At 40.0% G+C, this 72,089-nt stretch overlaps 1 long non-coding RNA gene across 2 annotated transcripts; it reads right to left on the reverse strand.

The window, feature by feature from the left end:
- Positions 1–12,801: 12,801 nt before the first annotated feature.
- Positions 12,802–42,420, reverse strand: LOC142600437 (uncharacterized). 2 transcript variants are annotated; one of them, XR_012833910.1, is made up of 3 exons: positions 42,181–42,420; positions 15,340–15,500; positions 12,802–13,388 (listed from the first exon to the last, which is right to left on the reverse strand). It is a non-coding gene; the product is annotated as an uncharacterized LOC142600437 (long non-coding RNA). The 2 variants fall into 2 exon arrangements; XR_012833911.1 differs by lacking the exon at positions 42,181–42,420 and adding an exon at positions 36,307–36,363.
- Between the last annotated feature and the right edge of the window lie 29,669 nt (positions 42,421–72,089).

A 72,089-nucleotide genomic window follows, 5' to 3' on the forward strand; every position in this document is an offset into this window, starting at 1 on the left:
TGTACTGCTCGCAAATGTGAAAAGGCTGATATTTTATATCATAGCTATACGTGTGTGCGCGCATGTGCACGTGTGAGTGCTTGTGCAGGTGTCTTTATGCACATGCATTCCTCCAGCTCTATATTTAGATTTAGTTTGATATTCCTTGTTTCTTCCCGTGTCAGACCTGCAGTGTCCGTGTGCAAGGAAGCAATCATAATAATGACTAACCTGTCAGTCATGCTTGAACTGCTCCTGACAAAAGGCTGGGTTGAAGGAAGAGGATGTGAAGCTGTTAACCTGTAACAGCAGAAACTGTACGTAGAAAGACCTAAGTTGGCTTGAGATGGCAATAAAATAAAGAGAAGATGTAGAAAAAATACAAGCTGGTATGTAGGCATTAAACTTGAAACCAATAGTACATCATGAGATATTAACATTGTTTTAATGAACCCAAAAGTGAGACTGCTTTTTTACCAGCTAAGGATCCTTTCAAGAAAGACAAAATGCAACTGAGTGCAGAATGTGGCCCTCTCATCTAATTCCCCTCAATGATGAAGGTGCCATGTAAAGTTGGCTTTGACTTTTTTTCTTTTTTTCCTTTTAATGTGAGTTTCTGACTTCAAATGTTACTCCTCAAGGCAAATTTTTAGCTCTCACAATTTTACTGTTGGGAAGCAGGGGGTGTGTGTATGCGTGGTGCTGGTGGTGCTGGTTTCTCCACCATCTAATACCTTCATGTCGTTTCCAGCATTATCATTCACAGACTGAATGTAAATACTGGTGGCACACAGAATGACACTGAAGTTCATATTTTTATTTTTAAACTATTATGCTTTTTTTATATGCTGTTTCTTTCCTGTTGTTTTTTTCAGGGACAGCTTCATTCCGAGTAATGGAGCACTGGATATTAAATTAGTGTGCCTGTAGTCCAATGAACTCAGTATGCTGCTCATTTTGTTACTATACTTAATCTAAATAACCTTTTTTATGCTCTGCTGGAATGGCATTTTCAAAAGGCTATATAGTAGTAAATGAGTGTATATGTCAGTAAGGATTTGCTAGACAAATCAAATCTCCCTGACAAGTACATTTATTCATTACTATTTACTACACACTCTGGTTTGAAGGACAATTTTTGTGATCGGATCATTAACATTTACTGTCATTTTGGCAACATTTTCCAACTTTTCTCTTTACCTCCTTTCTTGCTTGTTGTGTGCATAGCAGCCTCTGCCTAACAGAAGTTATCTTTACAAGGATTATATCACCAATATGTTAAACAGATCTTTTTTCCCCCCTGTCAAGCTAGTTTATTGCACAGAAGGCGCCTAAGTATTAAAGTAAATGTTAAATACAAGGTTCCTCAGTGAAACATTAAGAATCTACTACAGTTACAGCCTTGATAAACAGCAGAGAATATTTTCTTACAAGATCACCACTTCTTGACAGGCATATTTACATATTAGTTTTTTTCAAGCGAGATCTTCAGTAGATATAAATCAATACATTGATCCCAAACTGAAGGCTTGCCTCTGACATTGAAAAATACCATGCAATTATGTGAAGCTTCAATATATTTTGCTCCTTTTATTATTATTATTATTATTATATTTATTGAGACTTCATTTGAATAAAATCAATTTCAGTAAACTTTTACTTAGCAAAAAGTAAATGAGGAAAATAAGGAGTTTTCCTGTTTGGCAGGATTTGTCCTTTATCTCATCAAGTGTAAGATGGCAAAATTGCTCATAAAATTGCTGATGTGGGCAAGTGCTGGAGACTGTGGGAAGCAGAGTCTGGGAATAAAAGCACTGTCCTCAGGCAGATGGAATGTCAGAAGAGAAGCACTAAGATCACATCTATGAAGCTTTCTTCACCAACGAGGCACAATATAACAGAATTACATCTCTAAGAGTCTGTGTAAATTTATTAATCCAGAAAAATACCCCTTCTCTAGGGTATTTCCAAGCTAAAACCTTTGTACAACAAAACTCCCAGTTTATTTCCAAGCTAAAACCTTCCTATAACAAAGCCCACAAAAATATGCAAGTAGTCAAAATGCCTCCCATATAGTCAAAATTGTATCAGAAGTTTATTTCACTTTGGAGTATGCAACCTGGCATGCTACTGAAAGTTCAAGTTATCTACTTAAAGCCAGTGACAATATTTTCAAGTGACAAAACCAAGGAAGGAGTAAAGGGTACCTGAATTTCTTGCAAAATAAGTGGTGGGTCATCAGGATTTAGTTGAGAATTAAACCACTCAAAGACAGATTGTGGTATCTTCAAAACAGAACTAATTGCTAAAAAAAAAAACCAACCCAAAACAAAAACCCAACAAAAAACCCCCCAAATTACTAGAAGCACTGTTAACGCAGCAGAGATCCAAATAGCAGACTGCACCAGTGCTGCTTCATGTCTCATCAGGGCTTACTGGAAAAGACTGAAGCATCAAGCACAATGATAAAAATTTGGGGGGAAGGAGGAGAACTCTAAGCAATTATAGACTTCTACGTGAATTGCCACCTTGCTGGTTAAATCCCAGTCACCTATTAGTCAGTACTAATTAAGTTTCAGTGTAAATGAAACACAAAATGGAAATTTGCCAAGAAAATGAAAATAATTGTGATAATTTAACAAATTTTTTTTAAATATATATTTTTAAAAATCTTCCTTTGTTATTTACATTTCTTGGGAGTTAAGAGGAAAGTCCAAACACGGACATTACATGTCAGTTTTCCCTAAGCAGTCTAACATGGCTCCCCAGCCAGCACCAAAATCTGTCTGCTCACTTGGCTAGCTATAAATAAGTAAAGAAGTTGGATGCACAGATAGCCTAACCCACCTGTTCTCCCCAGGATGGCTATGGGGAGCTCTTGGGAAACCGGGACTCCTGACAGCAGTGGGCTTGAGCCAGAGCTTCTGGTCAGTGGAAACGACTTTCAAGACAAACAAGAAATCTGCTTGGAAAAATTGCTTAAAACTGTGGTGTTCCTGAGAAACATTTTAATTGTGACAAACTGCCACATTCCACTGCAAAAGAAGTTTCCGCTGCAGTATTTCTTACTGATTCTCATAAGAGCAGTTTGGATTTCCTGTTTCCAGCTGAGCCTATAAACAGGTCTGTTTGGAAGATCATCTTGCAATTGGTAGATCCAGTACAGTCAGGCAGAGCAGATACATGAGGAACTCTGGCTTGTCTATTTTTCAGTTTCTTTCCTTACAATTGCATTTTGAATATGAAGGCTTTTGCTCTGTTATCCTGAAGCATTCCCCAAAAGTTATAAGTTGGGGGGGTTTTTTTGGTGGTTTTGGTTTTTTTGGTTTTTTTTCTAATAAGCCTCTTGCCGCGGCACTTTGCAGTGCTATCAACTTCCCGTCTCCCTCGGATTGTACCACCAGGCATGTGGTGTTGTGAGTGCTGTTGCTGTAAATACCTTAGTCAGAGACTCATAAAGGAGGAAATATGATAACTGAGCAGGTCAGAGAAAGCAAACGCTGGATGCTAACTTAATTTACACAGTGTAAAACAAGTCCAATGAAATTTACAGAGCTACGTAGGTTTAAACTAAAGGTAAATAAGGAGAATCTTATAGACTGCAAAAAACTGCCCAAGGTAATACAATATTATATAACAACATTTAACATAATATTCCAGATGAAAACTTAAGCACGTGTAATCTGGCAAAGCTCTTCTTAAAATTGTTTTACCCCAATGCGCGCATGGTCTCTGTTTTGAATTATTCATCCTTCATTCTGCCTTTCAGTCCTTATATTCTCTGTTTGAGAATGCACTCTGTAAAGATGAGTGTGAATAACTGGTGCTGGATAAGGCTTTCAAAAGAGACAGTGTTTCACCCTTTGTCCCCAAGCACAGGGACGCAGCATCAGAACACTGACCTTACCAAGCCATCTCCGTGTCAGAGTTTCAGTAATCCTATGTAGGCTGGCTTATTTTTTCTTGGATGAAAGTTATTTTCTTTGAAATGGAAAGGGATTTACTGTGGAGCTGTTTAAAAACAAGCAAGCATAGCATATTGGCAGAGACATATACAAAAGATTCATATATACTGCATATATACTGCATCTAGGGTGGTGGTTGGAAATTCAATATGAATCCCTCATTACAATCTTTATCTGCCCAGATTTATGCAGACATAGCTAGAAAAACATGTTTGTGTTGGTCTGATCTTTGTGTCTAGGTCCGCCCATAATATAGACTTGGGAACCATGCCACACACTTGGGGTTTTTTTGTGGTTTCTTTGTTTGTTACTCCATAGCAGCACCAAACTACTAACATCAAAGCAAATGTAAGCTAAAAATATGGCAGCGCTTTTAAGTCTTACCTTGCTAACCTTATCTTGGAAGTGTGAGGGATGTGGGCTATATAACTGCTATTTAAAAGGCACAAAGGATACAGGGGCTCTCTGCCTGCAGAAGGTTACGGTTTCTTCCACTGGAGGAGAAGTGAAGAAGAGAAGAAAAAGAGATGATATAACATCTAGGGGGAAAACAACCTACAAGCAAACTATCTTTGACTTCTCAAGGATATTAAAACCTCACAGTTTCATTTCATGTTTCACGGGTTGTGCATCGCGTAGTCCCACAAATCTTGGAAATTAGAGAGGTGCAGATCTGTCGTGCTTGCTTAGTTCCAGGCAGTTGCTATGTACCAGCAGGGCAGGCAGCTCCATCTGCTGTATTCAAACAAGGCCTAGAAACTTCACACACTGGTTTTAGCGCTGTCTCATTTTCCCAGTCCCCACCATCATCTGATATCAGGTTCCTTGTTCTGTCAAAGCCTGGGAGGAGGAAAATCGGATGCAAAAAACAGGTATTCGTTTCAGGCAAAAACGGGGCATCTTACAGCGTGTCTGAGGTCTTGCCTGTGATGGGTTGGAAAACTAGTCGTAAAAGTAAAACTGTTCCCTGCAAGTGTTCCTGGGTCGAAAATGCAAGTGGAAATAATGGAGACTTTGCAGGTTGGAAAATTAAGTTGCCCAGCTCGGCAATTAGTATTTCCTAAGATAATTAGCTTTTAAATAATAGGGTGGAAGTAGTTGGGGAGAAGGGACAAATAGAAGTCATCTTCCAAACAAAGTGCCAGAGGCAGCAAATCAATCCAAAGCACAATTATCCAGCAGTGACATATCTACCCAAGAGATAATGGGAACTCAGGACCTTTCTTTCCCCACTGTTTCTCTCACAGTTTCTGTCTCTTACAGTTTTATTTCACTTTCTCTTATAGAAAATACATGACAGCGGAACATCCAGCTGCTTATGGAAAATTCAATAGCTTTTGTGATTTAAATCAATATGATTTAACAGGTGGTTGTTTTGCTATTCACATTTGAAAAATTACTGCAATTATAATTCTGCCATAATAAAGTGTTCTTTGCATTTGCAGCCTTTGACAATCCTTGCTCAATTGCCAACTTTCCTCCCATCTCTGGTAGTACCAGATCTCTGATAATCCTCTCCCACTCATACTAAATCTTCTTGGCCTACCTTAAGACAGCCATTGTATCAGATTTTTGGGAACTGCCATCGTTAACACTCGAGGTCTTTGTTTGTGGATGTTGCCACTGGTGACAAAACCACTGTTTGACGGTCTACAAAGCTCACAGTGGTAGGTCCAGCCTTAGCCTTCTGGCCATATTTAAAGCTAGAGATAACAAGAAGTGAGAAGCAAAAGTAATAATAAGCGTTTTTTCTAAAGAATTCACCACTTTTCTCAGGTGAAAAAATGACCTGTTATAATTTTGATTTACATTTTATTTCCTGTTTTATTGCCCAGCTGGAATTATATTATTAACATTCAAGCCTTCTTATGACTTATAAGTTAGGATCTACAAGTTAAAAAGTTATTTGGGATGGCTGTAAATTTTGTTCCTGCAAATTAAGAACCTTGTATAACTTAGGCTGACAAAAAGATCATGCAAGCCTACCCCATGCAAAGAAATGTGCTTGGATGTATCCTTCTGTTGTGCTGTGTTCCTCCGTTGTGTCACTTCAGCCTAATATGAAACCAGGAACCGGTCTGATTGAAACATGACGTTTGAGGACCAGTGAGGTTGGGTTTTTTCCCCCTCTTTCCGCCTTCCACACATGGATTTCAAAATCATTTTGACTCATCCTACATGTCAGAAATGTAAGTCTGAACATTTTGAGGATGTTTGGGCAGGATTTTTTAAAAAACAAATGACTGTAATTTGTATGTGACATGTTTTGGCAACCTTGAGCCCAGATGTAGCCAATTTCCACTGTGCGTTTTAAAATAAATAAAGGGCTGAAAATAACAAAGATTAAAAACAAGCTGTTGTTGAAGCCCTGGTAAAGAGTTTTCCAAAAGACAATCAGAGTCTTATTGTGCATACACAGTATGGTACTCTAACTACAGAGCTGCTTTTTTTTTTTTTTTTCATAGTACAGAGCCTCTCAATGACAGGATGAAGGCTTCAACCCTCCTGATCTGTGGAGGGTGCAGCGTCAGTTGTTTGCAGACTGAGCACCTCCATCAGCATACACTGCCACACATCGCCGCAAGAGCCTGGAAAAATTAAGATATCCTGTTATATCAATAGGGTTGCTGCAAGCTCCAAGACTGAGTGGCATCTTGTAAATTTTCTTGTTATTTTTTACTTGATTCATCTGACTTATTTTCCATACTTTATAAGCAGATTAGTTGAATAATTTTGTACTCTCTTATTTGTCTGTTCCGGAGTCTTATGAACACAAAATCTCCCCTTGAATTCAGTTTAGTACCAGATTTTATTAATCGATACTAGTTTTCAGTGTAATTGAAGGCAATTTGACTGAAAATGCAATATTAAAGTTTAGAACCAAGGTGTCTTTCAAACATGGCTACTTATTAGAAGACAAACAGGCTTGCAAATACCTTTGACTTCCTTCTTTTCAAAGAACCAGGTAGTTCTATACTACAACCTATACAGGGGTTAATTTCTGAACCCAGTGTTGCAATAATTTTATGTCCATATAAGGCTTTGTTTGCTTAATAAACTAAACAAAGTGTTTCTTTATGTTGTTTAACCTTTTACAGATCATTTAGCTACTGCCTTCCAGTGAAGTGATTATTTATTAATTTTGACTGTGTTTACCTCACCATCAAGTATTATTTTTCCTTCTATAAGGTTTACTTTGAGATTAACCTATGGGTTTTGTGTTTGGTCAGAAATCCTTCTATCTGGGGAGTCCAACAGTGTCTGAGTCCTAAATGATTGGTTTAAGCCTTTCTGTCCTCCCAGCCTATAAACCGAGGATAATCAGTGCTTCGCAAACAGGGCTGCCGTGAGGATTCATCAGTTAGTGTTTGAAGAAGGCATGCTGATGATTTAGCATTAACCTATAAGAATGTGTGACTTTGGAGTTTAGGTATCACCGCCACGTTTCCTTTCGATGGAATAACTAACAGATGAAGGGATATCTCACGCAAGACATTCTCCAGCAAATGCGTGCCCTCTGGAGTACAGGATATTACTTAATAACCCACAATTTCTTCACCTTCACAGCGAGACCTCTAGCATTGCTTCTGAAAGTAATCACACGGCGTATCGCTTTAACCTGCACTCAAACACTGAGCCTTAGCTGGTTCATCTGTCACTAGGCGCAAACGAAGTTTTACAGAATACCCCAGTAGATGTACACAGGTAGGGCCTAATTAAAGACTTCAGGGGGTACAAGATGGGGACAGACAGGCTTGCAAGGAGTGATTTGGTGTTTGTACAAGAAAATGTATGAGTTCAAAAATGTAATAGATGTCAATCTGCATATCAGTGAGAGTATTGCAACCTGTAGCTGAAGTTCACTTACTCAAACAGTTATGGTCAATAAATTTACAAACAAATTAGATTAATTATTTCAAGTTGCTGTATCTGACCTTCCTTCCTGAGAACTAGCAATTAATAAATGAAATGGATTAGCGAGCAAGATGAGGAGTAAAGACCTGCCAAACAGGTGGAGAAGCACGTAGCTGTAAACATTGTCGAGAACCACCAGAACAAATGATGGTATTTCCATGAGCACTGAAGAATCTCACCTACCTGGCTCTTCCCTCCCTTCCTCTGCCCTCTTTCTCTTTCCTTCTTGTTTCTCCTCCTTTTTTTTTTTTTTTTTTTTTTTGGGTGGGGGGTTGGTTTGTTGTGGGTTTTTGCTTCCAATTTTAACTGAACAACTGAAATTCCACAGCCAAGTGAAATCCTTATACTCTAAGAATGTCAGAGGAACTTGGTAAGGTGTTACTTATAAAAGTTATCAGAGTCAGATATTCATCCCCACTCTTCTTTCCTTATCCCTATGCTACTCTGCAAGGCACCAGTGTATTCCCATCCCACCAGTGATGGGCTTTGCGATGATAATTATTTCGACACACTTTAAAAATCAACTATTCCTACTTCTCCTACTCTTTCTGGTTTTTATTTTCTTCTTATGTCAAGGGTTTTTTTTAAGAAAGAACATTTTTTTTCTGACACTGACTTAAGATTTGTTTTGGTTGCCTCAAACTTTTGTACAACATCCCAGCAGTGTTTAAATTAAATACTATAAATTGACTATCCATCGTAAATCTGTAATATTGTGTCCCATGCTGCTAGGAAAAAAAACATAAATCAAATTCAACCAAACTTCACAAGTGGGAAACATAAAGTATGAACTTTATTGATCATGTCTATATGTATGAGTATTCACACAGCAGTTATTAAATTCCTGAAATCCTATCCCCAAATAGGTTGTAATCAGAACACAATCTCTAGCTTGGTTTCCTGGAATATTTTTTTTCCCTTTGCTTCATTCAAGATCCAGGTTTGGGACTTGGCAGAAATATTCCTTGGCAGGCTATTACTGGTGATGCTGTGTTGAATGACATCTGGGATGAAACAACTCAGACTTGATTACTATTATAGTGTATTATTCCCAGAAGCAAGAGGGAATGGTGTACGCTCTTGGATGTGGTCGAAATCCCAGCCTAAGCCCAATCTCCAGAATCAACAAAAAATTATGCAGAATCAAGTATGCTACCCACTTAAATGAAGTATCTTTGATCTTACTATGTGCTTCTTGCTCTTAAAGAAAGAAAAGTTCTGATAGTTTTATGTTATGGACTGCTTAAAAATAGAGATGTGTGGGCTGTCAAATTTTTTTTGTGACAAAGATCTGATCGAGTAATTATCTGCAACAAATTTTGGGTCCAATTTCTACTACCAGACCCTTTTAGAATTCACCAGAGGGTGATTTTGGCAACCTGTCAGCAGGAAAACAAGAGAATGAGTTGGGAAACATTAATAAAAGTTGAAAACAACAGCTTCTGAAGCATTTGAATCGTCATTCACATGCATGCGAAGAGGCTGCCAGATGAGAAAATAGGAAAATAGGCTGACAGGAGATAACAGAAGACCAGAAAAGAGACATTGGAAAGTTATATTCAGAAACCTGATGTGAAATTGAAACTGTTGTCTTTTTTTTTCTAAGCTCCCTCCAGGTGGCATTTCTTGCAAACCCAGAAAATGAGTCCTTACGCCCTGTATCCACATACACACACCCGCTGTGTGTTACCAGAGTAGAGTTACCAAAGTTACCAGTTACAAGTTACCAGAGTAGAGGATTTTCAGCCTAAAAGGTGCTTTTTGTAATAGAGCAACAAAAAGCACTCAGAAAGTTATTGGAGAGTCAGGAGCTAAGGACTTGGGGTAAAATTTGCAGAAGAAAAAGCAAAACTATTGACTTGAGTAATGCTTGGATTCAGATTCCCATTTTGTCACTGTGGCAGTATTAAAGGTCTTTAATGACAAACCAAATTATATTTACATTTCTTTTAAAGCTTTTTGTACTCCATGTGGAAGTACTAAAAATGCCCTTAGTCTGTGTAAAAATAGACCTTACATATCTGAGGTAAATGACTTAGACCTTCTCCAAAATAGCACAAAGGAAAAAGATTCCAGATTTTTAAGCCTGTGCCCTAAATCTCTATGACTTGTATTTTAGCCCTACAGGAGTTCCTACACTGCTGTGAGGAAGGCGTATGTGCTTGTCCCTCCAATCTCTAGTTTGGAAGGTGTGGTAGCACCAATATGTCATTCTAGACATCTTCAAAACTCCCAAAGTTCATTGCATGGGAAATTATAAATATTTCAACCTTTATCTTCACCTTACATTTTGATGAGAAAAATCAGCTAGCCACGTGCAGTACATAAATAAGAAACAAACCAAAATCAGTGCTTAAAATATGCTGTGTTTTATTTCTAAATATTCCGGTTTTCCTTAACCTGCACTCTCACAGACAGGAGTGATTTGAGATGCAGATGCCCTGCACATTGGTCACTGCACCGGCTCTGGCTCTCAGGGCAACTCACCTTTGCCCCACTGGCTTGGGTGCAGCTAATACCTGCTGTCAGTGTGTTACGGTGTGTTACCCGCCACCAACTGCCGCGAGGTTGCTGACGTCGGCAGCGCCATCAGCTCTGCAGCGTGGATCAGCATTCGACCTGGGAGGAGGCTGAGCTGTACAAGGGGAGATGGACTTGCCCACAAGCATGAGTCAGAGACGAAAATGGGAACATCAAATACAAAAACTGCAGCACCTGTAAGATGTGGCAAAATCTCAGGGTCACGTTAATGTTACCTTTCTTAGAACATCATGGTTTGGGTTTTGTGATGGAAAATTGTAGGCGTTAAGGAAAAATGTCATCAGCATTCTAACATGGAAAGTTTCACTTTTGCTGTAACTAGTTCCCACAGATCCCCCCTCAAAACAAAACAAAACAAACAAAACAAAACAAACAAAACAAAACAAACAAAACAAAACAAAACAAAAAGGCCCAACCAACCCCAAACCCAACAACTGTTTTGGGGATTTCTTTCTAGTGCTGTCATCAGGACCTGACTGTGTAACGTAGTGTATCCCTCAGATACCAGCTAGAGAGACCTAAGTAGAACCAGGATTTCTGTTTATATTTCTAAATATCATGGGTCGGTATTTTTACTTGTGTAAATGCTAATGAATTTCAGTTACATGCTCCTGAGATACACTTTCCAGAAAATTTAAAAATAAAAAAATTAAAACCTTAAGTATTAATTTTTTAACATGCACAATTTCAGATTCAGAGTTCAGGACCAAAGGAAATCATCTTTGAAAGATAGCATTTTTAGCATTAGATGTACAATTCTTATTTCTGCTGTTAAAATTACAGACCTACTGCCTTATTATTAAAAAATGCATATGTACAGTGCTATTTGCATAAACCTGTGTTCTGGAAAGCATATCCTCTGTACTTTTACAAGACTTTACACTTGACTCTAACTGCATCCAAATGGACGTCGTGATCATACTGCTATGTTTTGTGACGTAATTATCTCAAAAAAACAAAGCACAAAAAACTGTTTTAAAAATACAGCCAAACTACTTAGAATTACTTTCTCTTTCTTCCCATAATAAGCATGCCACAAAAACATCACAGTCTGCTAGATCAAAATTAACATTTTCTACAATCTTTTCCCTCATGTTTTCAGAAGAATTTTGGTGACTGATAGAAAATAGCTAGAAATAAAGTTATCTCCAAATATTTGTTCATTTCTTCCAACTTTCAGAATCAAGGAGGAAAGATGAGGAAGCTTCTAATTACTTCTCTTTTTTAAATTCCTTGTAAATTTTCATTATCAGTTGCGAGAAGAGAAATGCTGAAGTAGCAAAAGAAAGGTGATTTTCACAATAGCTCTAGCCTGCTTGAAACCACAGAGCAGCGTTTTGCCAAAATCCTGATAAGAAAAGGGATGGCTCCAGATAAGCATTTTGTGGGACTTGATTCATCGCTGAACTTAATAAGCTCCAGGCTTATTCTAATTCCATGGTGTAAAAGTCTGTTGTAATTGTGGGGAGTATTGTATAGGCACAATACAGTTACTAGCACAGTAATATGTCAGCATTCTGGGTTTTGCTTTGAACTGTGGAAGTTTCATCCATAATTTATTCTGAAACAGCACTTACGACCAAATTTCTGAATTTATTTTTCTTATTATTTTTCTTTTCTCCTTTTTTTTTTTTTGACTGTCATGATCAAGACAATGAAGTTAATAAAAATTAATATCTAGCATTAGACTCGATCCTACAGAATGCAAGTCAGCAATCTTAAAAATCACTTTAGAAGGTAGGCAATGAGATAGTGATCATACCAGCTCAAACAAGACAGCCAGTAAAAGTCATAATCATACCAGAAACACCTGAACAAGCTGTAAGTTTTTCTTAACTATTATAAAGGAAAAATTGTATATATTTCATTGACTTACTTAAATGGAATTAGTTCCAGACAGTGGAAAGTATCCAGTGACATTAGTCTGTTAACAATACTTTAAAAGAACATTTGTAGGGCCATTTTTCTAATAATTTTAAAAATTCTGTTTACTCCTTTTGCTAACAATAATCTTTTCAAGTCTTGTCATCTGCTTATATTAAACATTTTTCATTTTTAAATAAGAGATCCAGGGTATTTAATTTTAAAAGTTTACGTTAAAAACAAATTAATCTTGGCAGAGCAAGCATAAAAGCAATTTATTTTTTATTTTTTAATTATATTTTTCATAATATAAACCTTGCTGTTGTTTCTTCAAGTACAGAGAGAGCCAAGAAATAACAGTGACTACAAAAATAAGAATTGTAAGGATAAACTTCAGTTTTCCTGTCAGGATACTCGAATTAAATGCGCTGCTAGTTTTAACTAACTAACTAACTAACTAACTAAATAACTAAATAAATAAATAGATCTCAGCTGGTCTAAATGAACGTAGCTTGAATATTTACACGACAGTCTTAGCAAGACTTCAAGTCCGAAAATGTATGATTTCTCAAAAGGCTGTGTAATACTAAAAGAATAGTGCCTTGTGCTGGAAACATCGAGATTTCATGAAACCCCTGAGATGACCACATTTTCTCCAAAAGAGATGACCAGGTCTTTCAGCCCCAATGGCGGTGAAATAATTTAATTTGGTGACACAGAAGCGGGGTCTCCTAAGGAGCAGTGCCATTCCCCAGCACTCCCAGCCCCACTCCCTTCCCCGGCGCGTTCGGTACCTCCTGTCCCCTTCTGGCCCCGTTCCCCACGCTGTCCCTGCTGAACCCACCTTCCCTGCTGCCAGGTGGGCTCTGTTCAAGGGAACAGCGAGACGCAAAGCATTATGTGCGCAGTGAAGGTGGGACTCACCCCCATTTTCTGCAGCCACCAAAGCGCCCTGTTGCTTCTCACCAGCGGGGACACACTTGTCGTCCGGCGTAAAGGGCTGCGCAGCCCACGCGGGGTGTCAGAGAGACCACCCAGTGCCTGCCGAATTCCTAGAAAACACGTTGACGGAACCATGGGATTTTCTTATTTTCACATTTAACGTGGGGTGTTTGGGTACGATGACTGAAAAGTTAATTGCACAATAAATTGTTGTGCACGTTAGATAAAGCTTATTTTATGAAAACACAAAAATCTATAGAAAAAGAGAGGTTCAGAAAGCTGAGAAAGAGAAATGGAGAGGGAGACGTCGTGAATGCATTCACTATAGGTAAAGAGATATTATTTCACCGCCAGCTTTGATTAAGGCACATGTTTCTTCCCGATATCATCAGATTTACAGGCACGTCCAGTCAGCATGGATCAGTCATGTACTCTGTGGACAGCCTTCACAATTGGACTTTGATAAGAAAACATTCAGTTTAACAGAGTGAATTATACAGTATGTGAGTAACGTATACCATGTATCAATTCTGCGTAAGAGAAAAATATTTTTCAGTTATTGATAAAGACATGGTCTCATTCATTTTCATATCTTTCTCTGTGTATGTATATCATACAAACCAGCATGCTTGTCATATAATATTTAAAGTTTTAAAATATTTAAAAATGGTTTGGATTTTATTGTTGCATTTTTCTGAAAGGTATTTTTTAACTTAAAAATCCATTTTGAAATTTTATAGGAAATTTATTTTAAACTGTTGCTATCAGTTCTAATATCAGCTCTGTGCCTTTGGTAGTAAATATGGAAATTCATGTAGCAGTGCATTCGTTCTTCTGCACACAGGATCAGGGTTTTTTTGCCACCGTTTCATTAACTCTAAGAAGTTTAGTGTAGACACCTGGAGCACTTTGGGATTGACTAGGACTGCTAACTCATGGGTCAGAACTTCATTTCCCCTTCTTGGTTGCCTTTCCTGCACTCTGTCCTCACTGGGCTAGCGTTGGCAGTAAAGGGGAAAAAAAAAATCAAGAAGCAATATCTAATGTGTGAGAGGCCCGACTGCCATGGTTTGAGGAATCCCAGTAGGACCGCACAGCCGTTTTTCTTCTCCTCTGATTTTCTGTGTTCTTGGAGTTCCTATGTTTACGCTGCCAGTTAGAGTGATCAAGTGCCAAAAGAAAGGATTCTGTAAATCTTTTAACACAGATAAAAAGCAGCATGCTATTTATAGAGATGAAGAAAGTCTGCTCTGCCCTTTTCCATCTTGAATTGTGAGATACACCAACGCAACAAGCTCTGCTCTTGCGCAGCACCTTTCTCAGTATTTCACCACATGTATTTTTACTTTTGGGGTGGGGAAGCCTTTCTCAGTAACGTTTGTGAAGGAAAAGAATGAATTTGGTAAATGTTTGCTTCGTGACAGCCTTCTGCCCCGTTGCATGAGCGCTACTCGCTGTTTCCTCTACATCCCTTCCACCCCTCGGTACAGAAGAATCACGGCCCCAGGTACCACTGCTGGGGCAAAATGGATGTGAGAGAGACAGCCCTACCCAAGGATAGTGGTGAGGGTGATCAACCAGGAGGCAGATTTTATTACCCTAGGACCAGCCTCCTCTTCCTTAACCACAGCCTATCTTTAGAGTCAGCTCTGGAAATCAACACAAAGTTCCAGTGGGAGAAGCACCACTTTCCCAGCGCTCTCGTTACCAGGATTTTGAAACCTCTGATATTGTTTATTGTATAACACCAACCATGAAAAAAGGTTATATTGCTTGCCAAACAATTATTTTATATTTATAAATAGTGCCTTTTATCAGCATCCAGAAGAGGACACTAATCTGCATACTTCCCCCTCAGTTTTATGGGAGCGTTAGCTTAACTGCTTTAAAAGCACATTCATCAAGTCATTCCTTTAGCTCCGGTATGGCTCACAGCTGCATGATTTAATAAAAAGTCAAGCTGGGGTAAAGGGTTACCATAACTTAGGATCACATTTCGGGCAATCAGCTCATCCATTCCTTCCAGCATTTATGTGTAAACTTAAACCTGTCACGCGAGGAGAACATTGCCACATTTCAGCAAAGGCTTATTAACTATTATTCTTCATAAGTTTAAATTAAAAGATAGACTTACTCAAGGTTCTTTCCCCACACTTTTGAGGATGCAATTTCCTACAGTCAGGCTTGTTTATTGGCTTCACCGTGCCAACTTCTGGTAACACTGCTTATGTTTGTTATGTTCGCAGTCACTTTTAATGTGGTATCTTAAATACCAAATGCAGACATTTAGTTCATCTGAAAATTAAACACAAGGGACACAGGGTAATGATAAATGAAATTGTGTCAAGTGGAAGAGGTATCTAGTCAGCACCAGAGGAATTAAGGTTTTACTCTGCATTATTTAATTAACAGTCTGCAGGAGGGGTTAATAAATGTTAATAATATTAACAGTTCATATGAGCTATTAAGATGAAGCAATCCATCCTGTGATCTGGAAAGAGGACTGGAAAGCAGAAAGCTCAGCGCGCTCTCCCTGGTCTTGCCAGAAAATCTGCGTGCAGTTTTAAGCAGATCTCTTTCGTTGCATCTTCTAAACTGCCCCGTGACTCAGATGTCTGTGTTTCGGTTCTGGGGTCCAAATACTTCTTACACTGAGTTTTCAGGGGCACTGAGCTTTCAGGGGCACTGAGCATCCGCTGCAACTGATGTTCCAGCAAAGTCAGCTACCCTGAGCTCACAAAAGTTGTGCTGAGAAACAGCTTCTGCCTTGAATACAGTGTCAGTCCAAGATGATCCAGCCAACAGGATCACCTTCTCTTCACCGCAGGGAATGAGGGTATCCAGAGCTCCTGCTGAAAACAGGTCACCTACACCAGCTGTGCACACCATTGGTGCTAAGTCACTGAGCAAGTTGGAAAGAGCGTGTTTAGCTGTGTTTCCTTTGGATTATTAATGTAGCTGTGCTAAGATGTTAATAACATTTCATCAGTGGTGGTCCCAAACTGCTGTGCCAGAAAGGTCAACTGCATAAAGAATTAAAAGCAAAGAAGAGCAACAAAAATCTACACTCAACTCAATGAATCAGCCAAAGATCCCAATGTTCCAAACAAATAAATACCAATTCCAACTAATTCTAAATGACAGGTATGAGCATATTAGTTTGACTGTATTTGCTTTTAATATTTTTTCTGTAATTGTAGCACCGCACCGTTGGAATTTTCTTCGTGTTCATATTTTACTTCTTATTTGGAGTGTTCCAAAGAGAGATTTAAAACTGCAAAGGACCTTATGGTTCAGAATGGTTTACTAAAGGATTTCGATGCCCTCTTCCTGATCATTTCAGTGAATAGTGCCATCAAAATCACCCTGACATCTCTGATAAGTTTTGAAACTGTATTTTCACAACACTTCAAGAACAGAGTGTGTTAATATTGGTGTTTTAGTCCAGATCAGGAGTGTGGTTTTGAAGCACACTCCTCAATCATTCCCACGTACCACATAATTTGATTCATACCATGTAGCAGTCTAAGAGTGCATGAACAATATCCCTTTGGGATTAAACTGGAAGATGAACACCAAGAGCACAACTAACCTGGTCCAAACGCTAGTGGGTTTTTAGTCCATGAGGCCACACTAGGTGTAGTCTGAAATAACATTCCTTCCCTAAAAATGATGTGTAGTATGGACCTTGAATTCTCAACACTAACAGGTTCACTGCAGAGATCCACTCCCTAAAGATACAGTTCAGGACTGCTAGGACAGGAAAGTATTTGTTGACATGGCTCAGAGGAAAAAAGAGCAAGGGAAAACAAGGGATATTTATAACAACTTTAGGAACTAACCAGCAGGAAATAAAATTTTGTCTTCCTCAAATTTCATGAGTACAAAATGACAATTCCTCCCAAAGCCATGTAGTAACCCAATACATAATATTTGCAAGAACAGCTGCTGCACAAATTAACTTAAGTGCATTTTTAAGCCACCAATACATCTGAAAACATTCTCACTAAGATCCTGCTTCCAAAAAAACTTGCCTGGCTAGCACTGGTTTCAAGCAGATTCTCTTACCACAGTTAGAGCATTACCAGCTCCTAAACTTGTGTAACGCAGTGGAGGTGCATTTTTTTTGCCATCTGAGTACTATGCATAAATGCATTCAGGTACTGGACACCACAAAAGAAGTCTAACCCTATCAGACAGCTTTGATTTTGACATTTTTTAAAAATACAATGTCTTGTCAGGTTATTCAGCATCCACTTTATTAGTAGACAAGATTTAAATGGCATGTTTACTTAAAACAGAGATCTGCAGTAACAGAACAAAGCTACAAACAGCTTAAATGAAAAACAAAATTTCTAAGGCTGCTGCTAACAATTCATCTTTGCAAGCGTTTGAGGTTCACTAATTAGCCTCAAAAGTCTGTCCCTGATCTGGCATGCTCGGGAGAAGTCTCAGAGCTCTGTTTTAGCATTGTGCCATTGTTGACTGCAAATATTAGAGACACAGAGTGGATTCTTAGTCCGCAGTGGGTGGTGTCTGCCTCCATCTCAATTTCTTTTGGTTTTTCTCTGCTATGACTGGGCAATGGAGGACCTCGTGGTAATGTGGAGGATTAAGACATCTCCTTCCTCTGTCAGCCTTAGAATATCTTGATTAACATTTCAATCACCTCCCTTAATTAGCATATTCCCAGCATAGACTTCAGGCTGCTTTTCTTTTTCAGAAGCCTCTAAAGATGCGTAGGTAAAATTGCACATTTCTTATAGCATATTATAGGGAATAGTAAGTACAATGTTCTTCATAGTGAAGTTACTGCTATTTGCTCTCCGTGGACATGATATAAAGAGGGAAATGGAACTGCAAACGGTGACCTTTGGAATGGAATGCTTATGCACTAAGTAATACTTTCCTCCCTGAAAAGATATCTTTTATATTAGGATATAATCATAAGGAACATATATACTAATAAACTAAATAATGATCTTAGGAATTTCATTGTTCATGTTCTGTTCATAATTGAAGAGTCATTAGCATAGTTTTGGCCCAGCAAATGAGGCCTTTCCCAAATATTTCTTGGGCACAAATTGGGAGTCAACACAAAGCAAGGACCGTTCTCCACTTTTCCCCAGCTGGTAGCTGAGTTGTTAGCAGCCTCCCCTGAAGACAAGAGAATTTAGCAAAAGGAAGGGGTCCAGACTGTGCCAGCTAACCTGAGAACAAGAAAACAAGCCCTAGCACTGTTCAGTTTACTAGCATAGGTGTAGCCACAACATCCCAGCATTTTTTTTCAGTACAAATAAGGTCAGCAGATGAGTCAGGGAATTTACCTGAACATCATCCTTTGCATGACTAAGAAGCTTTCAACCCAAGAGGCTATTTCTTTGGTTTACAGTGTGATCTCTGACACTGATCTGTTATCTCGGACGGTTTCCTTTGTGAGCAGGGACTGTTGAAAGAGATGATCACGGTTGGTGCACTTCTCTCATCTCTCGGAGCTAACCTCAGATGCACTTGGAGCCGCAGGTGCACTTGAAGCATCTGATGATACTGGATGAAAGCTTATCCGCTCAACACCATACCACCTTGCAGTAACAAACAGCTTCTCTAGCAACAAAACTCTGGAAAAGTGTTCTGGAAAGACTTAAAGGTTGTCTTTGAATGGTAGTTTACAGAAAGTTTGCTACAGAAAGACTCTTAATTCTGTGATATTGATCTGGAAAATGATCACAAAATGAACAAAGTAAAAAAAAAAAAAACCACCAAAAAACCACCAAAAACCCCAAACCAAACACCCAATACCAGAAGAGTAAAAAAGAGGGAAAATGACACTGAAAAGTAGATAGTGTGTTCTTATATTTTTTCAAATATTTGTACAAAGATTTAATTATATAATTCCTACTAATATCAGTAGGATTTGTGATATGCAGCTAAATCCTTGTGAAAAGCTTTACAAATACTTACAAACACCAAATGACTTGACATTAAATAGGAAACAAGAAACTTCCCCCCCTCAACCTACCTCTCCTTGGAAGTATATTTAAAATAAATAAATAAATAGATAAATAAATAATAAAAAAAAATCTTAACATGCTCAGAAATTAATTTATTTTATTGTATATGACCTTTCCTATTACCTTATTTTACTGGTTCTGGATTTGTGATTTAACTACCTTACCGTGGAAAATGTAGGATTATCACAACAGATATGTGTGAGGAGGCGATTAATTTAGAACTGAAATGAAGACCATTCCTTGTTAGGACAAATGAAATGCTTGATGCAGAGGCCTGTCTACACGTAGATATGGGTTTGGCACAGCAAACTTGAGAAGAAAGAACATAGCTGTTGCAGAAAGCAACCAGGACAAGTGAACAAACAAGCAATGTATCGTGGTGAAACAGCAAGAGATGTACCATAAAAGAACCAGAAGCAGACTTCTGTCCATGAACAGATGCTGAAACAGAAATGAACTTTGCAGCAAAGGCAAACAATGCCAAAGCTGCAGTCCTGTGGATGTAAGGGCAGAAATCCAAATGAAATCAGCATCTCATTCTGATCCACCCACTGCGCATCCAAAGTACCCATAAAGGGGCATTGCCCATCAGACTTAGCTTACAGTTTGTCATGATGGGTTTCAAATGCAAATACTGGAACTTCATTATGCATTTGGACTCCAATATTCACAGTCTCAGCTGCTGTATTTTGGTGTACATCACCTCCATTTGACTATGTACATTTTTTATATATATATATATACACACACACACCTGCTTATTCACCAAAGAAATCAGAGGGACTGGATTCTGTCAGTTAGTCTCAAGAAACATCTGCGGTTCTCTGGGCCTTCAAATAGATATATTGAATTTTTGTAAGATACATGATAGAACACCAATCAATCACATTAAAGCAATTGACAGAATTCCTACCAGCTTCAGTGATATTATAGTTTGACCTCTTGCACCTCTCAGGCCCTCTGAAAATCTTGCACAACCACTGTTTTTCACTTAAGTTTTTTTCGCCATCTCCTTATTTTCGTTTTCCTTATGATTAATGCTGATCTACTATTTTTACAGACAGAACAGTTTTCCATTGGAGAATTCTGGTTCAATTACATCAAACATTTTCTGGAATGTATAGATAAACAAAAATTTTTTAGACAAGTTTTTTTAAATACTTCACTTTGACAAGGTCAAAGAACCTTGTTTCAGTGACTGTTTTGATTTGTGATTTTATGAACATTTGTCACATCCAACAAAAAACTTATTATCCTGTAGCTAATAATAGAAAAGTCAGAGAAAAGAAATGCTTTTAATAAAATGAAGCAAGTCATGGGACTACTTAGATATTTCTGAAGTGAAATGATTTGGGAATGGGATTTGGTAAGAAATTGCATCTTTTTGTCCCAATTTGAGACGAAAGGTGTTTCTGAACTAGAATGAAGACTAGGAATTCCAGGTAGCAGTTCCTCTCACCTCAAACTCCAAGGTCTTCAGGAGAACAAAAATTCATTTCATGTTAGTTAGAGTGCACTACAATTGTCCATGGTTTATAGAAGTTTCTTTCTAATCAGGATCCATACTGAAGAGCTGCTTTCCTTGCTGCCAGTTACAGCAATTATTCCCCTTACAGCTTCACACCTGCCCAGTCCTGACCTTCAGATTTGCCAAGGTAAAATAATACCTGTTTGAAGAGAAGCTACCAAAATATTCTGAAAAAAATGTTTTCACCCAATTTATAAAGATAGTGGTGCAGGTAGTGACAGGGGAAAAAAAAAAATCTGCTTGCTTCTCTAAACACTCCCGGAGCCCTACAGCTGGAGTGCAAATGAGGACACTGTTCCTCCCAACTTGCAGAGCTACTGTCACTGTCTAATTGCAGCCATCTAATCCTGTGACAACATTTGGACATTCTTCTCCACACCTGGAAGTTGAAATAAGGTGGCTCAGGTGCAAAGCTCAGTCTTGTGGAGTCTGATGTATAGACTCTGGATACTCTGTGCTGAGTACAAACTATCCCATTGGCAGAAGAATTATATTTACTTCCCCCCCCCCCCCCCCCCCCCATCATTCATGAGCACTTCCTTTCATTACAGCAGGAGATTGTTCATTTTGTGGCAGAAATTGTTGATGTATTTGGTGTTCAGTCACTTTTATAACATCAGGCAAATCCTCCCTGTACATACAGGCATGCCATTAAGTACTCTTGGACTTTGAAAGCACAGGATATGAAATGGTGCCCTGTTACTTGCCTTGCTGGTTATTCTCATGCTCTAAGCAGTTTGTAAAGAAATGAGAGCTCAGTCCAAGACAACAGAAATCTTTTAAAGTGGCAGTGGGACATTTAAACCAGCTGACAATAGAGCACATATGTTTGGACTACAGAATGACAGGTTACTCTGCATTAAAAATGTATTATCCTGACTGTACATAGTGATGTTTTGCTAGACAGGCAAATGCAAATGTAAACTTCTCCATTCAGGTTGCTGTTGTGCAAATTATGAGGATGTGTAGCACTATAAGCACCAATTCTGTTAATTATCTAATCACAGGGGTGACAGATTTTTGTAAAGTATAAAGATCTATGGTCTAGTACGAGTGATATTCTTTCTTAACACCTCATTTTCTCATGAATGAACTGAGCTTGACTTACAGATAGAGTTCGGGCAGCTGGCACCTGAAGGCTGCCCCATAGCCCAGTGTTGCGTGAAGTTGGCTACATGCCATCAGATGAACACCGTTCAAGCAAAACCAATGGCAGCTTCAAATGATTGCGTCTCCCAATTTCAGCCTCCGTCTGACTGGGAAATTTCTGCATTGTAGGTGTGCATTTGCCTCTTCAGACTCATTCGAGATATAATTTCTCTCTTAAAATAATTTTTCTACCTTTCTGCTAGAGAAAAAAAGAATTAAAAAGATAAACAAAATTGTAACGGCTGACTCAAACCAATCATCAGATGTACTCTTATTTGTTTTGCTCTGCTTTGTTGCTCAATTTAGGGATTTGAACTGTAAGTAATTTCACATATGTGGAGATTAGGTATATGTCCTAAGAGAAAGTGAAAATTTCACAAGTCCACAGTGAAACTGCTAGCTTCTGCTTGTATTATGTATTGAGCTTTGTGGGAAAGTATGCAAAATCAAGTAAAACTTTCTAACTGCTTGAGGAAAAAAAAAAAGCAGCTTCCTTTCTGCTGGACCAGTTTCACATATTTTGAACTTCTAATTTTCTCCTAGCTTCTCCTTGTTAAGCAGCAAAGCTTCTGTGGTTTGGAAAGATAGTGCTAAAAGGGAGACCATAATCACAGTTGTGTGCATGTGTGTTATTTCATTAACATATGTGCAAAAAGACCCCACCGGTATTTGAATGTAATAAGTAGGACCTTTTGGCTTGTGAATAGTTAGTGGCATTAATGCATTTTTGCCTATATTGCTTTCTCTTTACATTTGCTTTCAGTGAACCATCTAGGAATTAAGTTTTACTAACATGAATATTCATTCTTTCTGTTACCTCTAGTGGCTTTGGATCAAGCCCAGAGCGTAGTTGCAAGTGTATGTACATGAATATTTACAGGTGCCAAATTTTATATCCGCATTTGCAAATGCTGCACTAGAAGTTGTTTCTTCCATTTCCAGTCACAAACATGACAGTGCCATATCTCTCTTTTGACCTATCACAACAGCTCCAGTCTGAAATGATGATTATTCATGGAAGACTGTGCATGATCAAAACAGAGTTAAAAAGATTTGCCAAAACAAAATACAGTGAATAATTGTGAATAATAAATTCCAGGAAATTACAGTCTGAGAGCAGGCTTTCCACGGGCTTAAAAGGAACATCAAATAATTTTTTGTCATCTCTTCTCAGTATCCACTGCATCAAATTTCTTGCTGCAAAACAGTTCAGAAAATCCAGCATAATCTTTAAAGTGCATCAAACTTCTGACGTTACATCTGTAAAGGGAATAAGCAGTATAAAACTCAGACACAGCATTACCCCCATTGCTCTGCCTCTGCCGCCCATCATTCACAACGGGCATGCAGCATTTCTGAGTACAGTGTATCTGTATGACAGCCTGAGATCGTGCCACCAAGGCTGGAGCTGAGCTGAGTTAGCTTCATCACTGATGGAGCAGGCTACACAAAAAACCCCCAACTATGTAGACAGCCACAGAGGCACTAAAAATAGCAGAGGACTGGAGGAGAAGTTACTTTTGTCTTCTCTCTTATTTGCCCATCAGCAAATGTGTTGACTTTGAAGATATTTAGTACCCACAAGACTGCCAATGTTACAAGCTAGATTTGTCTCCTGTGTGTTGTAATTTTACTGCAATGCTCCCAGTGAAGGAATTCCACTGAGTGTCTCAGATCGATGAATAAACAATTACAATGTTATAATAAACCTTTATAATTAAAGCATTCAATTACAAATAGAGAAAAAAAAGAAAATTATGAAATTAAACTTGGCATGTGATTTTCTTTGAGAGGTTGTTTTTGTTTTTTTTTTTTTTAACTGTACTCGCCACAGAGGTGAGCAAGAAAGAATTGACTTTCTGTTACAGGACAGTCTCCAAACATGCAGAACTCACCTTTTCAAAGAGCATTTTCCCTATCCCGTAAGCAGCTGTCACGCTTGCAGGAAAAGAAACAGTTCTACTCTTCTGCTCCTGGAGAGTAGGCAGAGGCCTGACTCTTCCTTGGCTTAAATTGGTTTTATAAGTTCATGGATGTTAGTAGATTTTTCCGTCTGAGCACAATCCTGATTGCAGAGTTCATCTGTCATTTAGAGCAAGGACATTGGCATCTAGATTCATGTGTTCGAGTCTCTGCTATGGCAATGAGAAGCTTCATGCCTTCAGGCAAGTCACTTAAACCCGGTGTTTCAATTTATCCTTCTATAAAATAAGTATAAATAATACTGTTCTCACTGGGGTGTTTTGAGGTCAAATTCTGATCTTGTTTTGGAAAAATGAGGAGCAGCACTTCCGCAGTTGATGGAATTAGGCTAAAGTAAATCACTGCAAGTGTCTTTCATTGTAAAGTACTTTACAAACTACATACAGTGCAAAACGATGAATTGCAACCAACTCAGATATAAAGGAGGCAGACCAACTGGTACAAGGGGCTAAGCACTGTCATGCAGAGGGATGAAAAAATCCAAGGATCACAGGAGAAATGGTTAATTTGATTAAAATGGTAATAGCATCTTTCTAACTGCTATGCAGGGAAACAGACAGAGTCTTGGTGTTAAGATTATATCCGATATCTTTGCACATCAAACAGCAAGGAATTGGACTCAGAAGGAGGTTTCTTCCCCTTTGGAACCACTGCTTTCACTTTGGTTCTGCCACATCTAAGGCTAAGACCTGTATTTTGCTCAAAAAATGAGGTTTTAGATGCTGCCAGCACAATCAGTCCCTAGGAATACTGCAAAATCCTGTGGCAGCGCCACTCATCCCCGGTCCTTTCCGCAGGCCGGCGTGCCACACACACCACCTGCAACTCTCCCCCCTGTGCCTCTCCAGGTCCCTTGGTCACCCCCCCCACACCCCCTCTGCCCGCCCGGAGCCAGTCCGCTCCCCCTTTTCTCTCCTTCCACTCGTTTCTCACCCTTGCCGCTGCTCACCATGGCTCTGATCTCTCACTTCCTTCCCGTTGCACATGCACACATTAAAACATCCACAGCTTTTACAGCTGTGAGCCAGGAAGAAAGGGCACGACAATTCTGTCCACTATATTTTTTACCGCTGCAGCTTTCAGTGCTTATGCTCCGTCTGCCCCAGGCAGTACTCCTTGAGATATGAGATGCGATTAAAGAAAAGAGCAGAGTAATACTGAAACATTTTGGGAAAAGAACATATATAAATCACATATCAAGCACTTTTGGGAGCACGCAGAAAGCAAACTGCATGTAAATCTGAGCTTGAAAATCAGCTGCTTAAAAAACCAACCATAATTAAAACCAAACAAACCACCCTATGTTGTTATTGCAGTTATTATCAATTAATGGAAAAGAGGCTTACTTGGTTTCATTTCATGCGCACACACATCTATAAAAGTGCACGCACCTTTCTTAAAGCAGCTCCTTTGCTTTAACCTTCATTTGTTCTCCACAGCTGAAATAAATGGTTAATCTCTCAGGGGATCATGCATGCTATTTGTTATTGATTTTATAGCTCAATAACACACTAGGGCTGTAAACAGGCTGGTATCAGATTAGGAAACAACCACTTAGAAGAAGATACCAGCTGTGCACTTGTGATAAATTACATTTTTTCCCTATGAATTTTATACCTAGTTACAGTTAGTTTACAGGATTTAGCACCATATGGACTGCCTGCTAGTGAGGTAACAACCCAAAACACAAACATCTTCCTCAGTGAAAGAAGCAACCTGTAGCTGGAGACTTTTCTTTTAGAATATTGTATCGTAATTGTGGATTTGAAAATCATTAAAGGTTTGGCGTACACCTCTGTGGTTTGGATTTAACATAGACACTGAGGTTGTACGAAACAGCAATACAAAAATGATAAATGTGATAACATTAATATGCACAGAATTTGGAACCAATATATTCTAAATACAGGGTTCTTTTGAAAAAATGGCTTTATTGGTTTTAGACCTGTTAAAAAGAAAACTCCCTGGGGTCTGTACAGGGAAAAATCTCAAACTATGCATTGCATTCAATAGATCAGTGTTACAGTGCTGTGCTCACCATGAAAACCTTTCCAAGCATCATTTGAATGTAATTAAAGTTACTGCTATTTATTTTTTTTTTTAGAATACAGGACAAACTTTTCTTAGACAAAAAGATGTGATTGTAAAAAGCATAAATTAATGGAAATCACTTTGTTTAGCAGAATAAGGGACCCAGAAACATTATGAATAAAGTATATTTCACTCAGAGCTTTTCACTTGCTCTGTTATTTCCCAGTATTGACTATTATGTTATATACTCATACAGAAGGCGCTCTCCGTCTAAAAAAAACCCATAAAACCACATGTATGTATATGCATTCTTCTCTGGATTTCCACCAGCATTATGGGCCCCAGTTATGTGATACAATCACTAAATCTAGATATGTAAAGATTTGATAATTCATCCTGTGTGTTATTCCTCTGCCACAACAAACTTGTTACCTGATATACATCCAGTGCTGCTCCCAGTATGATAAGATTATTTTCCCTGGAAATTGTCTAGGCCACTTACATATTTATTATTTAGGCTAAGCTAAAGTATCCTGCTGCACCGGCAGCATACTGTAGAAACCTTAGTTCTTTTCTCTTCTACTCTGGTTAGAAGTTTCCTAATATAAAGAGAATTATCTGAGCACAAAACTGATGACAAAACTCATAGCTTAATGTATGGGTATGTCATCATGGGTGTAATTCTAGCATTAGCGAAAGGTAAATGTGAGGACTGGATTTTGCCATAGGTTTCGATTTAAGATTAAATGAGGTGAAAATGTAGGAAAAAACCCTTAGTTTATGAGAACGTACTGTAAGAAAACTGAAGTTTAAATTTAAATAGGCTTAAAGATCCCAAATCTGAATTTGCTAATCAGATTAAACTGTCATTTCTTTGTGAAGCAACCTTACATAAATACACGTCAGGGCTGGACAGCATTTCACTAGCTTTTAGTTTTAATCTCAGGTGTTCACAAGACCCTGCAAAAAAAGAAGTTGCCATACTACAGCTAATATTCAAGAGTCAACAGATACTCCTAGAGCTGAGTGAATAATTAAAAAAAATTGAATAACTTATTCAAAACTATGAAATTCATCAACTGAATTACTTGACTAATACATCTATGAATTATGAACTGACTATGCTGGGTGAATAATACATTAATAATTAATATGAAAAATATAATTAAATTCTTCAAATTAATTACTCGGAGAATATGAGAAACCATAATTATTCTCTATACTGTACTCAAAGAATAGAATGCCTGAGCAGTCTGTATGCTCTTCAAGCCTTACAATTTTTCAGTGCAATGTATAGGATATATCTTTATAATTACGGAGTATTGGGGTGATATCTCAAATATCGCTTCAGGCTAAGAACGAAGAAACATGTCATAATTGAACAAAATAACATATGTTTTAATAGAAATATGCTAATGTAACACCGCCTAGTTGGCAAAGACTGGCTCTGTCTCTTTGAACAAATTGAGCAAGGAATGCCCACCAGAGGGAATTTTTGACAAGCAGTCAAGTGCTGGGGCTGTGTAAATTGCATTTGCTAATTCTGACCATAGGTTGCTTTTAAAACATGATCTCGTACGGTGCCTGCATGAAGAGGTGGGCATGGTTTGGGTTTGTGCAGTGACTCAGCCTCCTACCTGCCCCCAGTGCTGGTGCCTGGGTGCCCGCCTAGGCTCAGCCGGGGGGCTCTGTCCTCGAGTGCTCCCGCGGTAGAAAGCTCCAGTTTTAGGACCCCGCTTTGCAGGGACTTCTGGCGTGCCTCTGGATCAAGCCACGCTGCATCCAGCTGTCTGGAAAGAAGGAAAATGTGCACATCAAGGGGCTGGATGTTGGTCGGTCTGCTCCAGGACTCGCACACCACTTAGCAGCACAGAGCAGCCTTAGTGCCCACACGTGCCCAGACTGCTGCCGGCTGTGTGAACAGCCCATACAGCTGTACCTCCGCTCACAGCGTTTGTCACTGCCGTCAGGATATTACAACGGCAACCCCTTTTCCTTTTGGGATGGGGGCCAGCTGGGAAGGCGTGGATGTTGTCTGTAGGGTATTGAGTCCCTTTTTTCTCATAGTGGCAACTTTGCACTGAGCACAGCTTGTGAGGAGCAGCAGGGAAATCAGCCTTGCAAACTAAGAATGGAAAAAATTACAGGGCTCTACTCAAGATCTTTCCTTGCCTGTAGTTACACTTGTCACAATTTTATATAAAACCGTGTAGTTATTTCCTGATGGACTCTGGCATTCATCATAAAAATACACTTGCGTGCTCCATGCGCACATAGTGTAAGGTTATGCTCAAATACGAAGTGATGCTCAGAGTGACGCCAGTGAGAGCCGTGGCTATGGACCTATGGAGGTCAGTGCTACGTGCGGGCCATAGCGTAGCTCTAATGAGGACTGCGGTTGAAGACAGCACTTTTTAGGTGTCTGAAACACTATATGTTTTAGCAGTTGTTTCAACCCTCATTCTGCAATAGATGAGGGTGTGATTATCGTGCATTAAATATAAACTAAGTTAGCACATTCATTACTCTATTACAAATGGAAAATGCCAATTATTCACAAAACTAGGCACATACCCCATCCTTCTGTATACTACTGTTATCTTGAAAGCATTATGTTTATAAGATTACTTGAGGGAATGAGGAAATCCTACATATCTTTATCTCCACATGTTTTCTTTGGCCAGGAGTGGCTTTACTTTCAAATGCAAAATATTTTTAAAGATTCTGAAACAAAAAAACCCAACTTGGAAAAAAACCCCAACCCTTTAAGGATCTACTTCTCCACTTTCATAGCCTACCACACCTACACACCGATCCCCCACCTCCACAAACTGAGTATTCAGGTTGCAAAATAAGTTTCCTTAAAGTTTATTTAAAGGATATTTCAAGTATCTTGCCAGTCCATGGTCTGATCTGGCTGGTTAATGAGCAAACAAAAACTGTCCTGAAAGTAACTGTTCCTGATCATCAAGACAGACCCTAAATTATTTATCCCTTGTTAGTGGATCCATTACACTGTAATTTCCAATCACTGTCATCTTAGTCTGTCATACCTGTCCCAGACCTGTCTTTATCCTCTAAAATTCTCCCATTAGCCCCAATCTCAGCAATAAACTCCCAGTATTTCCCCATGCTATACTAGAGGGCAATTCTTTCAGTTTATGAAGGATTCCAATTATGTGGAATAACTAATTTAATCTGATTAAGCACAGCCATTTTTATTCCCTGCACTCCTTTCCATTTCCAGGAATCAAACATGCTAGCTAGAGAGAAAATATGTTTCTGGGAGCACAGCTGTGCTTCTTTTTCAGTAACCTTCAGTATATTAATACAGGGTAGGAGTCTTTAGAAATGAAAAAGTTGCTCTCCAAAAGGACACCCTCTTCTACAAAAGCATCCGTTGATGTTTACGTATGACTTTCTGTAACCGGCTTGCTACTTCCTTCCCATCTCCTGGCCTGAGACATGGTTCTGTACATAGGCTTGAAATTGGCAATTACATCCTAATTCTGCTAGGCACTGAGCATCCTCTCCAAAATGCTGAGTCTCCTAGAGCGCTAATGACATCAGTGGGAGTGAAGGAGCTCAGTTCCCCACAGGGCTGAGACACTGCTTCTTTCACTGGGGATTTCAAGTCCTGTTTATTCCTGCAGATTTTCATGCCCTATCAGTCCTTGAAGGTGACACAGGAGAAAACATGATGACAACAGGGCATGACAAATCTCAGGGAAGATTTGAATGTAAATACTCTCCCGTGAAATGTAGATATTATTGGAATAACCTGAACAAATCACAAAATTGGCTGGCAAGGGCATGGCATCATTATCAGAGTGCAATATCTTCAAGGAGAAATTGCGTAAGGCCTTTTAGAAGATTTATTACATTTCTGAAATGAAATAAAATATTAGACCTCTAAATTTTTTTATTTAAATTCTATCAGTAACTCCCTACATTCCTTCTCCCCGCCCAATGAATTAGCCGTTATCATATTTTTGTCTGAGATAAAAATGAATGATCTGGTTTTGATTAAAAAAAAAAGAAAGAAAGGAAAAGAAAAGAAAAGAAAAAGAAACCTTCTGGATAACTTTGAACTATGAATCAGCCTTGGAGCTCTCATTAAACACTCCCTAACATTTAATTGCAGAACACAGTCTCCGCTGTCTCCAGACTGCAGAGTGAGATTCCTGGCAATTACTCAAAGGCAAAAATGGGGGGGGGGGGGGGGGGGGGGGAGGAAAAAAAAAAAAAGGATTATGATTATTATTATTATGATTTAAACCACAGGTTTGGTATGAGGACAGTCATCTGAGTTACAAGTTGCAAATTTCAGAACTTTGCTCCATCACTGAATCCCTCTGCTGGCTTTTGTCAAATGGTATTCATTCTTCACCTCATTTCACCAGTAGGAAACACCGTGCTGGAGTATTATATTTGAAAGTAGTCATACAGCTTTGAATTTGTATTTGTAGGAGCAAACACCATGATACAATGCAAGGCAATTTGAAGAGAAGAAATCATCATTTACTGGGGTAACTATCTTTATAGGTCTTTGCCCAAGACTACTCTTTCTGGTATAACAGGGAAGAGTAATGTTGGTAAGGTTCCCAATTACAAAGCCAAAGCAACTTGTAAGAAAATCCTTTTCTACTGCTTCTTTGCACTTACTCCATTCAAAAAATTGAATACAACATAGCCACTGTGAAGGTTCAGGTGGATATCTGTGTTTGCGCAAAATTCCATCACCACTACTGGATTCTTGTGCTGCTGCTGCTGAGGAACCTGATGGCAATTCAGAGAGGAAAATCTTCTGAAAAACAAGAAGGCAGCAAACAACTTGGGAAGTCAGAAAATGAGGCGATGTGTGAGGGGAAAAAAAAACCAACACAAAAACAACCAAACCATCTCTTTGAATGAGTCATAAAATGCTCTACAGAGTAGAACTTTCATACGTATCTATGAGAATAAATATTTCTCCATTTTTCTCAGGACGTTTCTGATTCAGTCTAATATACTTACAGTTCGATCAGAAATGCATAAATGCTGCCATTTGTAGTTGTATTTGCAGACAAACCATCCAAACTAACTTGTAGATAATTGAGAGTACGGAGATGCGTCGTGAAATGAAGGCTGGAATTCCATGGCTGCAGACATTAAGCACCATAGCCACTGAACCCCTGTACGGCGCTGCTTTTGTGGGGTGCCTTTGGACCTCAGGATAAGCTTGGCTATGGAGTGGTCCCCCTTTTATGCTGACAAAAAATTGAGAGTGCTTTCTTTCTAAGGACACGGATAACCCTGGGGATTCTGGTGCTATAGAAGGGGTGAGGAAGCTGTCTGGTTAGGGAAGCTGCTCCAGCAGGGCAGCAGGCGTGGGGAAGATGATAAAAGCAGAGGGCTCTGGAGTTCAGAAAAAGGAATAGAGGTCACTATGTGCTGTAAGAGCAGACATTCAAAGAAATATGTGGTTTTTTTTCTCTCTGGACTTCTCTACACCCACTCCTTAAGTATGACAGGTGTAGAAATAGAAAAAAAAAAAAAGATCAACCACTGGATTCACTAAGGAGTTTAGTGTAACCAGGTTGGCATTGGTTCAAACTGAGTAGAAGTCTATCCAGAAAGGCAGAGCTTAATACAGAGGTTCTGATTTAGCTGGTGGGCTGCACTTCCCCATCAAAATGGCACTTTTCCAGTGACCAAGTAGGATTGGTTTTACCTTCTCTAGAACAGGCAAATTTCCCTGGATGGACAGAGAAGATGCAAATCTATTAAAGGAGTAACCATTAAAACAAGTGTGATGGGGAAAGCTGTTTTTTAGGAATCACACATCCTTTTAGGTTCTTTGAGGTCCCCTGTCTGCCTCCAATTCTCACAGGAGCTGCAGCTAGGGTTTTCACATTTCATCAGTCTTAATACTAGCAGCTATGAGCACACCATTGATGAACTTGTACCAGTTTCACTCCTAGCAATGGATAAATGCTTCAAGGGCTACTTCCCCTGGAAAAATACTGACAGCTCACTTTTACTTAAGGCAGAAGCTGAGATTAGCACCAATGAGTATGTGATCATACAGATAAGGACTGTTAAATGCTGGCTCTGCCCCAGACAGGTTTACTTTATTTCTGTACTTAGCTCATATTTAACAATCCTTCTACCTCTGGTTATTAAAATGAATCAAAACACTGTGGGCTCACAAGCCCATTACCTGACATTTTCTGCAGTCATTTTCAACAGGTTAAGGCAGGTATACAACAAGCCAGGGTTCTCCACAGGATTCCAGCTGTGGAAGTACTCTGTGCTGTAATTAATTATACTGAGCCAATACACAAAGCTAAGTATATATGGGCCCAGCTATCACTATAATGTGGGTTTGTGTGTACAGTACTTCTAAACGGACACTAGCTGCTCTAACTGTAACAGCACAAATCTAGCAACTGAAAGGGGAAAAGATTAAAAATCTTTAAAAAATCCATTTTTAGCTCTAGGTTTATTTAATCATTCATTACTTTATATAACATCCCTGAGACACCCTATTGGACATATTGATTCAAAGCATTTTGTTAGATATTAAAAAGTCAGTAAAAGTAGCATGAGATGGTTCAGCCACAGCCATGTGGGATTGTTATTGAAACCTGGAAAACAGAGTTGCAATGTAAGCAGTCAAGTCAAATAAGTACAACGTGGCTTCACTTCCAGATGTTGTTTCTTAGCCTTTACCCTTCACCTTGCTAGCCTTATTCCTCATCCTCCAAAGGCCTTTTTCAGATATTGAAAAAATTCAAACTGCAGCCCTGGTTCTTACACATGCTGATAGGAAACTGGAAAAGGATGTTGCCCAGTGGAAGGTGTTGCCAGCTGTGGGAGGGACAGCTTCAGGCAGCAGGTTAATGTTTCGGTGCTGGCTGTGCGATCAGCAGAGAGAGAAGGGACACCTCCACCCTGGAAGGAGTCAGAGCACCGAAGTGGCGCTTTCACCCCGAGCCCCTCTCTGGAGGAATCCGTTTATCTCCATTAGCAATGCAGGGATCCCAGGGAAACAAACCTCTAAACTGATACAGCTCCATTACCTAGCTAGGAGGGAAGTGATGTGAATATACACTCACTCTGCTCCTTCCACTCCTATGTTTTTCATTATCAGCGTGTTGCAACATCAAGGCATGTTACAGGACTCAGAAAAAGCTACGTGTTTCAGGGCAAAATCTAGCTATATAGCAATCACTACAAGGGAACATTTCCTGGGCCAATGCATGGTGTAATTGTTCTGCAAGGCTACTTTTGCTTTCCTCCAAAGCAACCAGTATTAGCGCACACAAGAGATGGGCACAGGACAAGGACACCTGAACTGATTCAGTATGGCAATCTCTATTTTGCTGACTAGTGGGAAACTCTCTGTTAGTTAGGTTATGATAAACATGCATACAACACCACCACATATTTTCCTGTCCACGTAGCAGTGATCGAAATGTACTCAAACAGCAGCATTGCTTAGCCTTGACCTAGCCAGGTATCAGACGAACTGTCCCTTTGTCAACAAGTGTTTCCCTGCAAACGCCACAGAGCCAGGCCCCAGTGCCACAAGCCCTTATATATAGGCTGAATAGGACTCATTGATTTCACTGGCCAAAAAGGGGTTACTTGCACTGTAAGGTTAAGAGACCTGGAGCCCAAGGAGGTAGCTCGGCATTGCCACGAGCAAGCGATATCTCATACATAACAGAGCTGTATCACACCAAGCTTGTCTCGGTATGCAGGGGGAGTAAAGAATTTGTTGTGTGCTTTACTCAGTCACTCTGGCATTATAGTCCTGCTATGCAATAATAAAAGTGAAGTCATCAGGGAAGTCACAGAGGGGGCTCTGGTGACTAACTCCAGACTCTCCCGAGGGTACTCATTTGTCAAGGGACTTGTTCACAGCTAAATGGATGGGAAAGTAGCTCATGTTCTCGTTTCTTTAAAGTGCGCTTGTCACAGAAAAGAAATAAGAGATTTTCAGTTTATGAGAGTAGAGGCAACCTTTCAGGAGTCCAGTTATTTGTTTTGGGTTTGGTTGGTTGGTTGGTTGGTTGTTTTGTTTTGGTTTGGTTTTTTTTTTTTGGGGGGGGGGTTCCTCTCTGTTAAATAAATATTAGAATAATATATGGGGAAAAAAAACCCACTTTCTTCCTCATGCTGGCAACAGGTCATTGCTGCTACTGAGTGCTTTTCATCCAATGATCTCAAATACATTTCACCCGGAGATGGCACATGTTATTACCAGAGATGCGTGGGGAAAAAAACCCCAAGTTTAAAATAAAATAAAATAAAATAAGCTTAACCCATGTAGTTTTCAACTTTATCTACTTTCCTTTGTGGGTTTCCGTGAAATGTTAAACCATATCTATATTAAAATGGGCCCTTTGCATCAAAGATACTAATAATCCAAAATAAAAGCATTTCAGATGCTGATTTTTATTTAATAAACTTTGCATGAAATAGTAGCAAAATAAAAATTTTGATTGTACACAAAGTTTTTGAATGACCAAAGCAGACTTTCCCTTCCCAGTGCAAAATATTTTTTCCAGGTAGATGGACCTAGGAAGTGACTGGGGAATTGGACAAAAACATAGACAGAGAGTTGGCTGGATCACTGGGATCAAAGTATCATACATAGCAGTACAAAGTCCACCTGGCAGTCGGTCACTAGTGGTGTCCTTCTGGGATTAAGTCAAGCCCCAGTACTGTTCAGTGTCTTTATTAATGCCATTGGATGATGGGACAGAGTGCACAGCAAGTTTCTGAACAATATCAGACTGGTCTATCCCTGAAGGACAGGGTTGCTATTCAATGGGTTATAGGCAGACAGGAAAAAGGAGTGGATGGGCACAACATGATGACCAAGATTAAATGCCAAGTCCTTCTATTGGGGAGGTATAACCCCATACATCAGTACAGGCAGAGGTCCAATGAGCTGGAAGGCAGCTTTGCAAAAAAGGACCTGGGGGTACTGGGCTGCTGCGTCTAGTTTTGAGTTCCACAGTACAAGACAGATGCTTGTCCACAGACTTGGAGCGAGTCCATCAGAGGACCAGCAAGGTGATTGGAGGCTGGAGCCGACGTGTGCAAAGAGACACTGAGAGCTGGGTTTGTCCAGCCTGAAGAAGGGAAAGTTGGAGAGATTTCTTATTGCTATGTACGACAATGTTACAAGTTGGGGTAGAGAAGACTAAGCCAGGCTCTTCTAAGAGGTGCAAGAGGAAGGATCATAGAATCATAGAATCACAGAATGGTATGGAAGGGTTGGAAAGGACCTTTAAAGATCATCTAGTCCAACCATCCCCTGCCATGGGCAGGGACATTGTTCACTAGAGCAGGCTGCTCAAAGCCCTGTCCAACCTGACCTTGAACACTTTCAGTGATGGGGCATCTACAGCTTCTCTGGGCAGGATGAAAGGCAACAGACATAAGCTTGAACATGGGAAAATATGATGTGGTATAAGGGAGGAAAAATAAACAAACTACAAATAGGGTGATCAAACACTGGAAGTGGTTGCACAGAGAGGCTGTGGAATTTCCATCCTTGGAGATGTTGAAAACCTGTTTAGGCATGGCCCTGAGCACCTGATCTGACCGGAGCTGCTTTAAGCAAGCATTTGGGATAGATGATGTCTAGTCCAACCTAAGTTATTTGATTCTGTGAGGAGCTCCACTCTTAATATTCTCCCCGACATAAAGAACATTTAAAAATAAAACCATATCTGGTCCTGAACACCCATATAACAGTAAATGAAGATAAATAAAGCAGTAATTATTTCTTTTTCAAAAGGGAGAATAATGCATAATCCATTGCACTCTTGGGTTTATTTGGAAAAAAAAAAAAAAAAGAAAAAAGAAAAAAATAAAAAGAGAAGAAACAAGCATGCAGACTTTGAATGTTCTTTCTGAGAAGGAGTATGAGTCAGTGATGGGCATTGGTTCTTCAGTAAATTTTTATTCTGTTCTCAATACTCAGACCTGGAGTCGTCTCAGTAAATTGAAACAACTGTATTCTCTCTTATCATCAATGGAGGGACAGAGATGTAATCCCAGATTTAGGTGGTCTACATCATTATCTAACAGTGTGTTTCTGTTCAACTGACAGTAGAAGGGACCTTAGAAGGACTACATTCCTGACTTTGGTTAATCTTAGGTAATATAAAGGACCTAACAAGGCCATACCTTTGAGCAAGTTCTCATGGACCAGTAGGCGCCTCATTCCCAATGCAATGATTTTTAAAGCTATGAATGTGCCAATATAGGGACATTCTCACCCCTGTTTCTTTGGCATGGGAAGGGTCTTCTGATGAGATGGGAAAGATCCTACAGAATTATACTTACGCTGGTGGCAGAAAGAAATCAATCAAAGAACAAAACCAGGCATTGTTACCTCAGCTGCAGTGTATGAACTCTGTTTAGCTCTGACGGGTAAGAATAGTAGCCAGCCTGAATGTTAAAGAAAAAGATAGTGTCAGCAAAATGGTATTGCCAGGAGGAAGTAGCTCATATAGTAAGAAAGTTTAAGGACTCAAAGAGAGATCAGCAGCTTCACTAGGACTGTACTTCACCAAAATTTCACTACGAGGGAACTTTTTACAGGTGCTTGAATCCATCAGGTTTGTGGATGCTGGAGGTAGAATGGACGATGACTGTAGTATAAGTGAGGTCTTCAGTTAGGTGCTTCTCAAAGGACAAGCTTCTACTTCAAGAAGCCCATTGGCATTCATTGTCACCAGGCAGACAGAAGCATCATAAATTATACATTCACAGACTTCAAAAAATTCTGAGAAAAAAAATAAGTAAATGGCTGGATGATGAAACAGTTTGAAGCTCCAAGCCCAACTCTTCAAAGATATCTGCACATCAGTTTGCCACACTGAGCTGGAATAAACAGCAACCTTTCTGATAAAAGCCACTTCTTGCCCCTGTAGATGTATTTCTGCTTTTTGAACATGTTGGAAAAAGGGACATGAAGAGTTGTGCAATGGCGAAGATGGAGTGCGGATCCATCAGCTTCAGTGGAATTATTGGGTCTTTCACCAACTGAAGCAGAGATACCAATTGTTTTGGCAAAGGAGAGTAGTCACTCCACCCAAGTCTACTCCTTTTAGTTAGTTAATTCAGAGTTCCAGATGAAGGAACCCCTTTGTATGGAATATAGATTTCCAACCTAATTTAGATGTCTGAAGTCAGACACTGCAAATCTTCATTCTCTCCTTGTAGTTGAGTGTTGGCAGTCATTCAGGAGCAGTGAGTACTAATGAGGACTTCCTGAGGCCAAGCAGAGGCCAGTCCTCCAAACCACGTTCAAATCAGCTGGTGATTCTGACCAAAAAACACACGTGGAGAGTCACACTGAGCAAGGGAATCCAGCTCCCAGCCCCTTCTCCTAGCCAAGGAACTTCCAGAAAACATGCACTGTTCTAACCAGGAAAGTAAAAACTTTGTCACGTCTCTATGTGAAAACGAGAGCAACACACAGAAATGTGCTAGCACTGGGGAAAAGAAGATCAATCATATTTGACTACCACAAAGCTGCAAACATAATAGTATTTTGCATATGGAATACAGGAGGTGGGACATTGTTTTCCTGGGATCAGTTCCCTACAGAAGTAATTAAAGAAATACTGCAGCTTTGCATTCCCACTGTCTCCCTTCTCCTTCCCTTCCCCTTAAAAATCCAGTCCTGGGTGTAGGAAATATAATCATATTATTTGACTTTGATTCTTGGGACACAGGGTGTTCAGTGGCATGCGAATGAAGACACTTTCTTTGGAGAAATCATCCTGAAAGCTCAAATGATTTAAAAATTATTTTTTTTTTTAGTATATATGTACACTTCTAAAATATGGGTTTTTTTCCCTTACAGGACAGTTTCCTAAAGGCTGCCATATGACTGAGAGTTATGTAGCAGCTGTTCTAAAATAGGATATGGCAACCTCTTTAAGCCTGAAGAAACCCATCATAGTTTGTGTCAGCTAAGCCCTATTGGGTTTCTGTGTGTAAGCAGTTGGATACAGGAAACTGCTGTCTGCTAAATGGTCCATTCAGCTTCTGTTTAGGTCTACATGTACTCACCCACACTGCAGCATTTGAAACTGGAACAATATGTATTTCCTGATTCAACTAGGAAGGTGTAGGGTTGATATGATCCTTTAACAACTAGAAGGAAACAGTGAGACTACAGAGAGTACAGATCAGAATGCAACCCTAGCCCTGTCTCTTGGGAACCAAAAATGAAAGGCAAACGTGACAGGAAAATCAGGCGGGCACAGCTTTTGAGAGCCATAGGCTTCAGTTCTAGTTTCTCCTCACATAACTTATAGTGACTCAGGTCACAGTCTCAGCTAGGGGAAGTCACTCAAAAAGAAACCAAATATCCCATTTCACCTCTGAAAGTTAAATTGAAGAATAAGGGATGATTAAAAAAATTAGAACAATTCTTCAGGAAAGACAAATCTAATAAAGTGGGGAATTGTGACTCCTAAAAAAAAATTTGTAAGAATATGAATCATGTAATGAGTATGGGCATAATTATGCTAATGGAAAGTCATGTTACTCTGGGAATGATTATGCTAGGCCTCTGAGCATGCCCTATATAAATTAGTGGTTTCCTTAAACATGAACAGTCTGAAACAAAAATAACTATTCTTGCAGTGAGAAAAATAGAGAAGTATGGGGAAGGGGAGGGCAAGGTCATATCCCTCTACCCAGTCTAATATGCCTATAAATATTTCAAAGCTATTGTATATATTCTGTGCTAGGTGCCAGTCCTATTTTACCAAAGTAGAGTAAGGGAATGTTGTCAAACCCCCAGTCTAGAGGTAATCTCAGATCATTATTTAGTGCTTGCGTTAGAAAAACAGACAGAAAAAACAACAACCGATCTCTAACTGAATTCAGTAGAAGCCCTAAGGAACAGATTATGCTTCTAGATAAAGGTCTTGCTACTATCCAACCAATATACTTGTGAAGGAATTACTTCTTCCCTAGAACGGGAAGGCCACAAGCTGCTCCAGCCTTACAATGTGGGATGCATGCCACCTCCTCTGCATCAGCTCGGTTGTTCACACTCGGTAACTTCCTACTCACCGCCGTCCCTTCGCGCTCACAGCGGGGGTGGGAAGCTCCTGCTTTCTTCTGTGGAGTGAACCTGCGAAAGATCTGAGGGCATACAATAGCATGGGGAACTTTGTATCCCATTTATTTAGATATCGTGACCATGACCTACATAAAGGGCTTAAGATTGTTCTGAGAAATTGTACATTTTTTGCTTTTTACTTTAGTTTTTATTGAAGAAAACTGTTGCCTCCCTACCCTTGATCTATATTCTCAAGAAGTGTAAAGGAACCCTAAAGATGGTGATTATTTTCCTTAAGAACAGAAGGATCAAAGAAATCTCAGATGAAATTTGAATTAAAACACCAGCTTGGCTCAGCACTTCAAACTGCAACACTGACTCCGTAACTGGAGCGATGTCTAAAGCAGAGCCACGTGTGTTTTGCAGAGGCACGTTACCAGTGAACGCAGAGCTGCCGAGCAGACCGTGCCGCAAAATGCCGCGTACCTCTGGCAGCAGCTGCTCGGGGGTCATCAGGCTGGTGCTCTGAGACAAAAGGAGATTCAGTGACCCCACTAAGGCATCGCCGTTGCGTAGAGGAACGGACGTCCTGGAAGGGTCACCAGCAGCAATCTCTCCCACCCTGCCCAGGCACCGAACACCGTGCCTGCTGCTACGCCCCTCAAACGCACCGGGACCCCGTGCTGCAGCCCAGCTGGGCTGAGCTGTGGCAATGAACACAAAGGGCCTCCCCTGCTTCTCCCTTCTCAATTGTTTTAGGGTGCTGCCTGTGTCGTTGAAATATATAAACGCATATTCTTTTCTTTTGCGTGAGTAGAATAACAGCATTTGCATGTGAGGTGCGGAGACCAGAAAAAAGGAGGCTCCTCACCCCTCGCCTGCCTCTCAGCACCTTATGTTACTTTTCTACCTGAAAACAGCTCATAAAAATCTGAATTCCCCCACCCAGGAATTTTTGCAGGTGAAGGAAATAGCTGTTATGGGCAGATCAATTTATCTTGCTTACTCCAGGTAACATTTTAGTTCATTGAGAAGCATCAAAATAGCCCAGTAAGATATATTCCTCAAATAATGTGATATTGAATCGTATGGGTAGTTTTTTTCCTGTGAGTATACTGAAGATCTCTTATACCTCGTTGACACCTTACAAGAGTCACAGGAGATTATCCCATAGCATTGGATGTCCCTAGTATTTTGAAACAATGTATTTCAAAATACTTTAAAAAAAAGGGGGGGGGGGGGAGAATTTCTCAGAAAGCCAACCAAACTGTTAATTCTCAGTATGTGATTTGGGGGGGGGGGGGGAGAGATAGGCATCTTGAACCAATTAAAATCACTTTTCTCTACTGCAGTCAAAGCCTATTCTTGATACAGAGCTTTTCTTTTGTTTTCAATTCTCGTTTCTTTCTTGCTTTGGCAGGAAAATATTTTAAGCAATTTTTCTTTATCAAGGGAAAAATGTTTTACCTCTGTTTTCTTCAGACTCAAAAATGGTTATACTCAAGCAAAGTTAAAAAAAAATATAACACAACAACATTTAGGCAATGACAAGCAAAGAACTTTTTCCACTATGATAGAATAAGTTTCTAAAAGTCATGAGAAGCTGAACTGAAAGTATATTAGCAATTTCTGCTGCTCCTGCTCTCCTGCCAGAGACAGGACTGGATGAAAATATGTAGACCTTGAGAGCTTTTCAGTTCAGAAGGCAGCAATTATGAATTCAAATTCAGACCTTCATCAAGATGACATGACTAGAACAGATGCCCCACATCAGGCTGGACAAACCTTAAGCGTGAGTCATGAGGAGGAGGAGTTAGGACCAGTAATTCATAACCTATACCTGACCACTGAAAGTCTGGACTCACCTATTCTCTGTATCACTACAGATTACCGAGAAGAAAGTGTCACCCTGTAAATTTAAAGTTGTAGTTCCCAAAATTGGATCACTGAGACTGGGTGCTCTCTGGAGCTTTCCTTTGTGAAAGGCAGGGTGATGCTTTAGCCTGTTTGCTGCTACCCATAAATGTGCAAAGGCACATACGTATCTTCCCAACACCTCTTTTACAAGTTGTTAATATTATCTGTTAGCACATGCGATGAAAGGTAAGATGCACACAACTGTAAATAGAAGGGTAGAGGTGTCAGTGAGATAATGTCTTCGCAGAGCTGTGACCTGTGAAGTTTGAATATCCAGAAGCACAAAGAACCTGCCTAGCCCCACTACCCTTAGTACTCCCATCTGAATTGTGAGAGGTGGTGGAAAGTTCTTTTCATTCTTAAAACAAGGGAGGGGTAAGATGTAGGGTTGTACAAGCATCAGCTCATTAGGTCCTAACCCCCTTGCCACATATAAGATCTCTTCTTGAGTTAACAGCATGCTGTGCTGATTTTCTTTGCTATTTCTAGTGCATAGAGTGTAATTTCCTGCTCTAAATGTGATTTTTAGAGGCTCACTTTTGCATCTTACTGTCAACCCCACACGCACACTTTGGGTTTTATAGAAAGCACTTTTATTCTCTTGGATCTACAGCACTATTGAGTGAGTCTTTACTGAAATTGTTTTTGGTTTTGCTCTCTTTTATCTTTTTAATGGTATTTCCTACCAAATTGACTTGCAGATGCTAATACTTTGACAACTAAAGAAGCAGGTATGTCTGAGTTGTCATCTTGCAGTCAGTTTTTCAAGAGGCAAAAAGGAGTGCTTCCCCACCAATTTATTTAACTTTTTACCTACCTACCTGCATTTCAAAAGCTATCTTTAAGACTCTTTTATGGAGATACAGCTCTTAAGCATTTAAGAAGCTTCACAAGGATTTAGCCATGCAATTCATATAGTCTCTAATAGAAATTATGTGGTTAATTCCCCATGCAATCCTTGGACTTTTTTTTTTTTTTTTGAACTATAGCTGGGCAATTTGTATTTGCTGAAATGTGGCCAAAGTTCCCTGTTAAACGTCAGTAGGGGAATTATGAAACCTCTTTGCACAGTAACTCACTTCTTTTACGGAACCGAGCCCACATTGCTCTTATCTTTCCATATTAGGCCTGATATGTTGTGTCAAGCATTTCAACCTCTAGCTTCCATCAAAAGATAAATGACAGCTGTCTCTGAATTAATGGAACATGAGAGCAGATCACTGCTCTGCACCCTGCACCCTATGAAATGTTTAAGTATGCACTCACCTGACCTGACCTTGCTATTTCCACTTTTCCAATTTGTTTTCTGGTGATTGAGAAAGGTGAGGGAACAGTTCGGATCCCATGCAGGATTTTTCTGTCAAACACCACTGTGCCATCCATCAGAAATTGCCTCTGTCCTTCTAAAATCAACAAGGTATTTAATAAAGATGTCTTTTTAAAAAAAAAAAAAAAAAAAAAAAAAAAAGAAGAAGAATCTCTGAACTTCATGGGATTAGCTTTAATTTTTATTCTTCTCCTGTTATGTCCAATAATATTTTTCTTAAATATCTTCCTGTGATATACTGTTGGGTCAATTTTGTTAATCTGGCTAAACCACAAGGCATTTCATTGCATAGACTATAAAAGCAAACCCCACCTCACCCCACTCCCAAAAAAAGAAAGAAGGAGATTAGAAATTATGGTCTTGAAATGTTTCTGAAATAGCAGACTGAAATTATATCACTCTAGATTTTGTTTTGCGAATTGGATTCTTCACCATGCAGCAAATAAGAACTTGAACCAGCGATCACATGTATTTTATGTATAATAGGTATTGTGGACGTATAGATGTGTGTATATATATGTTATATGTATTTGTGTGTGTATAGTATTAAAATATATTAAAAAAAAAATTGTATTATTTTTATAGGTTCCAAAGTAAAGTTGTGAAGAAGCCCAGCTTAAAAGGAAGACCTGGAGGAGTAGACTAAACCAGGACTTGTCTCTAAAAACAAATGCGTAATTTTATCCAAATGTCCCAGTGTGAAAATAATTACTATGGGGGCCTTAATTAGGATAAATGGGACACCACTAAGCTATCTAAACACTGTGGTCCAGACTGCAGAGTGTCCTTTCCAGTACAGCAGAAGCCCCAGAGGAACAAAGCCCCGGAGGTGCGCTGTGATGTCAGCTTGCACCGATTGCGAGGGACAGGCAAGTACGGCAGGGTTTGGCAACAGCAAGAAGGATGAGAACAGTGAGTATTTCAAGACATTCATAAATACACTTTAAGCAGTAACCTCTGTCTCACAAGCAGGATGAAGGCGATGGGCTAACCTGAGTCTCACATTTTTAAAAGGTCAGTCATCCAATTGCTCACACAAAAAATGTCACAGTACTTATGTTCCTAATTTTAACATACAGCTGCTACAATGGCTTTCCAAAGTGGGTATTTATACGTTTGACTGACTGGATTTCACTTTCTGCTACATCAGTCATACCCTAGTCACGACAGCTGAGGTAAAGCAAAATAGATCTAGTGTCAAAGATAGGAGAATCAGACGTGTAAACTGATTTTTTGAGAATAAGATACCTAGCTTACAATCTCTGAGGTTATAATATGGATGCTAAAACAGATAAGAATTTTTGTGTGTACGTTTCTGTGCATAAGTTTTTAAACAGTATTCTAGACATATTCTAGACATCTTTTTCATTTTGAATTCCACTCTGTGGCAATATGAGGAAAAAATTTCCATATAGATGGAGATATAGGCAGAGTAAAAGTGTGTGGATGAGGCCAAAATTAGAATAAAGACAGGATTTCATTTTTCAGTGATCTGAACTTGACATTTTCATAAGCTTCTCTTATGGTCCATAAACAAAATAAGAACAGAATCAATGTCTGCTGTTTTTATAGCCAGTCTCAGAGGCTCAATATGGAAGAATGACATTTGGCCTCATCAGAATAAGAAACTGGCTCCGTATGTGCCACTGGTGGCTGTGCTCACTCGTACGCGTCTCCTGAGCATTGCAAGTGTACTTCTGAACTGTAGAGAATGCAGCGAGCAGGCTTTTTCATCTCTATGCACAATCTAAGGCTTTTTGCTTTCTCTTTGACCATCTGAATGCGAAAAAATATGCATTATTTTTATCCACTAAAGTATGTCATGGCTGCTTATGTGTAGGTATTCTTCTGTGAGTGGAGCGTACTAGCCACAGTAGGAATACAGTACTGAAAATGCTTAAACAGAGACTTCAGACATACACATCATTACTCAGCGGAAGAGCACTGTTTATTCAAGTGCTTCATATGACTTTAGCATTATAACAATTAGTTCATATGTTTTATGGAAATGGTAACTTCAGCAAAGGTGCAAACAGCTGCAACTTCGTTGGTTCTAATGAAGCTAAAACTCAAGACCAGATTCACGCACTAGATAGATACAAATGTGACCTGCTTCTCTGTAAAGACCCTTATACTTAGGATACCGGTATGAACACTAGGTGCTGCGCTACCTAAATAACACTAACAGCAGAAAAATAAACCAACAGTATAGTAATTAAAAGCAGAAAGGTGCAGAGACAGATTATAAACTGCTTTGCTCCTCATCAGCACCAAATGGAGCTAAGAATGTGTAGGCTGTTTTTATGTATTTGTAGCCTGAAGGATACCACAGCGTTTCATAAACCATATGGGTACAGCACTCTGAAATTACATTGGTGGGGAATGGTGCCCAAACCTTAGCCTAATGCCACAAGCATAAACCTAATTTTTCAATAATAAATATTGGAAATGTGAGTGTCCATAACAAACCAAAGGAATGGTGTCATTTTGAAGTGCCATGGGAAAGAGTCAAAGGCCCAGCCTAAAACTGGGGGATCAGCAGATGCCAACACGGCCTAAAAGAAGTTGACCAGCTGACTACAACCAGCACTGTCTTTTTTCAAGAATGAAAGGGAGAAATGAAATTTAGACCCTAACTCAGAGTTTATGCATGTGAATGGACAGCTTTATACAAGCTCACATTCAAGCATTTTTTAAATCTTTGCAGGAATTAGTCACTAGTGTTTGACTCATTGTCAACCTAATATAAAAAAAAGCCTGCAGTAATAATTTACTTGTGCTCTGTTCTCCCCTTTAGAGTTACAAAAGTTAAGCACATTCTGTAAATTTGATTTTTCTTTGAATTGAAATTGAAAAATAACCTCAGACACTGAACTGGCATTCACTAGATGAGGATGTACACCCAGGCCTTTCAGAGACCTTCTGTACCACTGGCTTCCTGCGAGGGCTCTGCAAGAGAGCATGGCTCTGATCGGAGGGTGGCTTTTGGGAGGAAGAAGGGTAGAGGAGAGAAAGCAGATGCATGCATATGCTTAGGTTATTGGTCCAGGAGGTACTGATGTGTCCATAGGTACAATTCCTGACAGAGTGTTTCTGGTGGTGGAGGTTTCTGACCTGCATTTGTGTCAGACGTGGCTGAGGCTATTCGCCATGGGCCAGATCACCGAACTAAATTCAGCTTTGCTCAGAGTTGTATTGTAAGTCTCATGCTATGACATGTACTTCTTGAACAAGGAATAGTTTCTACCTTTATTAAAGAAAGGAGAAAGTAAGATTCTGGTAACAGCGAAAAGACTAGAAACTGCTAGTACTAAGTGCTTAAAATCATAAAGAGAAAAAAATGATTTTTTTTTTATTCTCATAATTTTCAAGCCATGAGATCTTAAATTTAAGTGCAATAAAGGGAAACACTTAAAGAATAATGAGTGAAAAGAGGAGAGTCTATCTGGTTAGGTAAATTGTCGATGCTTCAGCTTTTCACCCCTACTCTGGGGTCTGAGTAAGAGCATCCTGTATAACATTTCTTACCTTGAGGTAAAACATCGTAAAACATCATAAATCAGGAGCATTTTCACAGAGGAACAGGAGTCCATTGTGAGCCAGCAAGATGCTTTTGGAAGGAATACAAGAGTGAAATTTTGTGAAATGCTATCCTTATTGACTTGTTTCTTATTCTGCAATATTAAATAAAAACTTATTTCCATTTTGCTTTTTTCGATCACATTCGAGTAGTTTGTTGGGTTTTTTTACCACCTTGCTCTGCTTCATGTGATATTCTGCCACTTTCTGCCACTTGATTTGGCAGTGCCAGTCATCTATATTGCGTGATCTTTTGACATGGTTGCAGACTTCACAGCATACCAGTGTATATGCTCTCCATGACCTGAAAGAACATACCTGCTGGACTCTCACTCAGGAACCTCTAATTTGGGTCAGGGGGTCAGGATGTGCCTGTGGGGAAAGGGCAGGGTGGAGAACCATTGAAGAAGAGGTGACTCTAGCTTTTCCTGGCCACCGTCAGCTAGCCAGCCCCGCAGGAAAAGCCTCTGCATGCTCTGATTGCAGCACCGCACTCCTGCGTGCTCCTGCAGAAACACACAGGCACGTGAACAGGCGAGAGGGAGTGCTTCTTGCACCCATTAAGGAATTAACAGGACATAATCTAGCTCTCTATAATTAGTCAGCGATACTCATTCACACTACAGTGATCACTATTATTAGCGAGAATAAGCAGCGTAGTGGGAGACCGGCAAGCAAACCTTTATGCTCCAAGGTTCTCGGTCATAACAGCCAGGTGCCGGTGTGCACCCCCTTCCCTCAACCACTGGGGCAGGGTCACCGATGAGCCTTCTGCTGCGCGAAGGGATGAGGCAAGCGCTTTTTACTCACTAACAGGGGCAACATTTATTTTCTTCGTGGTATTGCTGCTGTTTTGCAGGGTATAGCACTAACTAAAGAAACCTTCTGCCAGTGCAAAGGGAAGTAAAGCACCTGGGGAGTAGAAAGGGAAATTTTATGAAACAGAGCCTGAAGTTTTTCCTCCAAGAGGTGCTGTACACATCCACAAGCTCAATGTATCTCTCTAGAAGGGATGACTGTGGGAGAGAGTGCAGAAGTGCTCTTTAGAGTTATACTAAAGAAAATACCACTTGTGGAAGGGCAAAACCAACACAATAGGTAAAAGAGAACCCATCCAGTGGAAGTGGATATGGATGTAATGCATCACCATTTATTTGCTGATGCAGACATTGAAGATAGATTGCCTGTTCTGATACCTATACACTAGTTGCGGGCTAGATATCATCTCAGCACAGTGTATCACTGCTATTCAAGCAGCCACCGTAGGCATGAAATTACCTGAAAGACACATCTACGAAGTGATTTCAATGCAGAGAGCTGCCTGAGAGACTTATTATACTGTAATAATATAAATATGTAAACATTACACTCTGGAAGTCTTATTGATCCTTGCTACCAAACATGACATCATTATTAATAAAAATGTAATGGGAGAGTTATAAATATGCAAAATAATAGCATATTAACCTAAATAACACCAACAAATTGTACAGCTTAGCATAAAATTGAAAACCACTAACCAAACACTGCGTGGTTTGTTCATACTAGGAGCAGTCAGGAATCATGCATAATGCAACAGTGCAACTGCTAACAACAGCCTCATGAAGATAATTTAAGCTAGAGCTGGACAAGCTCCAGGAAATCTGCCTAGAGAGTAAATGCTGAGCTTTTCTTCTCTTTTTAAGTGAAAGAGCTCTGAGTTGTTTGGCTCACTGTCCCAGGTGAGTCTTATTAAAAGGCAAAGGATGATTTTAAAAGTTAAGGAGGAGATAAACAGCTTATAAATAATACAAATTTATATAGCTATATTAAAAAAACCCACAAAAACCACCAAACAACCCCCCCAAAAAAACCCTAAAACAAACAAAAAAAACCCAACAGAAAACAAACCCAAGCCACCAAACAAAACCACTAGATGAGTCCATACAGCTTGGAAAAAGAAAAGAAAAAAAAAAAGCAAGAAAAATGAGCAAAAAGAGAGACAGTCTGTTGCCAAATGTTATTCATTAAATAAAAAGTATTACACTGCAGAAAAGAGTCCAGAGAATGTCAGACAACATAGCAAAGAAAGGTTAGACTATAAATTGTTCAAAGCTGGCATCATATTTTATATCCAGTTAAATACTGAATATTTACAACCTGTATAAATAACATTATTAGTAAAAAACATTTCTTATAATAATTAGGAAGACACACCACTAATGAGAGTGGAAAGCATGCTGCAGTTCAAGCAGAAACAATAGGCTTAATGCAGAAATTACTTGTGGAGGGTTTTGCCCTATGTTATACAAGAGGTCAGACTAGCTCCTCCAAATGGTCTCTTCTGGTCTTGTAGTCTACAAAACTTGGATATTTTAGCTGACAGAGACTTTTCCTCACTCTTCAACTTGTTTTCCTTTTTGCAATTGGATAAGGGAAGAATCCTTGAATTCCTAAAAAACATAAATTAAAAAAAAATAAATAAAAAAATCATTAGTCCTGACAAGGACTGAGTGAGTCAATGGCAGTGTGGAGAATCTGAGTCCTTGGCTTGAGACAGCACTGTCCCATATCCAGAGATCCCACCAGCTGCTGGGAGAACCTGCCATCAGAAGAAGAACTGGCAAGAATGCCTCTGTTTTACTCAGTAACTTTAAAGCCCAAGGGAGCATATTTTATTTTAATTAATTTCTTTTTTTGTTTCCAAAATATATTTGCTGAAATTTCCATTTAATGAGAAATATGAAAGAAAGATTTAGTTTAGTTGAGTGCAATCAACAGACACACGTACAAAAGACCAATCTAAATATCTTGCAAATCACAATTCCTGTGATTTAGTCCTAATTGGATTCACAACAAATTCTTAACAAAGTTTCTATTATTTGCTAACTGCAAATTACCTAATAGCACTTGAAAGGTACATTAACCTTTCACAGAAACTGGGCTGAATTTGGAGTTTGTAATGAACTCCCAAATTAATGAGATTTGGAGGACTTCATAATAAAAGAATAAATATTAGAAGTTAATTAGCTATTTTCTTCAAACCACTGTGAAAACTCTAACTAGGTAATCCTCATCCCCTTCCTTGTGATATGTTTAAGTGTTGGTGAACCATCTGGAAAGCAAGTGTGTGTTCATGATCGTTCCCTTAATGCCATGACTGAATTCCTACTGTTCAGTACGATTTTAATTGTATGCAGTGTTTGAAGCATCACAATTTTATTGCATGATTTGGGGTTTATGTTACATCCTTAACAACTAAATCTGTGGGTAGCACAGATTTTCTTAAGTATTTTACTGTCTTCATCATTCAGGAGGAGAGGAAAAAAAATAAAGAAGCAAACACACCCTAAAGTCTTGGAACCCAGAAGAAAAAAGAACCTCAAAATATTTAAGTAATCCACAGAAAACCTTGTGGTTTCCTAGCATCAAACTCAACACCTGAAGATTCGGGATTGTTCAGAACATTCAGATGATATATACACTGTTTTATGCTAGTGCCCAATGTCAAGCTCTGACTTTATATACACACACACGTGCCTTGATATATACACACACTACCTCACCTTGCCACAGCACGCGCTGCCAGAGTGAGAAGGGTAGGTTGAGAAACCAAGACAGAGAGATGTGAAATGACTGACCCTAAGAAGATAACCAAACCAGAGGCAAAGCAAGGCATAAAGCTCAATTCTGACTCTAAAACCAAAGTCCATCCTGAGAAGACACAGACTTTTTTCTTTCTCTTTTTTTTTTGTTTTTGTTGTTGACAAAACAGCATTTTTCAGTTGGTATATTATTTCATACCGACACATTAAGGACATAAAGACTGCTGCTTCTCACTACTTGAACATGGAGAGGTCTTTTAGTTAAACCTTAGTGCTAATTTCTGTCACTTCTGCTTCTTCCCAACTGGTGATTCAGAAATGAAACTTCTTTCAGAGAGAATTTCACAGGCAGCAGGTGATATCCTGAGCTGCAACAGTGTTTGGTGGTTTTGGCTGTTCAATGATTCTTGTCCCTCCCAAAGTTCTTCTTAGTGGAGGTGGAGAAGAAAAAAGGAGGAGGAACATATTACACATCCTTAGCATTCCCGTTTAGCTTTACAAAAACTGCTGTCAGTGTGTCTTAGGTTGATGTGTAGCCTTTATTCACAATATCCCCTACTCAATCTTTCCTTAAAGTTCACAACATTTGCGTTTTTGGGAGTCTGGCACTGAATTCAACAGGCTGGAATAGTCTCACAGAATGGACTAGATAAGTGCATAAAAATAATAGGAGCAAAGAAAGAAGATTTCAAAGTACATTAATAACCTGTGGAACTTACTGCTAAAGGACATCATTGGAGACCAAGAATAAATTGAGATTCAGGGAGGGATTATACTTTCTCACAGATAACAACAACACTTTCAGTTCCAATAAAGTGAAACAGCAGAGCCTGGAGCATCTGTGAGCCCCTGCTTTGCAGATGACTGCGTTGCCTTTCAACAGTCTATTTGAAAATGTCAATTGGCATCAAATCTGATGGCTGTACTTGGGTTTCTAGAACCTGTCATCCTGAAGGAGGACCCCAGCACCTTCGCCCCCAGGACCCATGCCAGCTCAGGCTGTCACCTGTCAGTCTCATCCACAGGGTGTACTTGGGTCTACCTTCAGGAAGGAGCTGCAGCAAGCACACAGAGAGGATTTTGGAAGGACTAGGAGCAAATACATGTAAGGGCAAAAGGTGGCAAGGAATTAAGGAGGAACTTCTCCAAAAGCAGGTATTTTTGCTTCACTGATTTTTTGAGCCTTCTCCAGGTAACCAGACCAGATGGACCGTCCATCTGACCTGGGATTGCCATCCTTGTATTTCTAAATGCTAAAGTGACATTTGACAGAAAAAACATGCAATACTTCCTGTATTAAGTGATTCCATTTATTAGCTTTTGGGCTCTAATGTCCTCTTAAGTGCCAGGTATGAATGTGTTACAAGAGCGTGGCATGCTTTTCTCTGTGAGTTGAAAGTATACCTGGAAGATCACTCTGTCAAGATGTAAGGGTTCAGTTTTTGCAGATGGGGACCAAGATGACTTCACCTTTTCTCCATCAACCTTTCTACATAAGGTATCAATAGCCTGTTGGTCATGCTTACCACATTTGAGACAGGGACTGCAAACTAGCTACAACATTTTAAACAGTAAGTTTGGTAGAATTGCTCATTTCCTCTAAATCACAGGCAATTGCCATCAAAGAACTCAGCACTGCAAAATGCTGAGATTTTTATCTTGCAAAGAACAGAGATGGCACTCATTATAATTGTTTTGGGTTTATGTGGCAAGGTTTTGGTAGTCAAGGGGCTACAGGGGTGGCTTCTGCAAGAAGCTGCTAGAAGCTTCCCCTGTGTCCAGTAGACCCAATGCCAGCCAGCTCCAAGATGGATCCACTGCTGGCCAAGTCCAAGCCCATCGGCAACAGTGCAGTGGTAGCACCTCTGGAATAATAGAATTAAGAAGGAAAAAAACTTAGGAACGATTTTTGCAGCCAGAGGGAAGAGTGAGAAGATGTGAGAGAAACAACCTTGCAGACGCCCAGGCCAGTGAAGAAGGACTGAAGAAGGACGGGTGCCAGAGCAGAGATTCCCCTGCAGCCCGTGGTGAAGACCATGGTGAGGCAGGCTGTCCCCCTGCAGCCCATGGGGGTTGGTGGTGGAGCAGAGATTCCACCTGCAGCCTGTGGAGGACCCCACACTGGAGCAGGTGGAGGCACCTGAAGGAAGATGTGACCCAGAGGGAAGCCTGCGCTGGAGCAAGTTCCTGGCAGGACCTGTGAGAGAGCACCCATGGAGAGAGGAGGCCACACCAGGGCAGGTTTGCTGGCAGGACTTGTGACCCCATGGGGGACCCACGCTGGAGCAGTTTGCTCCTGAAGGTCTGCACTGCATGGAAGGGACCAACGCCAGAGCAGTTCGTGAAGGACTGCAGCCTGTGGGAAGGACTCACATTGGAGAAGCCCATGGAGGACTGTCTGCTGTGGGAGGTATCCCATGCTGGAGCAGGGGCAGAGTGTGAGGAGTCCTCCCCCTGAGGAGGAAGGAGTGGCAGAGACAACGTGTGATGAACTGACCACAACCCCCATTCCCCATCTCCCTGTGCCGCTGGGGGGAGGAGGGAGAGAGAAACGCGAGTGAAGTTAAGCCCGGGAAGAAGGGAGGGGTGGGGGGAGGTGTTTTAGGTTTTATTTTTCATTATCCTACTCTGATTTGATTGGTAATAAATTAAAATAATTTTCCCCAAGTTGAGTCTGTTTTGCCCATGACAGTAACTGGTGAGTGATCTCTCCCCACCCTTATCTCGACCCAGGAGCCTTTCATTATATTTTCTCTCCCCTGCCCAGCTGAGGAGGGGAGTGACAGAGTGGCTTTGGGGGGCACCTGGCCTCCAGCCAGGGTCAACCCACCACAATCATGCCATTGGAATTTTTATATAATGAAAACTAGGTTGAAAAGGTTTAAAATTATATGTTTGCCATCACAGCCAATGCTACCCATATAGATAACCATATACATACATATATATGTGTATGCATATGTATATGTGCATGTATACATATGTATAAGCTCATGATTGTGATTCTCTTCTGCGCTTTTAACAAGAGCACATCTTTGAGAGGGCAGAATAACTTTCATTAAAACAAGGATTTCAAGATTAGACAGTGCAGTATTGTGTTGCCTTGAAGCCCCCCAACAATGGAGGAAAACATACATTCATATATAATTTTGCGTCACAGAGTTTATCTTACTGGATTTCAGAACATAAAAGGAACAATCTGCAATAGGCACAGCTTCACTTCAGCATCTGAACAAACATGGATTCTGCAGATAGGGCTAAATCTTGCTATTGATTACAGTAGGAGTTTAAGTAATAACTTTTAGACACATTAAATCCTGCATTTTAAACACAGTCTTAATTTCCATTTTTGTATGTTTTCTGCTCTAACAAAGATTTTTCTTTTATGTATTGCAACACAAAAAAGAAGGCTGTTTTTCCCTTAGTCTACCTACCCAGATTTCAGCAGAATCTGTGATGTCTGGGTCCAGCCTTACACACTGCTATAACTGTGCAAATGCAACAAGAGCCAGATGTGGCTATTCTGCAAGGCTTATTTATGTACAGTGGAGGGAGTGAATAATGAAACATCTGAGCAAATAACTTACTCCAAGTGACAGAAATTTGTTTCCTGTATATTTCTCTAAATAAATTGCTATTAAGGTAACGTATAAGTATTATGCATTTTGCTTGGAGTGATCATGACATTTGATTTTATTTTTTTTTCACAAACATTTCTAAGGAAATTTGTCAAAAAGATAGTAGATAAAATGTAAACCAGAACTTGTGGTGAAGCATTTATTTTCTTTCTGCATTGAAAATTGTAAAGCCACACTTCCAAAGGAGAAGAATAAAAATAGCACTAGCAACGTTTTACATGGCAACTGTGCATGCTAAATACAAAAAAACCTTTCAAGCCTCTTGCAAAAACACATTGCTGCAAACAGACAGTCATTAATGCTGTAACCATGGTTTGTACACTAAAATGTACTTTAACCACATGGGACTCCCTTTTGGTAGAAAAGGAATATCAACCTTTGTTTACGGTCTTTGAACCTAGCAAGGGTCAAGAGACATGATCCTTACTGCAGCAGGATCTGGTGCAACGGGACTGGTATTGAGAAGGGAAGGGTCTACATCGCTTCTGTTAATGGTTTCTGGAATGTGGTAAAAGGGATCCAAAAAAGGAAGAACATGCTCTGTCCTCCACCTCTGCTACTGCAGCATATAAGGGAAGAGAGAGAGGTCTGTCTTGTGGTTTTCCCACTACCACAAAAGAGTCCTTTAAAGATTGACAATTAAAGCCCAATCAAGACTGCATCGGCATTGATACTAACTGATGTCCAGAGGGACGCTCTGTCAATTGTGAACTTGCCTCTTTCTCTTCGCTCTGCTCCTCTCCTCTGCCTCTGAGGAATGCAGCTGGCAATTTTCCCCAAAATGCTTGTAGTAAATCAGGACATGAGCAGACCCTTCATGGTCCCAGACAGACAGACAGGCTTGTGTTCTTCAGTCTGTCTACTAAGGAGCAGTGAAAGCTGGCACAGGGGAAAGTCCAAGTAAGCTCATAAAGAATCCTGTTAGTTCTACTACTGGTATTCACTATACTTTACCCTTACTATTCTGTCTTTCTCAGCTTGATGAAAAGCCTCTTTGGAAAACTAACTACTTCCTCGCCCTTTCCCAAATTACCTCCCTCTCTTGCCCCATGCCCTCTTGGGCTTCCCCACTCCCACTTCTAACTCTCAGGCCACCTCTAGCACTGCTCTTCACATAAGCCTCAACTGAAATTCATTAATGCCTAGTACAAAGAATCCATCTCAAACACACTGCGGTACATGTTTCTTATGCATTGATACAGAGCATTAAGGACAAAGGCACATTCTACAGTAACGTGATTGTTTTTATTCCCCTGTTTATATCCTAACAAAAGATGGAAATTAGCTTTCAGCTCATTTCTCTTCTGCCTTTTGCAAGGCTGCTTTGCAATATTTCTAGAGGACTCTTGAACACCTTACAAGTACCTGAGCTCTTGAGATCCGATAGTCTCAGTGCTGCAGCAACTTTTGGCACACAGTTTACTGCATGCTTAGAAAGTCAGGAGCCCTAAGCTCCTCTTCCCACAGTCTGCTCCAGCTAGATTTGATGTATCACCCATGTGCAAGTCCTGCTGCTGCTCGAGGATGAGACTGCTCCAATAATGGCGCCAGGGAGCAGCAAGAGCAGTGCTGCTCCACAAGGAAGGACAAGCGAGGAGCCGAGGGCAACCAACAGCACAGGCAGTGCTGTTCCTGCCAGGGCACCCTCCTCCACTGCCTGAGCACCTGGGGATAGTGACCAGGATGAGTGACCTTGGGCTGGGCAGAACGGAGGCTCCTGGGCCACAGGCAGGGCTGGAGGAGGCACCGTGCAGGCAGGTCAGGGCCAGCAGCCAGGGTGGCCGTGCCCTCAGAGCCATCACAAAGCGCTCTGGTTCTCTGTGGGTCAGTCCTGCTAGCCTCTTCCCTGCCTGCAGAACAAAGTTGTCTTTCACCAGTGGATTTCAGCTTTGGTTTGCGGCAGTTGAGCTACACTGGCCACACACAGCAACTCTGATCAGTTCAAATTCTCCATCTGTTCCTCTTTGCTCTTCACCTACACTCTGAATCATGAAGGCAGCCACATTAACTTACTTATCTACATCTGGGTTGAAATTAGGCACAAGTATGTGCTTTATTCACCTCATTGCTTCTGCCTACCAGCAAGGCATTACTTACAGGTAGTTGAACCATATCTGCAAACTCTATGATGCCATTGGCAAACCAGGAGGGGGCAAACTCACCCTCTCATGCCCTCATGCTCCATAAAGACCGCAAGACAGAAGTGAAGGCATCCACAGCTAAATATATGCACCTTCCAGGCCCCAGACTCCTGGAAGGAGATTTGTGATCCTTTATGAAGCAACCTCAGCTAGTAGGCTGTTGTGCCATCGATATAGGTCATGTGTTAGAGAGACAAATTAACCATCTACCTGAGTACAGAAACCCACTGCACCACAAATGCACAGTGAGTATATCATCATTCCCGTAATAACACATTAGCATTCCCCTTTGAGCAGCAGTCTGTGTTATCCCCATTTTTCATATCGCACATCCTCTTTTGTAACACCTGAAAGCATTTCTTTACTGCCGGGAAAAAATAAAAGACACCAGTATTACAATGCATGCTTATTTTCAGGCACCTGCACAATCTGATGTTTTGACATTAAAAGTCTCTAGCAATCAGTTAGTCATTTCACAAAGACTGAATCAGCGCTGTCAAAGATTTATTGTTTTAAGTCCTTCCTATCAGACATCCATTCACTTTGCCAAGCAGTGTCTTTTAATAATTCTGTTCAGACTCTCAGCGGTGCTGCTGTCACTGCTGTTCTTGCACTATAAGTACAATCAATAGCTGGATGGACAAAAATTAAATCATTTAATGGATTCTGGTTGAGTTGATTTAGGTCACAGGGTTGCCCAACGCTTCTGGCACCCAACATTATTTCATATTCCTGTATTGTCATAACAATGTACATTTCCACTTGGTTGCTACCCTATGGTGTGTCATAGCAGAAGATGTGGGCAGGCTAGATGATTGTGTGGACTCATGAGAGAAGCCTCTCATACATCTGGTCAAAAACACAGAGGTTTCTTTTTCCTTCTTGGTTACTACAGCTAGCAGTCAGAAATGTTTATGCCCCTTCCTTTCTCTGGAGAGGATCATCCCTGTTTTACAAGTGTGCGTGTTCTTACTTTCTCAGTATAAGCTTTAATATGCAATATAAACTTATGACAGAGTACATAGGCCTTCATTTCCATGCCTTAGCTCACATGGAAAAGGCAGCATTTGCTAACAACCGCTGCGCTATGGGGAAAGGAAAGGCTGCAGCTATTTCTTCTAAAAGTGGAATCATTATCCTGAAGTCACGAAAAGCAGAATTACCCCAAGCTCCCTAGATTCTAGCAGAGCATGCACTCCTGGGTGTTGGAATAGAGGTGCCTGGAACTTGTTGGAATTTGATTGCTGGAAGTTAGAATGGGACCATTCCCAGCTATGTATAAATTCACTGGATCATGCATGGGGCTGCTGTAAATTAGCCAATAGAACAAGAGTCATCCTTTTCCAGCTGTTGGCTTAGCAGAATACAAGAGTGATTTAAAGGCCTCTATCTTCTGGTATGGTTCTCTGGTGAAACCAAAGAACTACTTATCCCTCTCTTGTATTGTAAGGAAAAAAAAAAACAAGATATGGAAAACTGACTGGTGGTAAGGTTTATGTATGTTACCAAAAATAAGAAATATATATGTCCTTTAATATGCTGAGAACTCTTGATCTGAATGGAATATGTGAAAAAGTCCATGCGGCTACAGTGAGCAAGTTTCTTGCCAGAGCATCAAGAAGCTGCTGTTCAACACATTTCCTTACAAGGAGTCTGGTAGCACAAATTATAGTTGCTCTATGTTGCTAGAAAGCCTGTGGGAAGCTAAGGTAGAAACACCTGGGAAAGTCTCTGAGTTGCATAAAAGATTGTAAATACACAGTTGAACCCAATGAGCGATGAATCCAGCTGAGAATGTGCTAAATATTATGGTCTACTACAGAAATATGCAATTGTAAGCATGCTTATTACACTATGCATAATCAGGGACTTTTTTACAATGTTTTATTTACTTGATGGCATGCAATGGTTTGGAGTAAATAGGCTTTTTAATCTGTTTCTAATTGGCATGTTATACTTCTGAATCAGGAATAAAAGGAATTAATAAATGTTACAAAAATTGGATTGAATATAAGATAAATTAGAATAGACCCATTATAGTCCTTTGAGTAAGTATTTAGAAATTAAATTATAAATATATTTGAAATGTTAATCATTTACCCAACAGGCTATAACAGCTTGCAGTGCACCATTACAATTTGTCATGTAAATCCATATTTAGACATGGAATAAAAGTGTGGGGGGAAAAAAAAGGGGTAGTGTGTATGGGCAGTCATCGCTGTTGCAGAACAGCATTAACCCTCATTGATAATTCCAGAATACACTCAAATCCTGAACAGAGGTAAACACCAAGAAAATCTGTAACTGGCCAATATACTTTCCTTTTTAAAAAGTGCTTCTTGCATAACTTATGAAGACAAGTTAAAAATGCCAGATTAGATCATGATCAATAAAAGAGGCCAAATGTAATCAGTGATGCAACACTTGATATATCTTAGGTGCATCTGTCTTATTATCAGTCTCACTGAGCACAGCCATCGAGTCTGCCTATATTCACAGAGCCCTGATGAGCCACAGAAGCGTCACTTTCCATGGTTTACAGACAAGAAGAGAAGACGTACAGGATGAGATCTTTTAGTAATTCCAGCAGCTAAATCTGTCCACCACCCCACACTCGCTTTCCACCTTATCATAAAAGTCCTCGTGCCCCTGTTATTCCTGATCCTGGAAGAGGCGCCCTGGGCAGGCGGAATGTCTGCTCTCGGCACAGTCTGAGCACTGGCCCCTGGAGCAGCTCGGGTGGGTCATGGGGCCAAAAGGAGCAGACCATCCCTTCATTGCAGGCTGCCCTGCACAGAGAAGGTAAAAATGTTTCCCTGCTAGCTCTGTAACTCAGGATCTTGGTAGCCCGAGGCAGGGAGTAAGTTAATGCTGTGATGCCCTGATTCTGATGCAATGCAAAGGGCAGCAGATAGGAAACCACTAAGTGCACAAGAAGGAGAAGGGATTTTGGCCTTACGTGTTATCTACTTCAGTAGTTTTACCAAAAACCTCTTGATATTTGACGTTACAAACTGCTGGGTACACGATGAAGCCTTCTTATGTAACATCTTAGGTGGTAATCATGCAAACACAGATCCCAAAGGGTTTTTTAAAAAGATACAGACCTTTCTACACCTGACTGTTAAAATGAACCATTGATTTTTTTAGAAACTGACTAGTTAGTTGCACCACTACGTTCTTGTATCCTTTCTATTGACAGGTTGTGCCATTAGGGCTTTGATAACTGCCAACAAACTCTTCTCTACCAACAATCAGCATAGGCAGCCGTTCCCTTACTGACTGTTGTCTAACAGAATGAGGACCCAGCTCCCACTGCTTTGATACCAATAAGACAGTAAGTGATCATTACTTCATATCTCGGCATGGTATGAAGAAGAAGTATCTCCTGTTCAGACCACCAATTTGAGTACAAGTCAAGAGCTGAGATATAGTAAAGGAGAGATGCATGAAATGACACCTGCTGCCAAGCATCACTTTAGGCCTTCAAAGTCATAACAGATAACTTGAAAATACTTATTTATTTTCCATCTATCTCTAGAACTAGCTACAATTCAAAACTATCTAATTTATTATTAATACAGACCCATAGGTGTCTGCAGCAAGACACACCTCAAATACATCAAGAGCATCCCAACACTCAGCCTATGCTACTCACATATACAGTATGATTCACCTATTTCACATGCTGAGCTTAATTTCAGATGTGAATATGATTACTGCATCCTGACTGCTCCACAGCTGGTGTCCAGAAGGTGAAGGGCGGAGCTGACATCCACCCCCTGGCCAAAGACTTTTGACCACCCATTTCATCCACAGTGCTATGGCTGCGAGAACATAGACCATTTGATGTGTACAAGAACATAAGAGAGAGGCTTGTCCTTTGCGTGGGATAACTGGGTATTTAACAGAAAGGAAGGGGGAAAGTGAGAGAAGCTCTGACTGTCCAGGCCTTGCTGCACTGAATGCTTAATAAAAAAGTCCCTAGAGCAGCAACTGGAAAAAAGCTCCCGCCTTGTGCTGAGTGTCCCTGTCACTGGGGCTGGTACTGTCTAGATCAACAGACAAAGTTATTGCTCCATACCACACTGAAGTGCATTGGTAAAACAGATTGAGAGTTTTGCTTCTATAGCATCACACTGCTCCTTGCAGGATTATTCTGCTAGGTTCAAATCTCCTCAGGTGGAGGGAGAAGCTAGACGTTCGTCTTTGGCACTTGAAGAGACTATGCTGCTTGGCATGCTGTTGGCTAAAAAGGACATGCTGCTCCTGTTCTGTTAGCCATGTTTTAAGCACAGCCTGCTTTTGAGAGCGTTTGTGCAATCAAAGCCCTGTGCTTTGGAGATGACAAGACACTAACCAGGTAAACAGGCCTGAGAAAAGTGCCAGGTCACTCAGCAATGTCAAGACCAAAGCACTTATGCACAGGCTGCAGAGTAAATGTGAGTTTTACTGGGAGGAATTTTGGTTTCTATGTTCTTTAGATACCTCCAAGGCTGGAGCAGCTGCAATCATTTATGAGAATATAGATTTTGGATCTGGGAGCCTAGCATGGCATTTATGAGTCATCCCTAAGTGACTGTGGATTCCACTAAAAAGCATTAAAACACCAGAGTCCCTCTGTGGATCCTACCCTAAAGCAATAAACAGTCTTTAAATTCTGTCCTACCCCTGAGCCTCCCAGGGGGACAAGGCAATTATTTACAAAGTCAATTGGCCCATGACAGGGAGGATTTTTTTTATATCCTTTTTCATTCCCAGCTCCACTCTTGTGTCTTTCTTTAGGACTTGTGCCTTTCTTCACTCTGCTGCCTAAACAATATACACCAGGCATATTTAAGTTCACCATTCCCATGGGGAACTCTTGCAATTAACTTGCTGTCCTGGTGTGTGGATGAGTAAATTGGGAATGGACAAATAGTTGATTTGTATTTATGGTGAGCAACTTCTGTGAAGCCTAAAAAAAGTATTATGAGTAGGAAAAAAACAAAGAAAAAGAAAACCTACTTTAGCAAGAAAGATAGATTTTAAAATGTCTGATGAAGCCTTAGGCCAGATCTTCAGGTTGAGTTAACTGGTGTAATTCAGCTGACTTCATTTGTTATCGGAGATTTTACCTTCAGAGGAATTGTTTCCATTTTCCCTACCTGAAGATCTGGTGTCTTGTTTCAGTGCATAAGTTTTAGAGCGCCATATCCAGGAATCTATCTCTGCAAAGTTCTGCTTGTGTTTTAAGTTCAATCTTTTTTTTCTATCATGAAAGGAAAAAAAAAATAGTAACATTAAGTAGGGAAGGTTATTGTAATATCCCCAATGTATACGATCTTGGTTTGTCAGAGGTTGAACATTTTCTTACTGCTTTTTACTTTATTTTACAGTTCCCAGCTGATGGAAGCTTTCATGTCCGGTCTTACTGTTGGTTCAGCAGCTCCGAAACTCAAGATGCAAGGTTTGTGTCTCCTTAGAAGGCTGCATGCTGTGCTCCTAATAGAAATACCTCACTCTTGCTCACCCTGACAGGAATATTTAAATGCATCCATCACTGACAAAGCTCAAACCAAATCAGATATTAATCAAAGGCTTCATTTTTTTCTCTTTTCTTTTAATTTGAAAGAGCTACAACAATAGAATAAATTCAGCAAGAGAAAAATCAGTCCTGTTGAAGAAAATGCACATCAAAACTACTAGAGATGTTTTTGCCAAAGGCAGTGCCCACATCATTCTCTTCTACCCTATTATTTCTCCTACCTTCCTCCACTGCACGACTTTGAGGCTCAGAAGGGCTGGCCTAGGGGCCATGTAATTTCCTGGCTTTTATGGGAGAACTCCTGAGAAAACACCAGTGGTTCAACACCTAAAACTGACCCAGAAAACACAGCAAAAGCCATGCTTGTAAAAAGAGATCCAGCTTTGTAAAGAGTCAGGACCCCCAAAATTATGGACATTAGTCCCTCTAGTAGGGGAAGTTATAAGATAATACTGTTTCTCACCCCTAAAATGTAAAGTAATTTTCTCTCAGTCACCTGCATTTGCACAGAGCCCCTTGGAGTGACATGGCAGAAGTAGCTCTGCCTAGCAAGGGAGGCACTCTGGAAGGCTCTTTCTCCTTACAGGGCAAAATAATGGACAATGACAGAACGAACACCTACATGTACGCACACACAATTACACAGAAAGAGGATGACTGCTGGAGTGATCCATAGCCCTCCCCACCCCCTCACCTCCCCCCAGTTTCTACTGGTTAACATCAAGAAATCCATCCTAAAAGAGCATTTTATTCTATCCTGGTGCTTGGACAAGTAGCTGACACTACTATGAGAAGGATGCAGTTTTCAATGCCCATCATTTTATCGTCTAGTCAGGGACAGAACAAACAGGTCAGTGCCAGTAGCAGAAGGCAAAAATACACCCCGCACATATACAGACACTGATTCAGAGAAGTTTTTCCCTCCCCTCACCAGGGATGGGTGAGGTGTTGGGTGCTCCAGCCCCACTTAAAAGACCCCACTGCAACATTTTTGTTTGAAGGACCAGCTGAAAGTGCAGAAAGGCACCCACACAGGTTTCCTCTCCCACATTTCTTCCAGGGTGCTTTGGAATTGCATTTACGCTTTTGCTTTACATAAGCTGTTCAGCATCCCTGACTCTACTTCCCCTAATGGTTCAGCACACTTTCTGTGTAAGTGATACACATTGCATTTTATTTTTCATACAGGAATCAAGACAAGAGGCTTTATATTATACTATGCAGGCAATCCTCTGTTTGTATTTATCAGCATAGTTCCTTTGAAAAAAGCTACAGCATTTACTGGTTGAATATCTGGCCATATTTGAAATTCAGGTGTAAAACTTAGCGCTGATATGCTCTGGAGCAGTTTTAGGTAATAAATACAATATGTGAAAAAATATGGATATGTTTTAAAACTTTTATAACTGAAGATCTACAACTCTCTTGCACTTTCTCTTTCTCTGTCTAGCATAAACACACATCACTTCACTATGCATAGTGAGATGGATATGTACCACATCTGGGACAAGACTTTCTCTTCAGATGAGTGACAGAAATCCTAAGCTCTATTTAGAATTGCAGTTTTCTAGCAAATCTTAGACAACAATTGCAGACAGGTTTTGATGTCCAGATTACAATAGCAAGCTGCAAAGAGAGATGTCTTTTATTTTTTGAAGCAATATTTTAAAGTGAAGGCAACATGATTTAGTCACTCTTGTTTATTCAAGTCAGAGATTCAAGTTTCAACTACAAGAATATTTCTTATGCAAAAACAATGCAGAAAAGGAAATGCAGGCAAGGAAGTATACAGTCTGGATTCATAGGCAGGGTAATAAAAATGCCCACATATCTGTATAAAACTGGACATAAACTTTTTTTCTTAGAGTGAAACACATCTTGTCAGGCTGTCAATCTCAGAAAAGTCCCCCCCCATTGTCCCCAAGGATCACTTGCCCTTCAGCTCCTAGTCAGATAATGACAGTTACCCTCCAGATAGTCCTCTCATGGGAAAGCATATTTTTAGTTGTGTTGTAGTAGATCCAGTACCTCATACTCAACCACCTCTCTGCACTTATAATCAACAGATACAAGAATCTACAGTTCACAGTCTCAACATTTCTACAGCAAAAAAAGCAGAAGCAGCTTTTCATGAAAGAGCCCTTGTGCATTTGACTGCTCTCCTGGGAAAAGTGCACCATGAGAAGATACAGCAGTTAATTCCCACTTCGAGCTTTGCAAGGACATCTGGACAGAAATAGAGACCGTTGCAACAGGTAGACAGGAGTGCTACCTACAAGTACTGCATCTGAAAATCATTACTTGAAATTAGCCACTCGTGGAAGATAAGTGAGTCCTGTATGAGATCAGCTTGGGGTGCTACAGAATGAAACGGTGAGATACCCAAAGGGTGCTGGGTGAAATAACGGCTAAAGGGAAAGTCACGGCAGAAGCAGGTTTCACCTGCTGATGAGCTTGGAAAGACATGCAAAACTACTACTTTTTTCAAGTGAGGCTCAGCTCCAAAGACATTACTAATTGTTGTAAAGACAGACTAATGAGCTAGAGTATTCACAGGTATACACTCACATACTGCCATTAGACACTGCCTCTCACAAATCCATTTCTTTGCAAGACATAGGTTGTTACATCAACACCAGCTGTACAAGCCTAACGATACTGGAGGAGCCATGGTCTTCCTCCCAGGACAGCCGGAACCTCAGGGGCTTGGTACATTAGCCCATGGGGTCTTGAGGAGGAGAAGCTGTAGTGTCAGTGAGAGTCACTCAGTTTTGTGTCAAGGACTGCCCATCCAGCTGCTCCTCCAGTAAACTGCCAAGCTGAGGTCAGTTAACTCCACTGTGGAACACTAATGTGGCTATTTTGTCACGACCATGATGCAAGAAACTCTATCAGTACACCTAAGAGGTCCTTTCCTTGCATTGGTCCTATTGCAGTTTCCAAACTACTTCTCAGCCTCGGCAATCTGTTTAAAGACAGCCATGCTTCACTGAAAAACGCTGTAAACAAACCTTCACGTTGATGTAGGATGACATCCTCAAGATGTAAAGGATATGAACCAATACCCAGGCATAATTTTTATATTTTCTCAGAGCAAAACAGCCTCCCCCCCTTTCCTCAGCTCCTTTCCTCTCGTTCATCCTTTCCCACATCAAATGCACAAATTTATCATTGACTGTTCTTCAGGGAATTAATGCTTCCAGCAAAGCACTGCAGTGACAGGCACGCTGTGCAGAGATGTTCAAAGATTTCCCAAAATGGCAGTGATGGGGACATTTTTAAAGGAGGGATGTGACCTGTGAGGGGAAACATGCCAGACTGCAATTTGCTGCAGCACTGAAGGGCCACTAAAAGCACAACTCTCACCTTTCTTCCCATTATTTTTAGATTCAAATGAACCCAAGACAAAGACTGCATGATTAACACTGAAGCATTTTAGTGACAATACATTGCTGACAAATTTGTATGATGTCCTAAGGGTGTCTCTCTTTTAATTAAACAGAGACTCAAGAGCTGTTTGGGCAAGAGGTTCGCATTAAAAAAAATAATAATAATTAAAAAAATCAGCATAGAATATGAAGAAAGACACCCATTACAAAACAAAGTTCCCTTGGAGCACGGTATAAATGTGTTTCCAATTGCAGAGTTGACAAACTAACAGAAATTATGCAATTATATTTAGTTGTATTTTTATTTTCTTGCCCTCTCAGCAAAATTTTGAGCCATTCAGAGAGCTCACCAATGTGAAATAATACAGGACAGATTCTATCATTTATACGCTGTGTGTTGTGCCAGACTTTTCAAATCTACAGAGGAAATGCCTCTTTGCACAGGATTTGATAAATTAAGTCTGCACACTTTGTAAACCCAATCAGACTTTCATCCTCTAGCACAGATTATTTTTTGCTGGTTTGTTTATTTATTTATTTACTGAAAAATCAAGAACAGCTGGAAGAAAAGCTCCTAGTGGAGTGCAGTGGTCATTAGATTAAACTCTTAAATGAACTTTGCATAAGCGAAAGTCAACTGACTTTACTGTTGCTAAAGCTGAAATGTGAATGAGAGATCTATAGAAATACACATTTCAATATGATCAGTCGATTAAGCAATCTCATTGTTCAAACACTGCTAAATGCCTTGCAGTTATGAGATTTTAAACATCAATACTGTTTTTAAAAGTCAGTATATTACTTTCTCCTCTGGAAGTTTATGGCAGCCTATCTACACTGGAATTAGAGGACTCCTACTGAGCAGTAAATGCATTGAGACTGAATATCATGAAAGAGATCAAGCAGTTCAACCCAGCTAGCGAGCCTAGTCATCACGAATGATTCTTGTGCTTGATGGGAAACCTCCGAACTCTTTGCTGGTGTGTCCAAATGAGGATAGCTATGGTTACCTAGAGTCAAGGTTACTGGGAGACAGAGCACTTTCTCCTGGAAAGAGGTGTTACAAGAGACCCAACTGAAATATATCAAATTAGGAAGGTCTATGGGAAAAACCATCTGGTCCAGCCTCTGGGTTATCACACAGTATTAAAAAGGTTCTACACATTAAATCAATTGCTGGTTCACTTAAAATTAATAAAATATTTCCCTAGCACTTTAGTCAGCTTGCCAGAGGGTGTCATTGAATCAACAGACTTGGCTGAATTTTTAATAATTTCATGATCTCTGAAGCATCAAATATAAGGTATTGCAGGAGGTAAGATAAGCCCTCAAAGGCCCTCTTAGCTAGTCACTATTAGGAGATAGATTAGGAGAAAGATTGGAATGGATTCTTTTCTCCGGTACGTTGACGTAAATAAAGAATAAAACACTAAAGTGCAAAAACAATGCAAAATCTAAATCAGTCTCAGTGCTCTTTAAAACTGCATTGACCATTGTTAAATATATGGCAACATTTTCCTTTACGTTCCCTTCTCGTGACCAGTTCTTATTTTTACTGTATCATTTGTTTCAGTTTTGTTGTCATAGTCTCAGCAATTTACAAGAACAGTTTGTGAAGCATAAATACAGGCAGCAGGTAAAAGAGTTGGGCAGATGAGGAAGAAAAATTACAGATGAAGGGGAAGCCAACTGGGGGAGGGGGAGAGAAGTGTCTGAGATGCAGTTAGTAAATACTGTGATTCCTTTTGTGCCTTTTGTGGTTTTAGGCAATTATCTATTGCTAATGAGAACTGCACAGAGAATTCAAATTCAATTTGGGGAAGATTTCAAGATTTTAAAAGTTAGATTCGTCCTGACAAGGAAAAAAGCTCCAAATATCACAGAATTCTCTCCCAAAGAAAATTCTGGTAGGAATTTGTTTTTTTCCCCATTCTGTATTCTCATTTAAAATCAGAAGTAATTTCAAAAAGAAAAATTAAAATGTTGTACTTAAAAGAAAGCACTGCAGTATTGTGAAGATACTCTCCCCCTTATTATTTTTTTCTCTAATCTTTGGGAAAATAAAGATAATTAGATATATTAATTTGAAAGAAAGGTATTTTCCAAGGCAAAATGGTCTGTCAACATTCTCTTTAACCTAGTTTATTGCTACTGCAAGTGGAAGTGGAACACCTAGAATATGCACTGTCATGAAATCAGGCTGATACGTTGTTTGTTCCTAAGTGCAATACTCAAGAGTGCATTCTCGTGCAGAACTGCTCTGAAGGATAGAAGGAAGTCTGCCAGAGAAAAAGAGAAAGCAAAATTAGCTGACCTGCTACATTTCAGACCTTTTGAGGTAGGAGACAATATGGTAGCCGGTATTTATTCTCAGTATACTAACATAGTATGTTAATGAACTGGGGCTGTTCATTGACCGATGGGTTGCACCACTCCTGCCCAGTGGTACCTCCACAGTGATTGATAGCCACAGAGCAAATCTGAATCACTCTGAAAAGTCTGTGATTGATGTGAACCTCAAGCACTGCATCCTTCCAGAGGACAATCGAGCACACACATATGAAAAAGTCAGGATACTAAATTTCTGAAGAAACTTGTCTTTTAGGCTCCAGTAATGCTGTAGTCTTTCAGTGCACATTCCAGTATGTGTGGGCAGCGCCAATGACTTCAGGTACAAAACTCTATGTACCTGCAGCACACTGCAGGGCCACAGTCTTAGGGTTGTCTTCCCACATAAAGTCTGAGCTACACACAGAAAGAGTACCAAGCTTTCTACTAGATGTGAGAATAGCCTGATACAATTCTATAAAGAAGAGAATGCTCAACTGTATGTCTGAGGTTTGAGTATTGGTTTACCTTTCACATTAAAAGCTAAGGACAGTGGGGAGGTGTACAGTCTGTGTTTTATAGGAATTCATTTACATTATGGTGGCGTATTTTCTAAGCACAGGAAGACAATCTTTGCTCTAGAGTGTAAAGTCTAAAAAGACAAAGATAAATTGCAGTCTGGAAAAAAGAAACAATAAACAAATAATCTTAATGGTAATCACCAGTAGCTCTTGTTAATTACAGACTTTGTCCCCTTACCCTCCTTTTTTTTTAGTTTGTTAATTCAGTTAATGCACTAAATCCACTGTCTTTAACAGCTACTCCAAGTTACAATGCACTGCATTTATGTCTCTTCTCCCCCAACATTCAACTCCTTCTCTGTTCAATTTATCCATGAGATAAATCCTCAGGAAAGGTAAGAGATTTAGCCTGGTGGACTTACCTTACTCTTCCAAGGTAGCAGGCACCTCCATCTATCATGTAAATCCCTGGCAGGTCTCAAAACCTTGCTTAGCTCCCACCTAATCTCATAAACCTCTGCATTGCTGCCAGTCTGCATTGCCAAATCCACCTAACCACTGACACCACCCAACAACTCCTAAGCCGCTCAGGGTTCTGGCTCAGCCTAAAGCTTCACAAAGGGATTCTCACAATGGTCAGGAGAATATCCTAAAACTTGTCATCTGTCAGTCTAGGCAGCAGAGCTATTATAAGCCTGCGGCAGGAAGCAGAGCCTTACTGAACCTACAAGCAGGCAGCTGGAAGTACAGGGAAAATAAATAGGGATGGAGTTAGCCCTAAATGAGAGAATCCTAAATAAGGATTCAAACCCCAGTGTGGGGCAGAAACTGGACCTGAGACTTTCCACATCCCACAGAAGAGCCTCAAACCAACCTATTCTCTTTGGGTAAGGCAGTTCCCCCAACTGCTCAATTACTTTGCATGAGTAATGATAGACAAGTGGCTTGAGGCTACCATGAACCTGGTGTCTGCCCTAATCACTGGGCTATGGAATCAGCCTCTCTCTTGTTTCATGAATATTTAATAATAGCACTTCCTTTCCTCACAGAAATGTCACAAGGAAAAAAATATTTTAGATTGTTAGGTGCTCAGTTACCAGACAAAGGAAACCATCTAAAATATAATCAGCTATCCAACAGGCCTAGGGCATCAGAGACCAGAGAAAAGACAGATTTAGATGGGACTAGATGTTAATAGGATTGTATTTTCATTTGGATAGAGAAACAAGAAAGTCACGTCTGAAGTATGAAAGGAGCGAGAGAAGAAACAAAGGTCTAAAATATTAGAGCAGAGTGGAAGTTTCAGTAAGTAATTTGACAGGCATGAAAACTCTGGTGAACAAACAAACCCCTTTTTTATGTTTTCAAGCTCTACACCATTAGCTGAACTCTTCATTGCCAACTTGTTCAGCTGACAAGTGCCTTGTTACGCTTGTGAGAGAATGCAAGGATTTTAAGAAAATGTCTAATTCTTCAGCTCAGCTCAGCAGGCTGAAAGTTCAGAGGGTAGGAAACCATTTACCATGTGAATAAACTGCAAAATGCCTTTGAAAATTACATTTTTAATTACAGTTGACATTTCTGAGCCTCCTGCTGATGGTATCTCTCTAAAAGAAAAAAAAATGACATAATTTGAGAGAGAGAAAACACTATAGGAGAGACTAAAACAGTTCACAAGCTACTACTGATAGAAGCATTGACTTCACATTGCCACTCACCATGGTTTTGTCTAAACACCTCTCATGCATTAATGAACTTCATCTCATATAAACTCTGAATTAGCAAAGCAGCAGTATTCCTGATGCACTGAGAGTTCAGGAGCAATTTCTAACTCTTCAGCTCAGCCCAGCAATTGAATTACCATCTTATTCCACCAGCTGTGATCCAAACCTCTGTCCTTTTGTGGTTCCTCCAGAGTCAGGGAAGCACTCCTCAGTGCTGAAGACCTTCAATGTAAGGGGACACTGTCTTACCCTGCTTCCCTCTTAGAGCTCCAATTGCAGGGAAAATGCTGGGGATGCAGAGGAAAGGGGATCAAGGGAATATGACAGAAGGTCTCTAAAGTCCAGTCATTTGGGGCTGAGAGGAGTGAAAGTCAGTCACTGCAGTCTGAGCATAGAGGATTGCAAAGATAGCCTGGCAAGATACTATGCAACCTTAAAAAGAGAGAAGGCCCGCTGACTAGGCAATTCACCTTCTGTTGCCCTTGTATTTCAGCTATTGCACCAAACCAAGAGGTAGATTGCAGGCAGCCTGTCATGGCTAAACATGTGTGTCGCGAGCTCTAACACACAAAACTTTTGCAATTTTTCCCTTTGGCAAAGGGAGAAAATGTTACTCTGGAACAGGAACATTTTCCAGCTGCCATGACTTCCCTTCCTCCATGGATGAAGAGCCCTGAGCATTACGGAGTCTGTAGGACTTCAAATAAATTTTGTCTCCATGTTTTCAATCCAAGGGTCCTAATCTAGGAAAGTACAAGGATTATCTCCCACACTGCTATCCCAACAAAATTGGCCCTATTGGCTACAAACTTGCCAGTAAACTAAACCCTGCTAGGCAGTACTCCCAGTCACTGAAAAACGGTTGTCTGTGCTGTTAAACTGTGTCCTGGTTTCAGCTGGGATAGAGTTAGAGCAGTGCCTGGCCACACATCCGGCCTGTGCTAACTAATACTTTCCTAATGATGCCAAATTACAGTCCAGGAATTAAATGCAGCCAAGGACCATTCATAAGATGCAGTTTACATGTAGCTACCTGATTTTGGAGGCTAGGAGAGTTTCCTTAGGTGGAAGCAAAGCTTTCTGTACTGGTTGGGCTCATTAGTCCAGAACTTTTCCAGAATCATTAAATTCACTAGGGAATATGTAGCGATGAAGGCTGCATACAACATTGACTTCTTCTTGCACAGAGATGCTTCAAAACCAAAATAGGTCCTTATGTATGTGTCATACTCATCTGACTCTAGACTGCTCGACCTGAAGTAAGTTTTCTTCCCTCTTAACTGTAAAAGTATCCTTCTAGTACTTCTAATACTAACCATTAGCAGAAGCCAACATATTCATACCTACAGCATATGATTTTGACCCTCACCAAACTCAGTGCTAAAGAAAAAACACTCTTTTGACACATTTACAAGTTAGTAGGAGTAATTAAACAACATGAATATGAACAGCATAGAGCCATATGAATTGGATCTGTTCCCAGGTATCTGTACTAATGTGATCGCAACCTCATCACCATCTACTTCCTCCAAATATAGATAATTAATTTATTTTGAAGGAGTTATAACTGACTGGGAACTGAGAATATGATATATCTGATATGCTAAGAGCTCTGTCTAGTCCAGTCCTATGCCCTCATCAAAGAGCAGCACCAGTTAAATGCATGAGGACCTCGTGGCAACCAAATGTCATATAAACTGTGCATCCATATTGAGTTCATACATGATCTTTAAGAGTCAGCAATGAAAATCAGATCTTTAGAGCTTTTCCAGAAACTTACTTATCATTCATTATAACAGTTCAAGGTATTAAGTGTAGCCTTGTAAATGACCAGTCTCGAAAGCTTGAGTGCTAACAAATCATTTTTATGCTAGACAGATGAAAAGAAAAGCTAAGACAGAAATTCAAATTTCAAATCAGCATATTTTTAAATGACCTATAACTCAAAAAATCTGACAATGTGCCTTTGGACTCTGCAGAAATATTTCCTTTCTTTCATAGGAAATGTGGCAATTTTCTGGCCCAGTTAAGGTGCCAATTCAGGAAAGCATCACTATTCAAAAAGGATGTAAGCATATGCTTAACTTGAAGCATGCACTTGAGTCTCTTTGACTTAATGATAGGATCTAAGCACATATTTACATTTAAGCACATGTCTGAGTGCTTTCCTCCATAGAGACAGATTTAAGCTTGTGCTTCAGTGCCTTCACTGTCTAATTTTCCAAGACAAAGCTATAGGTAGAGATAAAATAGAGTGTTAGAATGGAAGCTGCTTGCCAGGCTACGTGCATATAGACAATCGACCTCTGCAAAATTATATGCAAACATAAAGATGCACAGCTCATTGGTCGGTCACTGAGGGGGAGAGGGACAATGAGCCTCTGAACTGTGGTCCCAGCTCACAGAAATTACAAGAGCTGGGTCTTTTAGCTGACTGAGGAGGTGATGGAAGAACTCATAGTGGACTTACAGCCACCTTGACTGAATCTATGGTTAAAGCAAGAAAGGAAATAACAGTAGACGTTTCTTTGGTTTTGACTGAAGCCCAGGACAAGATGGGCATTATATGGGGGCAAATAGCCTTAGGCTATCAGTGGCTGCTGTTGTTCTGACTACCTTTGAAAAATGTGCAGGGTTGTGGCAGTGGGACAAGCAGGAGAGAGTGATGTCTGGAAAGAGCTCATCACTGTATTTTTCTGTTTCATTGAGACTTTGAAATACCTCCAATAATATGGAATAACACATTCCCCTGGAAAGATTCACAACACATCTGAGTTTTGGCAAAATAAAGGATCAACAACTATTAGAGGATCTGGTAATTTTGAGATTTTTTTCCTCCTCCCCCTCTCCCCCCACCAAAATACATAGAAAAGTAAAAATACCTAGAATCTAAAGTTCTTCTTTGTTCATAAAATTGTTAATGTGATTTATCAATTTTGTGGGTTTTCTCCTGCACTTTATTGTTAACCACAATAACTGACTGAAGCTGTGACTGAGTGTACTGGGGAATCAAGGTGACTTAGATAATGTAGACTTCTTATTGATGTGTCTCCAGAAGTGTTGGGACTCAGAAATTTCTCCTCTCTGACATGCAGACACAGTCAGTGATTCATATACATACACCATTAATGTATAGTCCTATAACCTACTCATTCACACTACAGGGAAAATAAAAAAAAAACATGCAAGCTCCTTTAACTGACACAACTAAATTTTGTCAACTGAATCATGTGTAAAAGCAACACATAAATTAACCTTAGGTAGCTTAAGTGGATAAGAAAGCAAACTGCTGAGATAGGCCAGGAAAGTATGTGCTCTGAACCATCATAGCAATTCAGCACAACTACTAGTGGTATTTGTAAGATGGGCTGCAAAGATGCTTTAGACAAGTTTTAAAGTGGATTTCATTGCAGGACC

This window comes from Balearica regulorum, chromosome 2 (genome assembly GCF_011004875.1).
Source record: "Balearica regulorum gibbericeps isolate bBalReg1 chromosome 2, bBalReg1.pri, whole genome shotgun sequence".
NCBI lineage: Eukaryota > Metazoa > Chordata > Aves > Gruiformes > Gruidae > Balearica > Balearica regulorum.